General features: G+C 40.4%; 2 long non-coding RNA genes across 3 annotated transcripts; both read right to left on the bottom strand.

The window, feature by feature from the left end:
• Positions 1-30,811: 30,811 nt before the first annotated feature.
• Positions 30,812-48,214, bottom strand: LOC144588772 (uncharacterized). Its single transcript, XR_013544463.1, has 2 exons — positions 48,099-48,214; positions 30,812-30,876 (listed from the first exon to the last, which is right to left on the bottom strand). It is a non-coding gene; the product is annotated as an uncharacterized LOC144588772 (long non-coding RNA).
• An 8,107-nt stretch (positions 48,215-56,321) lies between these two features.
• LOC140707061 (uncharacterized) lies at positions 56,322-66,657 on the bottom strand. 2 transcript variants are annotated; one of them, XR_013544461.1, is made up of 6 exons: positions 62,171-66,657; positions 61,416-61,628; positions 59,718-59,972; positions 58,948-59,032; positions 57,021-57,213; positions 56,322-56,526 (listed from the first exon to the last, which is right to left on the bottom strand). It is a non-coding gene; the product is annotated as an uncharacterized LOC140707061 (long non-coding RNA). The 2 variants fall into 2 exon arrangements; XR_013544462.1 differs by having other exon boundaries at positions 66,467-66,657.
• Positions 66,658-72,089: the final 5,432 nt, after the last annotated feature.

Genomic DNA, 72,089 nt, shown 5'->3' with positions numbered 1-72,089 from the left:
ATGTTGAAGGTTTCCCTGTTCAATTGACATTTCTGGCTGCTTTTGTAGTGTGTCCGTACTGGTGTGTGTGTGTGTGGGGGGGGGGGTTTGTAGAAGGTGTGAATAAATATAGCTGCTGATGCTAGCATAGGCTCTATTTCTACACACCCTGATTAATAGATAATTCCCATTAAATTCTGTGGGGGTGTACATTTGGAGTTGTTTATTAAAGCAATGAATAGAGAGAAAGAGCTGAAAATGATGTGAGACAAACCAGCCAGAGATTTACTTTCCTCTGATTCCATTCAGGAGAACCCTTCTTCAGAGAATTTTTTTTTAGCTTTCCCAATGAGGCTGGAGAAGAAGCAGCCAGAATTACTTTGCAATAGGGTAGGATCCCTGTGTGCTTATAGGAGGCAGTAGTAAGACCTCAGTTGAAAATGCCACCCTTTGATCCCATCTTATAATTATGGGCAGTCTAATGTTCTTGTGCAAGGTGCTAGGGTGGGTCCTGGTTTCTCAGCTCCAGTGATTTCTGGATGAGATGAATTATCTAGATCCATTTCAATCCAATTATTGGAGGAGACTGCTTTGGTCTCCTTGGTGGATGAGCTACATTGGGAGCTGGACAGGGAGAATGTGTAACTGCTATTTCTCTTGGATTTCTCAGTGGCTTTCGATACCATTGACTATGGTATCCTTTTGGGCTGTCTCTTTAGGATGGTACCTGGAGGCACTGTTTTATGTTGGTGTCAGGCCTTCCTGGAGGGAAGGGAAAACTCTTGTTCAACACTTTGCCCATTGGTCTGTGGTATTTCTCAGGGTTTTGTTTTGTCCCCTATGCTATTTAACATCTACGTGAAATTACCAGGAGAGGTTTCTGGAGTTTGGGGGTTTTTGGTGTCACCACAATGCAGATGACATCCAACTCTATCTCTCCTTTCTATCAAAATCCAAGGAAGGTGTTTCGGGTCTAGATCAGGGATTTAGAAGTTACACTCCCTCTGAAAATACACAGTTTGGGTTTGCTCCTGGATTCATCTCTGAGCCTGGATGCCTCTGAACAGTTAAAATTAGTGTGCCATCTGTGTCCATTCCTGGAGAGGTCTGATCTCACTGTGGGGGCGCATGCATTAGTTACATTCTGGTTGGATTACTGTAATACATTCTACATGGGACTGCCTTTGTAAAATGTTCCGAAACTTGAGTGTGTCCAAAACACTGAAGCAGATTGTTAACTGGGGATGGTTACAAGGAACAAGAGCAAATAAAGGAACAGAAACGTTTGATAAGGGGAGAGATGGGTATAATGGGTTGGTAACAAAGACTTGATGTAGGCCATCTGATGAGGAACAAGAGATTAGAGAATACAAAGTGAGGTTAAAATACAGTAGCTTTAATTTCCAGTGGTCACAACCCTACTTGTTTGGTTATGAAGACTCTTCTCAACATTCATCTGATGTCCATAATCTCATCTTAGCTCTACTCTATTGAATTTGTACATGGCATAGAATCAATAGGACTTTTGTGACTGACTTCAAGGGAAAAAGATTAGGCCTTTGATTCACTGATGGACGCCATGGTAAATATTCCGGCTGCTTAGCTTTGGCTGTTGCAAAGGAAAAGATTTGGTGACTGTGCTTCACAATCCTAAACAATCAATAACATTCGGCTTCTAATATTTAAAAGTTCATTAAAACTGCCTTAGGCAAAATAGTAATCCAATTAATGGCAGTTAGCAACAGATTCAAATTGATTGCTTCTGATTGTTATTTAACACTTTTTCCTGACTAAATAATTCCACCAAGGAGAGAGAGAGAGAGAGAGAGAGAGAGAGAGAGAGAGAGAGAGAGAGAGAGAGAATTATTTTATTTTATTGTCTTGCTTAAAGCCAAAGGGAATCAAAAGTGCTTTGTTTCATGTTCTGGCTAGTAAGAAAAGATTAACATCCAGACTCTGCATGAGGCTTTATTATGTTACTTGCTGTGCACTTCTATGGTTGAATAAGTTTTTTTATTCTGGAAAAGGTTCAACTTTAGAAGTGCAGTATGTAGGGCAGCTGGATCATGATACACAGGCATGGAAGTATTTTTAAAAGTAATTGCCCAAGTAGCTTAAATAAATATACCTTGGTCTAAGACAGTCAAACAACCACAGATCTTGGTTGGAGGTGAGCAAAATATAGACCACATGGCTCTAGCACCCCTTTTCCCGTGCACTCCCTAGCCCCTTGCTGCTGGAGAATCAGTAGAAGCCTTTGATATCACTGCCAGCATGTTTCCTGGGAAAATCTCAGCATGGTTACCCATCCTTTTCTTTCATTCTGAAAGGGAAGATACACATTGTTCTTTAGACTGACAGAAAACCACAGTACTGTTTGGTGACCTCCTGTAACATAGAGAGGTACTACAGTTTGCCATTTGGCAGGTAGTAGCTATATGTCTTGGCGTTGAATGATGCTGACTAGCCAACCAAAGGCTTGGCTACATGGCTCAATTGGAGGGTGTGGAGCAGGCTAAATAGGGCCGCTTAAGGTTGCATACAAGTCCAGTATGCCATTTTGTACAATCCTTGCATCCACATAACATCCACAGCTCAAGCAACTGTATTTGGCCTGCCTTCCATAAGAAAAGAAATTTTTAAAAATTCCCTTACTTCTCCCTTTGCCTTCTGGGAGGAAGCTTTCTATTTTTAATTTTTATTCTTAAAGATTATTGCACTTACATTCTGTGCAAATAGACTGAAAAAAACTTGTTTCCTTCCTTTTTCCCTCCATGGAGAAGCAAAGGAAGTTTTTAATTTCTCAGTCTTGTAAAGTAGCAAAGCTGTCTTCTTAAGCCACTTATTGGAAAACTGAAGTCAAAACCAGGAAGTTCTCCTTTGCTTTGATCCCAGTGAATGCACATGTTGGAAATGAATCCAAATGGACTGATCCTACCCACACCTAAAAAGACTGTAGTCCCCTAACAGGGATTCAGAAAGGTGCCGGCAGGAATGTTCAGGGAATGGTTTGTCCTGCCAGTTCAACCATCTGGTCACCAGCAAAAGGAGCTAACCTACCCAACCTCACAGTAGTAAAGATGCCAATTGGTCTCTCTCTCACACACCCAAGAAGGACAAAGAAAAATGTATGTAGCATTCTCATTCTTCATTGTCCTGGTGCATTGAACTAGAGGAAGATGGGAATGGAAGAAGCCATGGGAACTGAGTCATATGTATATACAAGTTAACATATTTGGGATGCATGTCATGACATATTTATCTAAACCACCCAGTATTTATAAAACAATGTAAAAGTATGTGGATTAAAACTCCCAACTTATTTTATACCCGAAACAAAGGCCATAAGGACCAGGACTCACCTTCCCTTTCCTGCATCTTTTGGGAGACATTCCAACCCTTTCCATTCCTGAATCTGTTTGTTTTCAGATTTCCATTTTAAAAAATTCTGCAAATGTAAGTGAAAATTGCTGTGATGTGGCACACTATGCAACACCTTAACTATGTGTCCTACCCACTGAAAACCCATACAACAATCACCCTTCCATAATCATACATATTCAGTCCTAATGAAGTAATAATGGCCAGTGTCCTCTTGAAGAATCCCAGCAGTGCTTGAGGAGAACCATGCCACCACCAGCGGCTTGCTTCCAATGAGCTAGTTCCTTTTTGAGGTGTGTATGACTTTGTCTCATTGCACATGAGTCAGGCACACCCTGAAATTGAAAAGGGAACTCTTTAACTAGTGATAATCTGCCACTTCTGGTGACCTTCTTCCAACTGAATTGGTGAAGTTCTACAAGAGGTTGCTGACCAGTCTTTTAGTAAAGTTTAGTAAACTACACAAGGTGAGAAAACAAGGAAAAAGAAAATTATGGTAGAATGTAAACAGACTATCTAAACAATGCAGCTCTTCTCCCCACAATATATATTCAGTGTGGTGAGCATTCCCTAGCACTTCGGGGCTGGATTAGTGGGTTCAGCTGTCACTTGCCTTCCCCCTTGGTGATGACAGCTCAGCATACTATATTACTTTTGATCTCCCCTTTCTTCAGTTCAAATCACTGATAATCTTTTTGATCCTATGTTGCCAAAGGATCCATTGAGGTACTATTTCATCCTGGTGCTGAAGAACAGCTCCCTTCTTCATTCTGTAGTCAAATCATAATTGCACACGTTCCTTTATTTGGTCCATTTTTTGGACATTCATCCAAAGACAGTGGAAACATCTATTCTAGATGTACATATTTGTATCTGTATGTGTATCTATGACAGCCCATTGTGGTGTAGTGGGTAGAGTGTTGGACTAGGACTCTGGAGACCTGGGTTCAAATCCCCACTTGGCCTTGAAGACTCTTTGATGGGTGGCTGTGGCAAATCACTCCTTGCATATCTCACATACCTTGAAAATCTTATGATGGTCCCTATAAGACAGAAACAATGTAATGGCACATGACAGCAGCAACAATCTAGATCTATATCCATGAATGGAATATAAGAAGGATATCACTTTCAAGGTTATCACTAATGTACAGTTTGGTACATATCTGTTTTCAACAACATCAGAAAACAAAGCATAGAAGAAATGTAGGTGGACTAGCTCAGGCCTCAAGTTCAGTGTTTTAATTGTCTCTCAGGAGAGGCTGTACTGCAAGTGTGTAAAACCAGACTGACAAGTTAGCAAACTCTTCCCAACTCAATGGGAGCAGCTTTTCCTTTCATGGAGCAGGCTGTTCTGCAGGTGACTGTTCAGAGCAGACACTGTAGGATAACACTGACTGAATATGTCCAACATCTTTCTCTAAGAAGAGAAGGCAATGGAGAATTGTCCTAACTTGTGATTGACGACTGCAGGCATGCTGGGTTTTTTGTTTGTTTGTTTTTTTAAAGAATAATGATAAACCCAATAAAACATGAAATAATAGCATGGGTTGCACTTGAAACATGTCCAGATTTATTCTCTCCATCCCATTTGTCTCAAGTTGTGGTTAGGTGTCTGATTCATTTTGCTCCTCTTGAACTCTTTATTGCTTCTTCCTCTCTCTCTCTCTCTCTCTGTGTGTGTGTCTGTTCTTCCAGGAAGTATATTTATTCACAAAACACATATATTATGATTATATTTCAGTTTCACTTCATATTGCGAAGGTGAAGCACAAAACAATTATTATTACTGCCTGTTTCATTCAACTTCATTTGATTTCCAATCCATTATAGCTCTTCACTATTTCAAAACACATATAGAGAGAGTTTACATATTCAGTTCAACATTTATTATTACGTTGCCATTATATCTAATCATTAGTTTAACCAAATGAATCGTGAGACATATTTTCCAAAGGACTGTTCAAGAGACAGTGGAGAAGATGATGTCAGTAGAGGCCCACATGATGAATATCTTTGATGTCGGCCCATATCACTCAATGACTTAGTGAGATGATGGATAAAGAAATGATTTTTCATTTCCTTTATTTGTTTACTTTCTACAGTATACTGCCTTCCTCCCAGTGAAGAGACCCAAAGCAGCTCACAAATGATTAAAACAAGTTGGGCTAAAACCAGAAGAAATTACAAAATGGAAAAACAATTGAATGTATACTAGTAATTAAAAATGAACATGTAAACATTTTGGAGCTTTAAACACTTTAAAAGGAATGTATGCACAGTGTCCTGGGGAGACTCAGTCTCTCCCAATTTAGTCTTTAACAATACATCATGCGAAAGGCCGGACTTGAGCAATCCCAAAATGGAATTAAGATTGCCAGAAGAAATATCAACAACCTCTGATATGCAGATGATACCACTCTGATGGCAGAAAATGAGGAGGAATTAAGGAACCTTGTAATGAGGGTGAAAGAAGAGAGTGCGAAAAACGGTCTGAAGCTCAACATCAAAAAAACTAAGATCATGGCCACTGGTCCCATCACCTCCTGGCAAATAGAAGGGGAAGATATGGAGGCAGTGACAGATTTCACTTTCTTGGGCTCCATGATCAGTGCAGATGGTGACACAGCCCCAAAATTAAAAGACACCTGCTTCTTGGCAGGAAAGCGATGACAAACCTCGATAGCATCTTAAAAAGCAGAGACATCACCTTGCCAACAAAAGTCCGAATAGTCAAAGCTATGGTTTTCCCTTTAGTGATGTACGGAAGTGAAAGCTGGACCATAAAGAAAGCTGACCGCTGAAGAATTGATGCTTTTGAATTCTGGTGTTGGAGGAGGCTCTTGAGAGTCCCCTGGACTGCAAGGAGAACAAACCTATCCATTTTGAAGGAAATCAAGCCTAAGTGCTCACTGGAAGGACAGATCCTGAAGCTGAGGCTCCAATACTTTGGCCATCTTATGAGAAGAGAGGACTCCCTGGAAAAGACCCTTATGTTGGGAAAGTGTGAAGGCAGGAGGAGAAGGGGATGACAGAGGATGAGATGGCTGGACAGTGTCTGTGAAGCAACCAACATGAATTTGACCCAACTCCGGGAGGCAGTGGAAGACAGGAGGGCCTGGCGTGCTCTGGTCCATGGGGTCACGAAGAGTCGGACATGACTAAACGACTAAACAACAACAACAAAATTGAGGACACTAGCAAAGGCACCAGCCGAGCCTCCTGAGGGACAGCATTCCACAATCTTGGAGCAGCCACAGAGAAGGCCCTCTCTTGCATCCCTGTCAAATACAACTGTGAAGGCCACCGTTTGTACTGGATAGATGGACCAAGAGAATGGCTTTCTTTGAAGAGCTTAGGAGGCGGGAAGCCATATATGTAGAGATACTGATTTTCCTCCTCCTCCTCCTCCTCCTCCTCTTCTTCTTCTTCTTCTTCTTCTTCTTCTTCTTCTTCTTCTTCTTCTTCTTCTTCTTCTTCTTCTTCTTCTTCTTCTTCTTCTTCTTCTTCTTCTTCTTCGTGCTTTTCAGTCCAGTATTTCCACTTGGGGCAGTATAATACTTTCAATACTAACTAGACAGCTATGTAGAATGTGCCATCTAGTTGGAAACAACTTATATTGGCCCTAACAACACTTTTGAGGTAAGTGAAATATTTAAGGATTTTTTTTAAAAAAAATCAGTTCCATCTCTACAGTGAATTTTCATGGCTGAGTCAGGAATTCAGGTCTAGTTCTTTTGAGTCCTAGTCCATCACTCTATCCACTACAACCACAGTGAGTGTCCAAAATTTGGCTTAACTGCATGCAGTGCTGCCTATCTGCCTGCCCAGCTCTGCCTACGACTGCTTCCACCAAGGGCTCACCTAGTAGCATAGCGCAACACTGATCGTTACACTAGGGGGTTTACTGGGGCTTTCTTTCTTTCTTTCTTTCTTTCTTTCTTTCTTTCTTTCTTTCTTTCTTTCTTTCTTTCTTTCTTTCTTTCTTTCTTTCTTTCTTTCTTTCTTTCTTTCTTTCTTTCTTTCTTCCTTCCTTCCTTCCTTCCTTCCTTCCTTCCTTCCTTCCTTCCTTCCTTCCTTCCTTCCTTCCTTCCTTCCTTCCTTCCTTCCTTCCTTCCTTCTTTCTTTCTTTCTTTCTTTCTTTCTTTCTTTCTTTCTTTCTTTCTTTCTTTCTTTCTTTCTTTCTTTCTTTCTTTCTTTCTAATAAACACTTCCCATTCCCTTGTCAGATCTCTTTTGTTGTGGGGAAGCTGTTGGGGGTTATGGGTCAGAGGAAGTTTTTGATTTCCAAAAATTGCTGGGATGATTTTACAAGCAGTGGCAATTTTTGGAAATTATGGGTTTGGGAAGATAGATAGATTATAATTTGAATTTTTTAAAGTTATGTAAGACATTACAACTCTGATCCTGTAAACATGCTTCATGACACTATGAAGACTAGATTCGAATACTATTAACATTATGTGATTAGTTGGGAAAAAAATCCAAGTAACAGCATTGCATGTATGTCAGCATAACGGAATATTGCTCATTCTGTTCCACAAGCACCTGATAAGGGAACAGCTTTATCTGGTGTTTACATCAGTTTTCTTCAAAGGAAAATTAATCAGTTTCGACTTTGAACATTTTAGATCATATTAATTATGAGATATTTTTCATCTCCAATATACGTTATGAAAATGTGTGTTCCTGCATGCTTTCATAAACCGAAATACGCCTGAAATATTGCTTTTGTTTTCCTGACACTATATTAAAAATGTCATCCAAAAAAACATTATCTTCTAACTGTTGGTTTCTCAGAGAGACAGAGAGATGAAAGAATAAGAAACAGAGAATGTCATTTTCCACAGACGTAAAATAAATGTTCTCTATGATGACTTTTGAAAACTGCAGACTGATTGTCCAAAAGAATGGACTCATCAGTGTGATAACCACATGTGAGAAATGTTGGGAGTTTATTTACAACCTTGCATACTGTTTATAGTTTCAGTGACTGGGAGGGACTTCTGGGTTGGGGTAACTGTCTATCTATCCAGTTACCCCTAACCAATCATTCTATCCAGCTTTTGAATTCAAAGAGAGCCCTGCCTCTCTGCTGAGTTTGTTTTCACCCAATGTCTCTGTCTTTCATTGGTTAGTGGCCGTTGTTTGTTGCTGTTTATCTGTTCGGTTGGTTGCTATGTGTGCAGTAAAGAAAGTAGCATACACGAGTCCTTAATTTCAAGCAAGTGTAAGTAAAGAAATGTTTTTATTCTTTCTCCTACGAATGTCTCAGAGTGAATTATTGTGTTTTTAAGTGCCAGTTAATGAGAAAAGGGTGGATTCTTGGGAACCTGAAGTTGTTCTCCTCTGTGGATCTTTGTACGTTTACTGTGTAGCTAAAGTGTTTTTTTCCAGAAATTCAAAACTCTTCAACAAGAGAATGAACTAGATAAATTAGCCTTACTGTAAAAGCTACCAGCTATTGTTTTCAAGTCGGGTTAACACACGTGTCTACATTATTTACACTACATTACTCTAATGCAAGGGCAGTTTGACTTGAAAGACTGGACCTCTGAAGGCCTGTCTTTCTTATTAATTCAACTTTCAAGACAAACTGCCTTCATGTTTAATGCAAGCTTGGAATCAGGATCCTTTTGAGACCTGGAGAAAACCATTTGACCTTTCTATAAAGGCAGTTTGTAAGGATTAGCAAATGTATTTCTGGTCTTGGCTACTTTCATATATTTTCCCTTCTATAATTCCACTTCATTTTTTTTTGTTAATCTCCAGATTAAAAACATGAAAAGAGCAAGAAAAATCTCTTCCTTTCCTTAAAGCCACAATTAAATGCATTCCCCCTCCCTGGTCATTTCAATCTGTGTTTTCCCTCCAAAATAAGGCTAGTATCCTGTGGGTAAAGGATTGCAATTGGAATGGTTTTGTTCCACAAGCAATTCTTCCTTCTCCATGGGTTGGGCAAAGGAAATTCAGCAACCCTCTGCACTAGCAGAAATCTCCATTGTCTTCAATGGGAAAATTTCAAGCTTAATAGTACTGCAACTTGAGACCGCGAGGGGAAAAGCAGAACCCTTTGTCTGTGGAGCCTTTGCACTCAACATTTGCAATGGGATACTGGGCTAAATATTCCTTCCTTCCTTCCTTCCTTCCTTCCTTCCTTCCTTCCTTCCTTCCTTCCTTCCTTCCTTCCTTCCTTCCTTCCTTCCTTTATTTATTTATTTATTTGACTTATATACCACCCGTTTAGTGTGATGCCCTATTCTGGGCAGTTTACAACAATAGTAAATGACGCATACAATAAAATACTAATATCGAACCGCTGTATGCAAGAAAAGGACATTTTAGTTTCCCAAAGCCACAATTTGTTTCAGAATCCATACAAAGGTAGAGCCTCAAACAATAATTGTGAATATCAGACCATTGCCATACATAGGATTGTTTCCCTCCACCCCAGACAAAAACAGGATAAACATTTTCTTCCTCCACCAAATCTACAGCATTTTGCTACTGGGCCAGAGTAACATATCGGGACAAAATATGTTCTATTATGTTTTTCAATGCCCCATAATACTGAAATAGAGAAGGACTATGCTCTGGCTGAAACCCACGTGTCCCTCTTGACCTGCTCTTTTGGAAGCATTGGAAATGTGGTGGGAGAGATGTTAACACCTGAATTTCATGGCTGGTGGTCCTCTCCCAGCAGCGGGACCACAAGCAGCGATTTTTGGACTTTAAAGGCCCCTCACCATACTGAGTCTCCCAAAGGCTTTCCCAGGTGAAAAGAGATCCACAGAGAGCTTTGTGATCTGTGGGATGGGAAACTTTGAATTAAAGTTTAACATCTGTGGCTGATGTTGCCATCAGCTTTATGAATACAGAGTTGTGCAACAGGATTTCAGCTGACTGGTTTGCTGGTGCCTTTCAGGGGGAATACTGGATTTCTCTGTAGGTTCAAAACATACAAAACAATACTTCTCTTCTTGTGTACTACAAGTGAGGCAACTGCAAACCTACAGCAACTACACATTCCCCAGTTTATTGCAAAGTTATAGGTTCTGCCCTGATCCTATTTCCTTTCTACATTGACTAAATTGGTAGAGACTTTTCTTGTGACCAGCCCTATAGTTCATCTGGAAACTAATGGTTAACATCCAAATACATTTACCGGTACCTATAGAAAACCAAATTGTCTCCTTTTCTGTGCAAAATTTACAACTATTTTTGATAATATGCAGAGGCTTTGGAATACATAAATGTTTACTGTTACAGTATTTAGCTATTTTTAGCATGTATACAACATTACTAAAACTTTGTAGGGAAGCTGCTTTCCCGTGTTGTGCTGAAGAGGCTCCAGGTGCTGGCAGACAGAGTCTATCTAGAATCACAGTGTGGATTCCGAGCTAATAGATCTACCACGGACATGGTATTCTTCCTCAGACAGTTGCAGGAGAAATGTAGGGAACAATGACAGTCACTCTTTGTGGACTTCATAGATTTTACAAAGACCTGTGATTTGGTTAGCAGGGACGGACTTTTCAAAATATCATCAGGTCCTTTCGTGAGAAAATGGCACTGTAGTTTTTGATGGGTCAACATCGGATCCCTTTGACATCTGAAGCAGAGTGAAAGACGGCTGTGCCCTCGCGCTGACCCTGTTTGGGATCTTTTTTCCTGTCATGCTAAAGCATGCCTTTGAAACTGCTACAGAAGGTGTCTATCTCTGGACTAGAACAGATGGAAAACTCTTTAATCTCTCTAGATTGAGAGCAAAGACCAAAGTCCAGCTGAAATGCATATGTGACTTCCTCTTCGCCGATGATGCAGCCATTGTTGCCCACTCTGCTGACGACCTCCAACAACTCATGAATCGTTTTAGTAAGGCCTGCCAAGACTTTGGATTAACAATCAGCCTGAAGAAAACACAAGTCTTGGGCCACGGCATGGACTCACATCCCTCTGTTACTATCTCTACAAGAATTGGAGGTTGTTCATGACTTGCGCATTGGCAAAGCAGATACCATGTTCTCTAGAATCACAAAGAGAGTATGACTTAATAAGAAGCTGACGGCATATACCAAGATCCAGGTTTACAGAGCCTGTGTCCTGAGTACACTTTTGTACTGCAGTGAGTCAGGGACCCTTTGCGCACAGCAGGAGAGGAAGCTGAACATGTTCCATATGTATTGTCTCCGATGCATTTTTGGTATCACCTGGCAGGACAAAGTTCCAAATAGAGTAGTCCTAGAACAAGCTGGAATTTTCAGCATGTATACAATATTGAAACAGCGCCGTCTACGTTGGCTTGGGCACGTCGTAAGAATGGCTGATGGCTGGATTCCAAAAGATCTCCTATATGGAGAATTAGTGCAGGGAAGCCGCCCCCGAGGGAGACCACAGCTGCGTTACAAGGACATCTGCAAGCGGGATCTGAAGGCCTTAGGAATGGACCTCAACAGATGGGAAACCTTGATGTCTGAGTGTTGAGCCTGGAGGCAGGCGGTGCATCATGGCCTCTCCCAATTTGAAGAGACACTTGTACAGCAGACTGAGGCAGTCCTAGAACAAGCTGGAATTTTTAGCATGTATACATTACTGAAGCAGTGATGTTGGCTTGGGCATGTTGTGAGAATGGCTAATGGTCGGATTTCAAAAGATCTCCTGTATGGAGAATTAGTTCAGGGAAAGCTCCCCAGAGGGAGACCACAGCTGCAATATTTATTTATTTATTTATTTATTTATTTATTTATTTATTTATTTATTTATTTATTTATTTATTTATTTAACTTATATGCCGCCCACACTACCCGAAGGTCTCTGGGCAGCTTACAGCATTTAAAATACAATAAAAAGGCAAAATAAAAGGGCGAAATAATTAAAATGCAATTAAAATATATATTCTAAAAATTGCCATCAGACCTACAGCTGATATTATTTCAGTTAAAAGCCATTTGGAACAGGAAGGTTTTGACCTGGTGCCGAAATGTCATCAGCGTCAGCGCCAGACGAATCTCAGTCGGGAGGGCATTCCATAGTCTGGGGGCAGCTGTCGAAAAGGCCCTTTCTCTACAAGCCCTCCCTCTTATCTCCTTAAGTGATGGCTCTTTCAAAAGGGCCCCCTCGTTAGATCTTAACTGCCGGGTAGGTTCATATGGAAGGAGGCGGTCCTTCAGGTATCTAGGGCCCAAGCCGTTTAGGGCTTTATATGTCAAAACAAGCACTTTGAATTGGGCCCGGGCAGCAACTGGTAACCAATGTAAATTAAAGAGAATCGGCATGATGTGATCTCTAACAGCTCCACCACTCACCAGCCGCGCAGTTCAATTCTGGACCAGTTGCAGTCGCCGGACTGTCTTCAAAGGCAGCCCCACATAGAGCACATTGCAATAATCTATACGAGATGTTACCAGTGCGTGTGTAACTGTCATGAGACTCCGCTCGTCCAGGTAGGGCCGCAGCAATACAAGGATATCTGCAAGCAGGATCTGAAGGCCTTAGGAATGGATCTCAACAGATGGGAAACCTTGACGTCTGAGTATTCAGCCTGGTGACAGGTGGTGCAGCATGGCCTCTCCCAATTTGAAGAGACACTTGTCCAGCAGGACGAGGTGAAGAGGCAGTCCCGAAACCCGCAAAATCAGGGAGCTGGACAGGGGACAGATTGTATTTGTCTTCAGCATGGAAGGGACTGTCACTCTCGAATTGGCCTTCTCAGCCACACTAGATGCTGTTCCAAAATCTCTATTTAGAGCATGTCACCATAGTCTCTCTAGACTGAAGGATGCCTACTACTATTTAGCTAAGCTCAAAAGCAGTGTTTGGGTATTTAATTTGCTCTGTTAACTTAAGTTTTCTTATAAATCTATAATTTGGTATTAAAAGAAAAAGAAATGTATAAACAATTACAACAGCCTATCAAAATGTAGCAGCCACCAATGATCATTTAAAATATTCTTAAGAAAAGGGAGCGCACACTGACAAAACACTCACATAACAACAGTTGGAATTGCCAAAAAATTGGAAATTTTATAATTGCCTGTAAATTAAACCCTGAATTGTGCCCTTATATTATACACAAACTGTGCTGAGAAAAATCTATTTTCTTCATTTTCCTAAAAAATTTAAAATTAAAATTAAATCTGTTGTTATTTATATATCTAGAAATGTACATTTGTTTTCAGGGGCATGAAAAAGCTAATAAGACAAATTTGAAATAAAGCACAAAATGCATAATAATATTACCAGGAATCACACAGTCTCCTACCAGCACTAAACTAGCAGCAATGGCTAAAACTATAATGTAATAATATATAATAAGTATGATAATTGTGTTATATAGGAGAAGGGGATGACAGAGGACGAGATGGTTGGACAGTGTCATCGAAGCTACCAACATGAATTTGACCAAACTCTAGGAGGCAATAGAAGACAGGAGGGTTTGGCGTGCTGTGGTACATTGGGGTCACTAAGAGTCAGACACAACTTAACAACTAAACAACAACAACAAATAATAATTGTGTGCTATCAACTAGCAGCACTCTTTGCTTCTGGTTGATAGACTTCCAGCCAACCAGAAATGAACTGCTTTGTAACCACAGTCTCTGCCTATTCCTTGACTGTTATGTTGATCTTTCTTGGTCACACTATCTCAGTCCTTTTTTGAGATCATAGCAGTTCAAATTTTAGTAAACTACTTTGAACAGATGCAGAGCTGAAAAGCTATACCTAAATGCTTCCAGTCAGTAAATACAAGCAAAATGTGGGCTATAATCCCATGAGGATTTAGGTAAAGGTAAAGGTTCCTCTTGACAATTTTTGTCCAGTCATGTTCAACTCTAGGGGGCGGTGCTCATCCCCGTTTCCAAGCCACAGAGCCAGCGTTTGTCCGAAGACAATCTTCCGTGGTCACATGGCCAGTGCGACTTAGACACGGAACGCTGTTACCTTCCCACCAAAGTGGTCCCTATTGATCTACTTGCATTTGCATGCTTTCAGACCGCTAGGTTGGCGGGAGCTGGGACAAGCGACAGGAGCTCACTCCGTCGCATGGATTTGATCTTACGACTGCTTGGTCTTCTGACCCTTGGCATAAACACCATTGGAACTCTGTTGGATCTGTAAGCTAGCATGCAAACATGCTTTGACTGTTTAAACACAAGGATGGACAAATAGTAGGAATGCACTCAGTTTTTAGAGCAGTGGTTCCTAATATTGAATGTAGTACTTTAACAGCATCATATTTTAAGATTTTAAATACTTCCACTGGAATGCCATCACCTCCACTGGCCTTGTTGTTAGACAAGCTTTCTAAGGCCCACTTGACTTCACTCTCCAGGTTGTCTGGCTCAAGGTCAGCAGCCACACTATCTGGGTTGTCCGGGATATCCAAATCTTTCTGATATAATTCCTCTGTGTATTCTTGCCACCTCTTCTTGATGTCTTCTGCTTCTGTGAGGTCCCTCCCATTTTTGTCCTTTATCATGTTCATCTTTGCACAAAATGTTCCTTTAATATCTCCAATTTTCTTGAACAGATCTCTGGTTTTTCCTTTTCAATTATTTTCCTCTATTTCTTTGCATTGTTCATTTAAGAAGTCCCTCTTGTCTCTCCTTGCTATTCTTTGGAAGTCTGCATTCAGTTTTCTGTAGCTTTCCCTATCTCCCTTGCATTTTGTTTCCCTTCTCTTCTCTGCTATTTGTAGAGCCTCATTGGACAGCCACTTTGCTGTCTTGCATTTCCTTTTCTTTGGGATGGTTTTTGTTGCTTCCTCCTGTACAATGTTACGAACCTCCATCCATAGTTCTTCAGGCACTCTATCCACCAAATCGAATTCCTTAAATCTTTTCTTCACTTCCACTGTGTATTTATAAGGGATTTGGTTTAGATTATACCTGACTAGCCAAGTGGTTTTTCCTACTCTCTTCAGTTTAAGCTTGAATTTTGCTATGAGAAGCTGGATGATCAGAGCCACAATCAGCTCCAGGTCTTGTTTTTGCTGACTGTATAGAGCTTCTCCAACTTTGGCTACAGAGAATATAATCAATCTGATTATGGTATTGCCCATCTAGTATTTTTCCATGTATAGAGTTGCCTCTGTTGTTGTTGGAAAAGAGTGTTTGTGATGACCATGATGGATAAAGACTACATAATCAATAATTAGAACAATATATCTGTCTGAATTTGATTTTTCCCTCTCGCTCACTGTCTATATTTCTTTATGATATGTGGAACTATTTCTAGAAGAGAATGTATAGAATTACTATGAAAAATATTGATTTGTAATGTATCCTTTCAAATCCACCCCCTCCGAGGGTACCCCTATCCCAGCTGCCCCTTACCTTACCCTACCTTTATAAGGAAAAAAAATTCCCATCACACAACACATTAATATTGCACTATACAGTGGAATTCAGTATAGCTGGTGCTCTGGGAGAGAAACTGATTTTCAACCAATTCGTCTTTGTTTTAATTATTCTATACTCCCCTACCAGATGGTAACAATTGAAAGAGGGAATGGCCCAGGTGTGATGGATCTTTGAGAATATTTTGGGCTTTCTTAAGACAGCAGGAATTATAGAGATCTTCCGAAGAGGGAAGAGGGCAGCCAATGATCCTCTGAGCCATTGTAATAACCCTCTGGAGTGTTTTCCTATCTGCCATGGTACAGTTAGCAAACCATATACAGTGGTGCCTCGCATAACGAGTGCACCATTTAACGATGAATTCGCATAGTGATCCGTTTTATGGGATCGCTAATGCGATCGCATACCGATGCTTTCTATGGCCAAAAATCGCTTTGTGACGATTGGTAAGCGTTTCGCTTACTGATTTTCGCATAGCGATTTTTTAAAAACAGCTGATTGACGGTTCCAAAATGGCCGCCGGATGCCCAAAATGGCCACCGCAAGTGTTTTTGCACCCTTACCCTCTTCACACCACAAGAGCAGTTGATTCACCTCATCCTGATAGGCTAACTCATCCCCTTCAGAAATAAGCCCTACTACTGTTGTATCATCTGCAAATTTGGTAATAATATTATTTTGATGCATGGGTGTGCAATCATATTTATACAATGAACACACATCCTCGTGGTGTTCCAGTGTTAAGAATGAGAGCCGAGGTGGTGTAATTCTCCAATCTAACCCTCTGGGAACGGCCAGATAGAAAATCCATAATCTAATAACAAATTGAATGTGAAAACCCAAGCTCCGTGAGTTTGGACACCAATCTATATGGAAGGATTGTGTTAAATTCAGTTAAAGGTGGATAGCAGCAGGGAAAGAGGAAGTGAAATATGAGATGTCCAGACTGCCTAAAAGAATCCACATGCTTGAGTCTACAGGAGCTGAGGACAGGACATTTTGGAATTCGCTCCACAGAGTCACCATAAGTAAGAAGCAACGTCTTGGCACATAACAACATCATTTTTCTTAATACTGTATTACTGTTTCCAAGAAAATACTCGCATGGATGCACTAAAAACACTTCAGCAATGTATTCAAACATGCTTTTATTTTTTAAAGGTCATTGTTTTGCAACAGGTTTCTTTTCCCCTCAATGGTATTTTTGGAAAAGCACATTTTCCTTTTTCTATGAAGTAAAAAACAAAACAAAAACCTGCATAAGTGATTTAATCTTATCACACGTTTCTGAGTATATGAATGTTTTGTTGTGGTTTTTGGTTAGAACAATTTTATTTATTTATTTATTTTGGATCTGAATAAGCATTTCCAACTGAAAGGACATTTTCCTCCCTACACTTTATCAGAAGACACAATGCATTTTTTTTTATTATTGCTGATAAGCAGATGTGGCTTTAAAAAACTATAGAGAGTTGAGGGAATTCTAAATCAGCAATATTCTTTTAAAAAATGAAAATGTTTTCCTTCAGAATACAAAGAAATAGAAGAGTGACTGTACCCCAGAGGAGGTGCAAAAGGAGAAAACAGAGATTTGGTTGGAAATAATTGTTTGGTTTTTTTTTAAAAAAAAGCAAAATGGTATGGGAACATTTCCTGTTGTTGCTATTGCTGTTTTGCTTTTGCTTTTAACCTAGCCAGGAGAAATTTGTTTTTGCATTATTTGGGGTTTAAATACACTAAAATGGAGGTAGAAAACCATTCCTTCAAGTAAGCTTCTCCCAAGCTACGGAGGGCTTTAAAGATCAACCCCAGCACTTTGAATTGTAACCAGAGTGGAAGAAGAGCCAATAGAAGGAGTAGAAGACCTGCTCCCAGTGCTTGGTTATGGTGAGCAATCTTGCAGCTTTGTATGCAATTACCTGTATATTGTTCCCACCTGCACCCTTCAATAATCCTCAGAAGCAGCCCCCCGAATAGCACATTATACAAGTCCAGTTTTCAAACAGCAGAATGTGTACTAACTCTGGAATGCAGAACTAGTTCAGAAAGGATGCAGAGTTTTCATAAAATTTAGTATGGTTTATACTCTGTTGCTTCACACATTCTTCTGCAGGCTGTTGTTATGTGTGTGCCATCAAGTCACCTCAGACAGCATGGTGACCTGATGAATGAGCGATCTCCAGAATGACCTTAAATGAGATGTCTCTTGGGACAGAAAAAAAAAAGGTGAGTGTTTAGGGTGGTCATGAGCCACACATGATAAAGGAAAGTCCTCCTCTGTGAAGACATTCTCCATTTTAGGTTTAAAAAAAGAAAGGTGAAGGACCTTGGAAGTTGCCTGCAACGTTTTAGCACCTACTGAACAGGTAGGAACGTAGGTCATCTGATCAAACTTTTCCCAGAACATATGCCATAATTCCATATTAGAATGCAATAATTATTTCTGTCTTGGCACTGTTATATATTAGAACATGCACATTTTATTCAAGTCATTGTCAATTTTTGTATTCTTTCAAGGCAATGGATTTTCTCTTTGGGTGATGGGTAGGAAGCCATCCTATAAATGATGAAGAAGCAACAGGAGTTGAATTTGTAGGGCTGATCATTTGCTTGAGGCTGTTTGTCACAGCATTCAATCAAAACGTTAATTAAAAAAATAATCTTCAAACCTGCTCCTTTTAAAATGGCTTTAAATTTGATGGCATGTTACCAAATCACATTCTCATTTGAAGGCCTGGTTCATATCAATGCATTCTACATTAAATGGTCTGCCGTTTCTAAGCAGTAAATAAAATGTAATGAAAAGACCCTCGTGACGCAGTGGTTAAACTGCTGTACTGCAGCCAAAACTGTGCTCATTACCTGGGGTTCAATCCCAGGTAGCCGGCTCAAGGTTGACTCAGTCTTCTATCCTTCTGAGGTCGGTAAAATGAGTACCCAGCTTGCTGGGGGGGGGGCAATGTGTAGCCTGAATAATTAACTTGTAAACCTCCCAGAGAGTGCTTGAAGCACTATGGGGCGGTATATAAGCAGCACGCTTTGCTTTGCTTAAAATGGTATTCAAGAAAAAGAAATGTTCGGAGCAACCTCTGGGATTATACATGCCAAATCTGAATATTCAGGGACAGATTTCCTTTCTTCAGAAACGGAAATACTGAAGCCTTGCTTGATCCTTGCTTCTTAACTCTGAAGTTTGTGAAAGCTTCAGTCTCTTAGGTCCTGTGGAACACAATCCCTTTATGCTTCTCTTTCTTCATTGTATTAACCTACCTCTGTACAGAGGGAAAATGATTAAAAGACCCCTCTGATCTTTCCACTATGTCTGAGCATTGTGCTCTATGTGAAGTCATTTTCAGAGGGCAAAAAAATAATTTAAAAAATGATATTGGCAGAAAATGCGTAAAACATATGAAAAAGCCATGGGGATAAAAATCATATCAAATGTGTAATAGACATTGTTGAAAGCTTGGTTTTTTAAAAATGGAACAGCTATTTTATGCTCTAAAATGGTAGTGCAGATTAAAAAAACTTGACAGAGAGAAACTCATTAAAAGATAATCAATTTTTTTAAAATAATAAGAACCCTGCTGGTTTAAGACCAGAGTTAAAATGATCTCAAACGTCACCAAGAAAATGTCTAATATCGTAACAGATGTGTCCTGGGATCACGTCACAAAGTGTGCTTGCCCACAACTCAACCTGTGTATACTTACAGTCGGAAAGAGGATGATGGACTGCCTAGAACCAGCTAATATGTTCCATCTTCTCCTAATCCTATATTACCTCATGAAGCATTGAAGCCGCACTGTATTGCTACAATAATTCCTTCCATCAGTTGATGTATTCCTGTCTCTTCTTCAGATTGGTAAGTTATAGTCGCTTGTTGATCTCCAACCATAGTCAACAGGAGCTCATTTAAAAACCTTAGAATAATGGGAAAGTTCTGTGTTCAGAATGAAGAAGAGAGGCTGCATAGGTTAGCCTCCCTAGTATTTTGACCCATAGAATTTAATTGTGCATGAAAACTTTATCAAGTGCTCAGAACGTCACCAAACCAATGAAAGATTTCCTTCGCCCACAAGCCTCAAAAAAGCACAGCAGTAGCTTTCACTAAAATTTGACATCAATATATTAGGCTATTCTAGAAATAGAAGGAAAGGGGGACAAAATGTCAATTTTCTGCCATTTTAACCTGATGTAGTCCTAGTGATATTCATTACTTTGGCTTTAAAATGTGACATATTTGTAGACCTTACCAAGGAGATCATGGGTATCACATTTGAGATCATTAGCTCAGCAGACAGCATCATTATAAGGAATGCAATTGGGAGGCTTACGATGGTGAAACCCCTTTTTCATGACTCACTTTAACTGAAGGGACACTCCCACACCATTCTAATAACAAGAAGTGGAGATTTTAAAACATAAGTAGCTCTAATGGATAGGTACTGCTCTGAAGCTGCTACTGCTCTCCTGCAGGTGCTGTTATGGATTAGAAAACATCATTAGCATTGATCCAATCAGAGACATATATATATATTTCTGTTGATAATGCAGAGAAAGGGATATAATTTGGAAAGTGGATAACTTTCCCCTGACTTAGATTGGTGTCTAATCTTCCCTGTGTCTTTTTGGTGACACTGAACAATCTTTGTCTGTATCAGTGATACTATCTCTGTGTTCTTGGATCCCTTTGGAGAACTTCATTTCTACATGTTGGAAAAGAAAAAGGATTATGAATGGGAAATTGTAGTGGTACTACCAGTTTTGGAGACATGATAGATAGAACTTAAATACTCAGATACACACAAAGGATGATTTCATTTTTGCTACCAAGCATCCTTCTCGCATTGATGAGAAGGCCAGTACATAGGGATTTATACCATCATACTAAAAGGTCAAAAAGCAGAGGTGGGTGGGGAGAAAGGGTGGAAAGAAAGGAAGATTCATACAAGATGAACACAGGCATTCATTCATAGCCACAAACACACACTTAATTCTAGTAGTGCAAAATATAGTAAATTGAGCTGGCAAAGAAAGGTGGGTTTTTTAAAAAAAATCCTGATAATGAATACTAGCTAGCAACGATAATGCAGACCTTTCACTTCACAGTAGCTATGCAAAATGGCTGCCCATTTAGCTGCAAGGGGAAATATAACCAGTCTGAGTGTCTCTATGTGGTTGGAGTGACCACATAGTCTTGGATTTTATTAGGTGGGAGGTTTTAGCTGGTCACTCTCTGTCTCTTATGCTGTAACCTGAGTTCTCTTAGATACAATTTTAGAACTGCAGAGCTGGAAGGAACCGTATGAATTATTAAGTCCAGCTGCTGTCAAGGAGGCCCAATGGGGAATCAAACTCCCAATTTCTGGCTCTGCAGCCAGATTCCTAAACCACTGAGCTATGGCACACAGTATTTTTCTAATTTTTCACTTGGAATTTCAGCATGCCTATTTTAAAAAACCTTCAGAAACCCTAGATTAAACCTAAAGGAACATTGAGGGGGTCCACTCTCCTGCTTGTCACCCAAAACAAAAGAAATACCCCTGATCTGTTTCCATACATTTGTTTAAAGATAGTGCTATTCCTAAAAAAATAGTTTTCTGAATTAAGACATACCTTTGGTGTTTTTGAATGATGACTATATGACATAGAATGATAGAATGTCAGTACATATCATCTTCTTCCATCTCCACAAAGCCATTCCCTCTTTTCATGACAGAAGGCAGAATGCCTTTAAAAATGTTGTATACAATTGCTGCTTGATTAACCAGGACACCCCTTTTGATAATTACAAGTTCTTAATTGATTTACTCTAAGGGATAAGTCTATTAAACTTCAATGCCCCAGAGATATCCTATGAAATAAAAAAGAACGACATCCTGGGCAATTATTTTCATTTTGATCTTTAAGGGCAGATCTGGGAAATTTATGGCCCCTCAGATGCTGTTGGGCCCAAATTCCCACCAGTACTAGCAAGCACAGCCAATAAATAGATATGGCAGGAACTGAAGTCCAAAAGCATCTGGGGAGCCATGGATTCAGTATACCCAATTTAGTGAGATAATTGTTCTTTTTCTCCCTCCTATTCCAACTCTATAAGCCCTACTGAGATATTCCTTTTCATGGTGATCCAGTATACAAAGAGGCAAGTGCTTTAGCCCTGGCCCTATCACTGTCATCTTCCACGGTGATGATTCTGAGGTAGCTTTGGATGCTGGATTCTTGCTCACATAGAGCAGCTGTGTCACCTCTCACATCAGGAATGTATTGATGGAGAAGGCAAGTGGATGGAGAAGGCACCTCATCAAGTGTTGATTCAGCTCAATAGCTAACAGCTGGACAGGGTTTCTGTCTGTGAAACAGGTAGTCATAGAGGTAAATGGATCACCTCTCTTCACTACCACTCCTTCCAAACCTACCCTTAAAGATCAAAATGACTAACTTGCCACATTGTACTATATACATGGAAACCTGCAGGCCATTGTTGACACTAACATGGTGCTGAACACCAGTTCTTCATCTCCTCAAGCGCTAGCCTGCAGGTTCCCATGGGGAAAACAAACACAAGGACATTGATTTTTGAATGAAATACAACTGCCATCTTTCTACATCTTGTCAAAATATCACCCACAGTAATGCAAAATAATGCAATAATGCATTCATTATGGCTTTTCAATAATATGTTTCAAAGGTCATATTGTTAAGGTGCCCATAACAATCTTGAACTGGAAGCTGGTATTTGTAGAAATTAAGGAAGAAAGCTGAATGCCTTTTTTTAAATTAGATTACAGATTTTTCTAAAAATGATGATGATGATTTACTACAATTGTTAGTTCTGATGGCTCCTTAATCTATATGTCCAAGAGATCAATGTGTCTAGTTCATTAAGTGGATTATCCAGCACAGTTAACAGGGACTAACTTATACAGGTAGCTGTTCCATAAAGAGAGCCCAAGAGATTCACATTATAGGTTTTAACTCCAGTCTGATCAGAACTGTGTGTCTTAATCCCTCTCATTTAATTTGAACACGCCAACAGGGATGCCCTGGGGCATAATTGAAGAAGCCACATCATGCAGTAGTCTTGTGTGGATGTGAGAAATCTTAAGATTATCATGTATAGCACCTTGAGTTATATGAAACAGCAGTGGAAAATGGATTAATATTTCCATGTATTGCAGACCTCTTATTTTCTAGGAATAGAGTTCACTATAGTGATTTATGTTGTGCAACACATCATGGAGAGGAGGTGGGAAGAGGTTACAACAATTATGCCTTGCGTTGGACATATGAAGGAGAAACTGGTTGGGTTTCTGTTTCCCTACAATGACCTGTTTCATGCCTCCTAAGACTAGCAGTTGCATAAAGCATGCGTTCCTTTTTAAATGCTTGGGTACACTTGAATTTGGGAACAATCCAAAATCAAAACAGGCTGTTAAATTAGCTGCAGTCTGTGACTATTGGTGACATCATTCCTGCTGCACCAGTAGAGCTCTTCAAGAGGATACTGGCCAATGTGTTTAACACATAAAAATGTGCATGTGTAGACATTTGGATGAGGGTTTTTGAAAAATGCGCTCAACTAAAAATGCAGTACAGTGGTGCCTCGACTTACGAACATCCCGACTTATGACCAGTTTGAGTTATGACCAGCTCCAGTCGCAAAATTTTGCTTCTACTTGTGACCGGAGCTTCAAATTACAACAGGAAAAATGGTGGGGAAAAAGATGGGGAATTTAAATAACTAACCTTTGGTCGGCGAAGAGGCTGCTTCTTTGTAGCTCTTCCACCCCAACAGTTAGAGAGTGTGCATTGGAGGAGGCTTCAGACTGCCTGGTGCTGCTTTCTGCTTCTGAGTGAGTACATACAGGGTTTTGCAGGGTGGGGTTGGGCTGGGGGGGTTATGTTTCTGTGCTGTGTTTTTTTTGTGTTTTGGTGTCTTTTTTTTCAGCCCCAGCGCATTCCAATGTTTTTTCTCTATGTGTTTTTCCCCCCGGCCCCAGCGTGTTCTGATGGGGCTTGCTCTGTTTGTTTGTTTTGTTGGTGTGTGTATGTTTTTTCCAGCCCCAGCGTCTACTCAGGATGGCTTACATGGATAAAAACACAAACGGTATATCATATATAAAATCATCAAAAATACAATTATAACAATTTTTTATATACAACACAATACCAAGACAGTATACCAACATACCAAGGTTGTGTACATTTGGTGTATTTTGTCCCCAATGATTACACTATTCTTGTGTATCTTTTTATTCATTTATATAGAAGGGCAAAAACTGACAAACCAGCACTTTGTGTTGGTTCATACTTAAACTGAACAGGTGTTTGGCGCTTCCCAGCCCGGTCTCCTCCAGCAGGCACCAACTGAGAGGCACCACCCTGAATTCCCTGCCCTGCCTCCTCTGGGTGATGCCCCTGTGTGGTCACCTGCCACAGGAGGCGAGGCTGGGAAGCACTGAACACCTTTTGGCCAAAGTACAAACGGGCATTTACACATTCTGCCTGTTGTCTAAATTAGTGTCTGTGTGCATTTTTCACACAACCTGCTGCCAAGTTCCAAAAAGAATTAATCTTCTTCACCACCTCACTGTTTTCAAATGTGGATAAGGTGCCATTTTTGAAAGATGAGGATTCATCCTGCCTCATGACATTCACACACCAAATCAACCAGACCGAGCCAAGACTGAAATAGAAAGACATCAGCATATAACTGTATAATTCTATAAGTGTTTGCACAGTTTTTAGCCTTGTCCACAGTGACTTTTTAAAGTGACCTGACTGGCAACACAAAACAATGGACATTTTACACAGTGGGTGGGAAAGGGGAAGTCCTACGTGCTATAAAACATCCTAGCCTTCCATCCCTTATTGACAGATGAGTAATTGCTAACTAACCCTAAGTAACTTAGAAAAACTTATGGGTTATGGTTGTGTCAAATCAAGTATCCCTATGAAAATATTGATCTGTCCCATCAGATGATGGGCCTATCACCACACAATCCATCAATTTAAAAGAGATAAAGGATATGTAGAAAGCCAGGGGGTGCTAGCTTTCCACAATGAGCATCAGATGAAGGCATGTTAGCTTTCTGCTTCTAAGAGAGATGGAAATGGCAGTACAGAATTTTTTTAATGTTGAGATATTGATGCCCCCCCATATGATGCGAAACCCTAAATTTCATGACTGGCAATGTGTAGTAAAGATGAATAAACATTTAATTTTAATGTGTGGGAGCACTTCTGAAGTTCACTCTGCACTTCAGGGTGACAGATGTGCAGCTTATGCACTAGGCCAGTGGTCCCCAACCTTGGGCCTCCAGATGTTCTTGGACTACAACTCCCAGAAGCCTACACCACCACCTCTTTTGGCCAGGATTTCTGGGAGTTGACGTCCAAGAACATCTGGAGGCCCAAGGTTGGGGACCACTGCACTAGGCTATTGAGGCAGTTTCTCCTTGTGGAGAAACTTCAGGAGGTGCTTGCTCATTTTATTAAAAATGCTATATTTCCATTTTGTGAGTCGAAAAGCAAACAATGCTTTGGGGTAAAGTATAATAATTGTGTTGATGTATCTCAGGATTTCTTTGAGCTCAGACATACCAAAGGCTTCCCTAACACTTTGTGAGAGAACTGGGCTGTCTCTTCCATTTCCATTGTTGCTTTGCTCACTCAAAGGTGACGTGCCTGACGATGAAAGATTCCTCTGCTCATGGATGTTCTCCATCCAAGAACAAAGGTTTCTTTGCCCTCTAACTCACATGGAGAGACATCATGAGTAGAAAATACTCATACTTCTACCTGAGGAAAATGACAATGGATGCAGGACTAGTGGGCTCCCCTTCTCATATATTTAAGCAGCACACTTCAAGAACTTTGGCTTTGGGCTCAACAACCAGGTCTCCAGGTTTTTTCTTTCTTTCTTCCAGTGTCATAGCTCCATTTTGGAACTGGAGCCCACAAATGAGTTGTAATGCATCAGGAAGCAGACACCAAGGGGAGGGCAAGAGTTAGCAGTGGGGGTTTTGTGGCTCTGTTATGTACCTTATCCAGGTTAGTTTGCTGGACCCATCAGCAGTGTTAAAGAAGATCTGGACGATTACTCTTCTTTGTTTAAAAGGGAGAATGGGAAGGAAATTATGGTGTCCTTTCCCATTGGGATCAACATATCTTGGGCTAGCCAAGCTGAAGACAGAAACTGCTGGAGTTTTTTCAAAGTCGTATGCTGCCTCTAGTAGGTGATGTTGGGAGAAACCTTTCTGGACTGGAGTGACTGTCGATCTATCCAGCACTAACCAATTGTTCCTTCCCTGCTTCTGATTCAAAGAGAGTCCTGCCTCTCTGCTCTGCTTTCCCCCTCTTTGTTTGCTGGAAGGAGTCATAGAATCATCGTAGGGTTGGAAGGGACCTTGGGAGGTCTTCTAGCCCAACCCCCTGCCCAAGGCAGGTGACCTGATACCATCCTGATCTTCATACCATCCCAGACAGATAGCTGTCCAATTTTTTCTTGAAAACCTCCAGCGATGGGGCACCCGGAACATCGGGAGGCAAGCTGTTCCACTGCTTAATGGTTTCACCCTCAGGAAATTCCTCCTTATTTCCAGGTTGGATCTCCCTCTGATGAGTTTCCACCCATTGGTTCTTGTCCCAGTCAGTAGTCCGTTGAGGCCTGTTGTTGAAGGCAGCCATGTTCTGTTGGTTTCCTGTTTATTTATTTACAATATTTACAATATTTATTTATTTATTTTATTTATTTACAATATTTTTTAGCCGCACCATTGCCAGTGGCTTCTGGGCGGCGTTTGATCTGTTCACAACTGTAAGTAAAGAAAAATGCTTTTATTGTTCCTTCATACTAATGTATCAGAGTGATTTATTGAGCCTATAAGTGCCAGTTAATGAGAAAAATGGATCCCAAGCTACAGAGCTCCCAAGACTGAAAGCCATGATAGGTTTTTGGGAACACACTCAAAATGGCAGCAAAGCACCTGTGAGATGGGAGGGAACATGGCACCCAGATTTACCATCTCCCAGACAGTTTAGCCTACCTGTATGAAGGCAAATGCCTGCACAGAGCTTTGCATTCATGCAAATCTACCACTGCCTCATATTGATAGACAAACAGCTACTTTCATTTGTTAGAAATTGGTTCAGGAAATTCCTAAATTGGATCCATTGGGGACCATTTTTCAAAAGCAGAATTTTCACCAAATTTGGCCTGAGCTAAATGTAATGATGACCAAAGGTATGGTTGATTTCACTTTGGCGAACATTCATCACCATACACTAAATTCTACAGAATCAGCAATTGGAATATTATTGCAGTCTGGAGTCAAAAGCAAATGCAAGCTGTATGATTTTTATTCATTACATGTAATTTCTAATGGAAACACTCTATTGCTGGCTAGGACAGATGTTCTACCTACTCCCTAGAAAGGCTGTGGCTCCATAGGTGAAAATATTTATCTTCTCCCCCCCCTCCCCTTTTTGCACGTGTGGATATGCTTGACTGCAAAAAGATTATGATTTTGTCTTTCAAGATAGTGATCCTTTTTGACTTGCCTGTGCCTGGAGAAAGGCACTCTAGAGTCTTTGATTCAGCTGAAGTAAACTAAGCTGACACATCCCCTAAATGTCACATGAAGATCTTTATCAGAAGTTGAGAAAGAAGTGAAGGAGAAAATAGTGTCAGATTAACATAGAGGTTATTTTATACTCTGATGCTCCGTGGCTATGATGACAGTTCTGTGCTGAAGAGGCAAATGGTGCAAGGCAAGGAAGGATCAAGGTGTGTGTGTGTGTGTGTGTGTGTGTGTGTGTGTGTGTGGTGTGTGTGTGTGTGTGTGTGTGTTGAAAGTGCAGTTTCTTGGGGCAAATGCAGGAGACTAACTAGAAATCAAAGGTTTAAACTACAATTTCTTATTTGCAATGCTTGTACAATCACGTTGAGACTCTACCTTTCCTGTTATACATTGTTGTGTCTGTTTTTTTTGAGATATCGCTGCTCCATGAAATGTAATGGATGGATCCTAATCCCAACAGGAAGCTCAATAGACTTAGGCTGATTTAGCTCACTTTTGGGGGCAGTCTATGGCATGGTTCGATCTGATCCATTATCCATTGACCAGACAATGTATAGGAGATGGCAAGCCCAAATCTTCTCTGTACCCAATCCATACCTTTTTGGTCTAGTGGAGGAACTAGTTTTGGCGGGTGCTGGGCTGAAGTGATTGGGACTGGATCACATCTACATGGAAGGATCTCTGTAAAAAAAAATCGCATTCAATGCAGTAGACTTCTCCAGCATGACCCTATATCACAGCTTATTTCATCCTGAATGTTCTTCATTGCTATCAGATCTGATTCTTGTGTGTACAATTGGCAAAGCTTGCCATCAGGAAGGGAAACACCCAGCATCTAGAACAAGGTGCCTCAAGGCACCTGAAATATTTATTTTATTTCTGGACTTCATTAGATGAAATGGGCTGCAGGCTACCTCAGGAACTCTTATGCCAAACCAAAAACAAACCCTTGTTCTTTTAAAACCTTTATCTTCTGCAATAGAAAAAAAAACTTGCCCTAAAAGAGTTTGGAAGTATATTCTGATCCATTGTATTAAGGATTAGCAGGAGGGATAAGGATGGAGCTAGAACTGTGATTGGAGTAAATTTTTCTATCCTTTATTCTTGAACTCCCTGAGAATTCATCTCCCCTACACCCCTGAATGGAACCAACATGATGTCGACCAGAGCATATCTCTTCCCTGCATAATGGTTCACTCAGAAACTCTATGGGACAATTTTTTGTCCCAGTGCTCTACACTGGCTGAGAGAAAAGTACACCCCAATCGCAAAGTGCAAATTAACTGCTTGCTTGATAATGCTTGTCCCCGCCATTTTTCCTGTAAACCACCACAACTTTAGATGGTAAGTAGGTGGAACTCTTTAAGTGACAATGTCATAGATGACCATCTTGTGAGTCTAGATGTCTATGAATTATCAATAGAAAGTGACCCTGAGGGGAAAATGTCCCTTATTCATGTGCGAAGGCTAGCCAACTTGAGCGCCTTTTTATTGGAAAGACAGGATAGAAACAAAGTGAATAAAATAATAAGTAAGGTGAGGCTTTGAACCATCCAAGGGAAACTGGCAAGAGGATCGGGGCAGGCAGAGTTCTCTGGACTCTTTTCTGGCATGGGAAGAATATTTCTTGAACCATTTCACATGTAAAAAAATACTATCCAACAAAATAAAGGGGATAGGTTGAGACTGCAGTTCAGAACATTTCCTGTCTTTCCCAGCATATATGTGCTACCAGCCTTCATACTTGATCAGAAAAATACAGTGGTGCCTCGCTTAGCGATCTTAATTCATTCTGAAAAAATCACTGCTAAGCGATAGCATCGCTAAGCGAAATAAAAAAGCCCACAGAAACGCATTAAAACGCGATTAATGCGTTCCTATGGGCCTAAAACTCACCTTTGAGTGAAAATCCTCCATAGTGCTGCCATTTTTGGTGCCTCTAAAGTGAGGAATCTGTGCTTGAAAACAGCGGGCGGCCATTTTGAAACCGCCGATCAGCGGGCCGAAAATGGAGGCTTTGCGATGATCGCTTCCCTGCGATCATCGCAAAGCGAAAATAGCCCATAGGGACCATCGCAAAGCGATTGCTTTTGTGATCGCAAAAACATCATCGCAAAGTGATTTTGTCGCTAAACGGAGCAATCGCTATGCGAGGTACCACTGTATCCCAGATAGCAGCATCTTGAGAACCTATTATTTTACTCCAGTGATTCAGATTGCAGCTATTCCACAGTATTGTTCTGTTCATAGCACAGTGAACAATTCATCACCTAATGTCCAAACTTCTCAGTAGGTAAAGACTAAAGAACAACAAAGATGTGATGAGTCTCCTCATACTTAGCTAGGATGATCCTTGGTCAACGCACATGTAGTCCACAGCTGGAGCTGTATATGACATCAACATAATCAATGGTAACATAATCAATGGGAGCCAGGGATTACCTCCACATCATGATGGTGTGGAACAGTGGGATTTTGGGAAGGAGAGATAATTAGGTCACAAATAACATCGAAAGACACAAAAACAAATTCTCTGTGTTCTTAGGGAAGGAGATGACACTGGGGTCCAAAACCTGCTTTCTGAAATCACAACAGGGGTGTGTGTACATATAGCAAGAAAGAGCATGCAGCCCTGATGATGATGCTCGTAAGTGAAAACCTGAGAACAGAGATGAAAAAGTGATGATGGGGCATGCTGATGAGGAAGACCTGGTTAATTCTAGACACTTTGAAATGATTGAAAGTGGTGAGGAGTGAACAAGAAGAAAACCTTGATATCACAAGAAATGGTTTGCAATGATTTACTTGTTCAAAGAACAGATATATGTACAGACGTCTGCCCATCACCCTTTACAATCATTTTAAGTATAAGCGAGTGGCAGCTGAGAAACTCAAGCACATCACAATCAGGTTTATAAAATGGGCTTGTTCGTTCTGGCAGGATGGGGGACAGAATCCAATAACTTCTGAGTTTTTAGCCATGACTGAAAAAAAAAGAACAACACACATCAAGAATGAAAAAGCAAATGTTCTATAAATCAGAATGAATAATCCAGATGTGTAAAATTCAACCATCATATACATTTTGCTGGACCAGAGAGGCATATATTCATACAGGGTGAAAAACCTAAGAAGACTTTGGAAACATGAGAGTTTTGGCATCAGCATCTAGACTTGCTAATCAGCATGGATGCAGAACATTTTCTGGAAGCTGAGGGCCAAAAAAGTAACATTTTAAAACTCTGATCTTGACAGATGGGAATGTTACAATTATTTCCCACATCCCATAGAAGTGGCACAAAAGCTCTATCCGGAGAAGCACAAAATGAGCTACAGAAAAATTGTGAAAGCCTGTAACATAGTGGTTTTTGAAAGCCAATCATCTTTTTTGACAGCATAGTTAGAAAGTATTGCATACAAGAAATCCAGATACATAGCAATTTTGACAACTAATTTTTGACAACCTACCATTTTTGGCAGTGGAAAGGCCTTTTAAGACCTCAGCATGGGCAGCTTTCATATTTTGAAATCCCTCACTATAAGATCTCTCCTCTCATCCTCCGCTTCAGCTAGAAACAGGGGTCAATGGATTTTAGTCATGGATTGCAAATTTTGAGATGAACAATGAAACAATGAGTCAAACAATTTATATATTATTGTTTGAACAAAATATTTTGAAACGTCAATACCTAAATTCCTATACTGCTTACAATAGCTATTTTTTAACTGAACTATTTCCTGCAAAAGGCCAAAGAAATTGATGATAAGCATATAGCTGAACAAATGTGACTTTTTCAAATGGCAAATTCAACTGTGTTGGTGTTGAAAGATTACAAATGGATCAAAAAAAAATTATTACATGGAACTAACAAAGAAGAAGAAGAAGATAAGCAGTGTGTATGAACAAATGAACAAAATAAGGAGTGAAATATTAAATTGGAAGGTTGAATGAAATAAACAGATAAATAAACTACACAGACAACCAACCACACATACATACACAAAGAAATACCTGCAATATACAGAAATGATATGTTAGACTATAGCACTTAAAAGACATTTGTACAAAGTCATGTGCCTCAGAGCAAGTGTGGTGAGGAAGAGTACTGGATTTAGTCTCAGGAGATCTTGGTTCAAATTCATATTACACACACACACACACACACACACATAACTTGCCTCTGAATTTTTGTAGATGAACATTTCCTGAATTCCAGAAAGGCAAGAGTAAGGCGCTCACTAAGAAGAAAACTTACAGACTGTGCCACACCCCATAAACTGGCTAAAACTGAGGAGACTGGATGACTGAAGTTGTCTGCTCCTGGTGGGGCAACCCGTCCACCCTAAACATCAGACTCCTTTCCTCAGGGTCTCCCATATGGATATGTAGTAATGAGCTGTGGCCAGAATGGGTGTGTGTGTGTGCTATTGTTGGGTCCAGCTGTCTTCCACAGAGCCTGGTAGTGGCCTCTTGTTAGTAGAAATCCTTCCTCAGAGTATACATCTGTGTCTTTCCCAAACATCTTCTAGTCCAGTTCTTGACCCTTCCTTGTATTTGTATTCTAGTGCCTTTTTGATTAAGGAGGATTCTGAGTCCATCATGCTGAGGTTTAATTTTCTATGTTTCAATTACTTGCACATGCTAATATTTAATTATATTTGCTATAATAATTTATTTATTTTTAAATAAAACTTCCAGGGGAAATTCTTCTGACATACTGTTTCCAAATGGGTTGGATCCAGACTCAAATTGACAGAAGGGTATTTTAAATGAATGGCATTTAACTGTATTTATGCACTGATTTTTTTTTCCAAAATGCTAAATAAATGGGCTTAAAATAGGTGTGACATATTCCAAATGTTCTTGCCCTCATCAGCATTCAGGCCAAAACATCCTGCCTTTACTCAAGTTTGCAAAATGTTTGCTGTGCCCACATCACCTATGTTTGTTACACTCATGATTAGAGATTGGGGGCATTCGTATAGGAATATCCCTGTACTGCTGGACTTAATGTGGGTTTGGCCCCTGGGGCCAGACCGTCCACTCATGCATCCAGCAGTGGCAACATTCCCGTTCATCCTTTCAATCATGCCTGGAGCTCTGCTCTCTTCCCACTCAACTGGCCACTTGGCAGCTATGCTGGGAGACTCGTCCTCCCACCCTCTGCCTGGAATGGTTAGCTGAGTGGGAAGAGAGCAGCGCTCCAGGTGTGATTGGAAGGATAAGAAGGGATGCACCCACCACTGGATGCATGAGTAGATGGTCCAGCCCTGGGGGCTGAACCCTTGTTAAGTCCAGCTGTGTGGGAATATTCATATATATGTATACCTCATCACTACTCGTGATGTAACCCTAGTGTACGGCTAGTGGACAAAAATAATTTTAAATGGTTTTATAAATGTTTCATGCTGCTTTGTTTCAATCCCGTCCTGTGTGCCCTTGGGCTAGTCTCTCTCTCTCTCTCTCTCTCTCTCTGAGCCTGAGTGACTGCATGGGCTTGTTTTAATGACAAAGTGTGGAGCAGCAGAGGTGAGCAATATAACAGTTGCCTTGTGCCTTTGAAGGAAAGGAGAGATGTATTGCTAATGTCACAGATGATGAGGTTATATGTGAATAAATCCAACAGGAAATAATTAACGTTCCACACAAAAGATGAAACTCTTATGAATATGATTTAGACCTCTGTGGATGGGTGTGGACAGCGACACATGCCCACTACAATGTGGAAATTGCATAGTCATTTCTTGGAATGCCAACCATTTATTTATTTAGAAGCAATAAAGGTATTCCAATGGCAAACCTTTATTATCTCCTATAGGGATGGATGCATTTATCATACTCCCTTGGGACGTCTAACAGGTTTTAGGCGTTTTCTCACTCCCTGTCAAATTTACAACCACAATTTTTGGGGGGGAAAACCTCAAACTTTTTTTTTAGTTAGTTAAAAAAAATCCCCTTTTGTCACTCTTGTTATGAAACAGGATGCACTGTATAATCTATGGAAAAGCAGGTCTACCTGGGTTGAGTACATTTTGTATTACTAATGGAAATGTTATGTTTTATATTCAACCCTCATGCTGCTTTTAAGTGTTCACCTTAAACGCCTCCACTGTGGCCTCTCTGTCATTTTGCATTACACTCTGCCAGTTCCTGAGGTACTTGTATATCCATCTTCCCTTATGCATCCATTATGGCTATGCTGAGGGTTCTCTCCTTGCAGTATTTGGGTTGAAAATAATGACTTCTGTTTCCCAAGGCACCCTTGCATTTTGAGAATGTTCAGCACCTCACCCTCTAATCTAGTTTACTGTCATTGTTTTGCATTTCTCCTGCTATCTCAGCCTCAAATGATCCAGCCGCTGGAGGGTCCCCGGACCTCGAACAGCGAAGCTTGCCTTGCCTTCCACCCGGGATATCACGAGACTGCTTAGTCTCATGTGATTACTAGGTGGGAGGGGAAAGCCAGGGTATTTAAAGAGGCTTTCCTCTCCAGAACACCCTCTCCTTTTCGGGCAGCCGAGCTGGAAGGGAGACGCTGAACAGTGGGCTACGCTCAGCGCGTGGTCTTGCAGTACGGATTTGCATACCCTGAGAACTTGGTGGCTGTTGCAGGACGTGGAAGGAGGGATTACTAGGTGGGAGCGGAAAGCCAGGGTATTTAAAGAGGTTTTCCTCTCCAGAACACCCTCTTCTTTTTGGGCACCCACCCACCCTCCCTATTGCTAGTGTGAGTTATTCTGGTCGCCGTTACGGGGCCGGATAGGAATGTTGGCCTTCATCCTGGGGGAGTTTTTGCCTATCCCACACTAGGAAAAGGTTGTGGCAATTTGGTGGATTAAAATTTCGGTCACACTGGCGGGTAGTGCGGAAAAACAGGTATTTACGGTGGGTCCCACTGTAATTTGAAGCAAGCCAACAGTACATCTGACTGACTGGCACTGTGGATCGTGCAGTTACAGTGCCTGTGGCGGGAAGATGCGCTGGGCCACTTCCAGACTAACAACCCTCGAATAAAGGGGGATCAAGGTCTGGGGGTGTTTGTTAGCGGCCGGCCAGGTTCCGGCTATCCTTAAGATCGCTGGACCCTGGGGGCCAGGGACTCGCCCTTTCATTGATCTAGGAGTATTTAGATACTCATGTCATCTAACTGTTTCCGCACTACAGCAGGCCCCCTCCTTATGAATGGCAATTTTGAATATTAATGTATATTAATAAAGTGTGGCCCGTATTTATCTATCTATCTATCTATCTATCTATCTATCTATCTATCTATCTATCTATCTATCTATCTATCTATCTATCTATCTATCTATCTATCTATCTATCTATTTATTTATTTATTTACTTATTTACTTATTTACTTATTTACTTATTTATTTATTTATTTATTTATTTATTTATTTATTTATTTATTTATTTATTTATTTATTTATTGGACTTATATACTGCCCCATAGCGCTACAAGCACTCTCCGGGCGGTTTACAATTTTTTTAATTATACAGGCTACACATTCCCCCCCCCCCAGCAAGCTGGGTACTCATTTTACCGACCTCGGAAGGATGGAAGGCTGAGTCAACCTTGAGCCGGCTACCTTGGATTTGAACCCCAGGTCGTGAGCACAGTTTTAGCTGCAGTACAGCGTTTTAACCACTGCGCCACGAGGCTCATTTAACCTATATCACTGTCTCGTGTTTTATTCCGGGGTTGGAAGGGCAGTGTTCATCTGGTTCTTGTGTTTTCTTCTTCCTTTACTCATATGAGCAGTCAGAGTCTGGCTGTATGGATAATGCATTTGGAGATAAAACAAAGCCAATATAGAGTGAAGGCAATCCTTTCCTGTTTTGGTCCTTTGGGTAACTCTAGATTTGTGTAGTGAATGGAAAGATATAATGATATCAGTCAGATATCAGTTAAATGGAAAAAAATAAGGAGACTGCTGTCTAATAAAGGTACAGTAGCTGTATCAAAATCTTCAGTCCAGGAGGCAAATGAATCTTGGCTCTGAATGATTTTCTTATGCAAGTAACTGAGCTACAGCTTAGCTTATTCCCACAGTAGTTCAAGCTAAAGTAGGTTTTACAAAACACGACTGTGCTCGGGAGGGGGGGAGAGAAGAGGAGGATCTACTTTAGTTCACAACTGCTCTGTGTATCTTCCCCATGGTGTCGTTTGCTGAAGAACCCTAAAAACACACACACTTCCAGAGTGTCTAAGGATGTGTGCCAAGAATGAAGTGTGTGTGTGTGTGTTTGTGTGTGTGTGTGCTTAGAATTGCCAATGACTTAACTGTGTGCTCTTAGCTAGAGTGCGAGAAGGCAGGAGAATTTAAATAAGAGGAATGGAACATGTGTGGCCATGAAAAAATAATCATAAATGCTCTGGGAGGGGAAGAACAAGGAAATACTGGTCTCAGACTCCTTCTTGCCTGTGAAAAGAAAAGATGTAAGCGAATTTTGAGCTGTATTATAATAATAGAGCTGTTTGGAAAATGTTAATGCCAGATTCGATGAATTGAGAATGTTTCCCTCTTTACAAATAATTCTCTTTTAAATGCAAAAAGCCCAAGCTGACTTGTAAAAAAGAAGGAAAGAATAAAAAGGCAGCAATCCAATATCACAGCATATCATGATTATTCTTTCATTTTGACCCTGAGCTTTGTATTCCCTTACAGCTATCATGGGAAGAATTTAGAATTTCCCAGTGAAAGACAGGGAACATGTCATGTTACCTAAGCAATCTAAGATAAAGGCTCATGTCTTAAGTCACTGCTTCTGCTGCTAAATATCCAAAAGCAGATGTGAAGGCTGGGTTTTTTGGAACAGACATCCTGTTTGGTCTGTCATCATGGCCAAGCAGGATTTACTTCTCTGTGCAATATCACAGGAAGCAGGGGCAGGAACAAGGAAGTAAACTGTTTCTGTCGTTTTAAGAATGGTTTTGCTGGTCTCTGAGAGGCAGAGAGCAAGGGAGGATTTGATCAGCAGACAGCCACAATGGGAAACCAGAAGCCAAGCACTTAGGCAGGAGGGGGTGTGTGCATACTTTTTGGGGAGCAGGGAAGAGACCCAAACACACAAACCCACACAGGGGCTGTTGTTGCCAGCTGTCTCCCAGGTAGGAATTCAAGCAGCATTTCAAATAGTCACATGATTTTAAATCGAATCCATTTAGCACAGAGCTTATTGGGGTGCAAATATAAATGTATACAAGCTCTGGATTGATAAAAGAGAAAATTCTTCAGCTGGGGGAAAAACATATCCCCCCCCCCCGCATATGGAGAAGGATTCAAAAGTTTTTTGGAGTTACCTTCCAGCCATAGTCACTAGTAACTGGAGCACCTCCTAAATTCCTTATTCTTCCTGAAATTAGGCTGTCTCACTTGGATGAGAAAATGTAAAGCTCTCCTCACCTCCAGCGGAGAGTAAGAAAAAGTTGGCAATCCTATTGGCATCCATGTAATGTTCATGTAACTTGCTGTGGCTAATTCCAGCTATTTAATGAGGTAACTGAAGCACATCTCTGTTACAGAATGAGATGTGTGACCCGGAAAGTACCCCACATCTCATCTGCAATTGTTGGTTAAGCTACAGTTGTCAACAGCAATTATTATTTGGACACTAATAGGATTCTGGCCAAAGCGTTCTTACATACCTTTAAGTTCTATGTAATTTGCATAACCTTTCAGAAGGTAAAAGCTGTGCCACCCATCTGTTGGACACTTGCCCTTCCTAGCTTATAAAAGCAGCCAGAAAGGCACTGGGAAGGAGGAGCGATGCCTCCTTCCAACACGGTAGGATCTCAGCATTCTTCAGGGAGACAATAGTAAGGCGGTTGCTGGAAAAGCCCTCCTTGAATCCCTAAAGTTATCTCAAGGATTGTGTCTTCCTTCATGAACCTGCCTGGGTGTTAGATCATTAGGGGAGGCCTTTCTCTCAATCCCACCACCTTCATAGGTGCATTAGGTAGGGATGCAAGAGAAGGCCTTAACTGTCATTGCAGCCAGACTCTGGAACTCCTTCCCACAAGAGTCCAGGCTGGTCCCATCTTTGCTTTCCTTCTGCAAGCAGACAAAAGTCTTTCTCTACAGGCAAGCTTAGTACTTAGCTGCCGGAGGGTTTTTTTAAATGGATTGTTGTGCCCTATTGCTTCAAATGGGTTTTTGGTGTTGCTTTTGGTTTCTCCTTTTTTATGAATGTGGTATTTGTTTGATCCTTCTTAGTATTCGTATGCTTACTGTTTTTAGCTTTAAATGCTAAAAACAGTAAGCATACAAATGATGTAAATCATCTTGGGTCTCTTTTTAAAGAGAAAGGTGAAGTAAAAATATTTTAAATAAACAGTATCTCCAGAGCTGTTTCTTCAGATGAAAAGCACAGAGAAGGCCTGGTTGTTTGTAAAGAAAGTTACAAGAAATCCATCAGGTATTTCTTATCTTGGACCAGTCTATAAGAACTTGGGATCTAGTACATGAGGGAGGAGAGAACACATATGAAGAATTTCTTAGTTTAGGCCAAATTCTGATTTTAAGTAATCACAGACGGACAGACAGACAGAGTAGAGAGATAGATATTCCTCAGAGAGAAAAAAAATAAAGTTATACCTTTCAAAGAAGCATTGCACTGATTCAAATGAAGGAGGAAGAAGATAAGAAAATTTCATTTTAAAACTTCATATCATCATCATCATCTTAGAACTGCAGAGCTGGGGAGGCGGAGCTTGACTGCAGTGAAGCCAGCAGCTCCCGGCAAACAGCTCCCGGGAAAAGTTGGAACCGCCCGGCCTGTTGTCCCACTAGAAAGGGGGGGGGACAGAAGGGGAGGCCAGGAGAGGTCACCTCGAAGCAGATGGTGAGCCCAGAAGGTAGAAGATTTGGCAGCAACCGGGTCTTTCTTCCCTCTGAAAATTCACCCACGCACAGACCGGAGATGGGAGGCCATTTTATGGCCGAAAGCTGCACGAAACTCCACCCCCAATTTTCCCGAGGAAGGAGAACAGAAACAACAACAAAGTAAGCCCTTGATTTATGAATAACCTCATTAAGATGTAAAAGAAACTAAAGGGAAAATACCTGACCGAAAGGAGAAAGAGGAAGAGGCGAGCCATGCCTGCCAGCTTGTTTTTTTTTTTTCAAAGCGAACTGTCTGATAAACAGCAAGTTTATAATTAGCAAGCTGGCTCAAGATCATTCAGATACACTGTGAGATGGAAAAATTTTGTGTTTCTGGAAAAAAATCCCATAGGAAATACTACTCAACAGGGACCGAAATCTTGTCAATGCTGTGTAATCTGGACCTTTCTCACTAGTTTGCGTGGGACTTTGAAAATAAAATCTTGTCTTTGGAGCAGGAGGTATAAGCTTTTGGGAATAAAAAACAGGCGATGAATCATCAGTGTGGCGATATAGATTGAAGAGTGGCAGAAGCCAGTCAAATGGGACTTTGATAATAGAAGTGTCTTTGGTTTTGGAAGGAAGAATAAATCCCTGGGAGCAAAGGACAGTAAATTATCAGCTCATCAGCGAAAGGAACTTAACAGAATAGACAGAGGACCTAAGAAAATCAGGTCTGGAGTTATTAAAGGACTACAACTGTTTTTCTTTTTAGGAGAGACTGGTTCCCTGTTTGATGCTTACTTTGGACTCTCTTTTGGCTGGACTGTGTGGATTCTGAGAATATTGCTATAATATCTGGGCAAGGAGGGGGAGGACACACCTAGTGGGAATGTTGGCAGACAAAGAATGGCTGGTTACCATGCAAATGACAATAATAACAGGATTTCTGCAGGTAAATGAGCACCTCAACCAGGTAGAAGACCTGATGAAAGGGAAACCATCAGAGGTTAAACAACAACTGAATGAAATTCTAACTCCAGAACAATTGTTATTGAGAGCGATGCCAGGTAACATAAATGGGATTAAGAGTTATCATGTGAGCTACTCAGCTATAATAGTCAGAAAAGGTGATGTTAAAAATCAGACTACTGTCCTGGATTTAATTTTATCTCCCCAAAACTGGAAGAAAATAGAGGCACAGAAACGAGAGAAGGGTACTGAGAAAATATGGGAAGTGGCAGAAATGGATACCTTTCCAGACAGGCTGAATGTACATCCAAGGCAGAAGGAAAATGAAAGAGGGGATGTATTTTATAAATGGTCTCGATTTTTTGATAGAGTTGGAATAACTTAGACTTAAATTAACATATGAATATAAGCTGATATTTAGAGGATAATCAAATAGTATACAGATATATATATAAAAGAATATGTTGTTTTTTGTATTGAAAAATGAATAGATCAGAGGCATGTATACTTAATGTGAAGAGAGTGGATGATTATATATTCTGTGTTCTATCCTCAAAACCTTTTTCCCATCCCTTACGCTCCATTTTACCTTTTGTATTCCCTACCCTATTCCTAGTAGTTTAAAAATAAAAAAAAATATTAAAAAAAAGAACTGCAGAGCTGGAAGGGCCCCTATGGATAATCAAATTCAGCCCCTGTTAAAGAGACATAGTGGGGAATCGAACTTCCAACCACTGGCTTCTAAACCACTGAGCTATCCAGCACTTTAATTCATGTTCCTCTTACAGAGGACGCCCAAATTATTGCAGATGAACAAATCCAACATGCTTCTTGTGAGCAAAAACTCTGGGATAATCACAGGATTTTTTTTAATGTGATGTGAATATGCAATCTCATACACATTTACATGGAACTTGGAAGTATCCCAGTTTTGCATAATTGGAACTTGAGTCTCTGGCTCCGGATTTTGCCTCGAGGTTTACTCCTGAAGCCTTTTCCATCAGTGGATATAGCCACAAGGCAGTGGAAGTTTGGAATCAGAGTTTTCCTTCTCCTAGATGGCCTGCCTTCCAAGGCTGACGAGCCCCACCTACCCTGCCTGTTCCCTCACGTGTGTTTAGAAAACTCTCTTAAACTATGAAGCTGGTGATCAAGAATGGGCAGAGTTTTTTTTCCTGCTCTAGAGATGACAACCATGACATACATATGTGTAAGGATCTGTACTGTGTAACTATCTTGTATACACAATGCATTGTTTGTAACTGTTATCTTCATTTTCAAAACACATGAACAGAACAAAAACAGAGCTAAGGGTAGAGTCAAGTTGTCATCTTCAAGTGCGTCTGCCTTTGATCAAATATGGGGTTTTGTTGAGGGAGAATAAAAAACAGAAAATGTCATCACACTTGCCTGCACAAGCCTAAAATAGGAATTTCTTGATTAGATTTTTTTGTGTGTTTATTAGTTTGAGTTTATTGTTTGGGCCTGTGTATCAAGATGCAATAACACACTTCACTATGGGTCAAATCCCAAAGTCTTAACACAAGCAAAGGCTTATATTGATTGCACATTGAATAGATAGAGATAAAGCTACAGATTTACCAATTTATTGGATTTGTTCTTAAAACTGAACTGTGGGAGTGACTGAGTGCAGAGAACTTTAATAAATGCCATCCACATCTTGATGGTCAAATGGTAGTCAATCCCTTCTGAAAATATGTCAACCAGAGATATGTTCAAAGGAATTTTGATGAGTAAGCCCATCAGAGATCAGACCTAAGGAGCACCTTTGGAAGCTTTTACACAATCTTCTTTAATTTCGAAAGAATGGAGATATATGTATAAAGAGCTCTTAAATAAAGAGTAACAATTTTAAAAAAATATATACCAGAGCTGAAGGAAATGGGTCTACAGATGCACTGATGGGCATTGTTAAAATTAGAACCAAGGTTTAAAAAATAATGGTTTTTTTTAATGAGGGGAAGGTTCAGATGAATGAGATATGGATTTACAATAGTGATAAATTTATATAAAAATGGTATACTTTTTTGTTAGAATATAATTTACAGGATGAAAGGGTGAAAGCAGTGATGATTAAATGGGCACAAAATTTTGGTTACAATAAAGATATAGATGATTGGACTCGAATGTGGAATGACAACTATACATGGATTAAACCAGCAAACCTGAGAGTAACTGTTTTAAAGATGTTTTATAGATGGCATTTCACAGCTGTTAAACTAGCAAAAATAATGTCGGGGTTTAGCAACTTATGTTGGAAGTGTTCACAACAACCTGGGACATTTTTTCATATGTGGTGAACATGCAATAGAGTACAAAGACTTTGGAGATAAATAAAATATATTATACAAGAAATTATACAACATAAAAGAGCTTATAAGCCAGAAAGATTTTTGCTGAATATACTGGCAGAAATTCTTGATTAAAAAAATTAAATATATGTTGTCACACATATTTACAGTGGCAAGGCTGATTTGGGCCCAAAAATGGGGAAAAAATCAGGAAAATCCAAAGATGGAGGAGCTGTTTAAAAAAGTGTTAGATACTGTAGAAACTGACAGTTTGTAAGAGGCATTACGTGAGAACCCAAGAATATATGTTAAAGAAAGCTGGAAAATGTTTTATGATTGGGACCAGAAACAAACATGAGTAGAGAATATAATATAGGTTATGGATTTTAGTATTGTATCACAGGCATGGAGTCAAAATTATATTAGATATTGTATTATTGTAAACAATAATGTTTTGTTTTGTCTTGTTTTTTTTCCTTTCCCCCTTGTATTTGTATTCCTTTGATAGTTGTGTGTTTGTTTGTTATATAATAAAAAAGTCGTTAAAAAAGGGATCAGACCTAAGGGACTAGAACAATAGTAGCAAAGTATTATCAGCTCCTAAGTAAAAGCCCTTTTCTGTTTTCTCCAGCACATCATTTACATTGGAGTTTGGAAAAGATACTTGTTGGATTATAACTCTAGGTATATTTTAGCCATGGTGGCAGTTGTAGTCCAAAGAGACACTTTTTGAAGCACCAACTAACATATGATAATGTTTTCACAAGCACTGATGTATGGAGGATGTAAATCCGCATAGGGCTTCATTCACATCCAAGAGGGAAGAATCTCTGCATTTGTGCTCTTGCCAATAACAATGGTAAGGAACTTCTTGCTGCTTTTAATGACATTCTTGCATTGGTGGGAAATATGCTTTGTGCAATAAAATTTAAAAAAAATTAAAGGAAAGGAAAGGAAAAAGAAAAAACACAACATTTTGTAAAATACTGTAAAATCTATATTCATGTAAATTGAACAAGATTTGAATGACTGCTGCTTTATTGAAGAATTGAAAGCACTTCATGGCTTGTTTGCATCTTCTTAAGCATTTTGTTCTTCTGCATTTGCTGTATGTGTGCGTGCACACAATTTGCTGCTTAGAGAGAAAGGACACTAAAAGTATTTCACACACATGTGAAAGAATTTAGAGACAAAATAATTTTCTCGCACTCTTGACTGGAGTTGAAGAGTCTCTTAGAGCATTAAATGTTCTCATCCCAATATCTTCTTTTGTCTAAATAGACAAAAATGAAAAACTTATCTCATATTCTTTCCATCCCAAAGATGTACACAGCTCGTTCAAAAGCAGAAACACATTTCAGAACCAATTGGCAATCATAAGTATCCCTACACAGTACATGGCTGTATGTCTTCCTCATTTCATGAATCTGGTGCTGGACATACTGGCCAAAATCCTGTTGTGTAGTGTAATACATCACACTAGAATAGGCCCATTGAATCAATGTGGGTTTGATAAGTTAGTTCCCTCCCTCCTTTCCTTCCTCATATCAGAGCACTGAATAATTTATAATTATAAATGTATATGAAATATGGATGAAAATTAAAAACAAATTGTTAAAAATTATTATCATCTGTGGTCTTAAAAGGGTCATTTTGCTCATCAGCAAGTTTGCAGTGCAACACTTCTATGAATGAAAGATTGACCGGCTGGCTGCCATTGCTGAGGGGAAGCCTAAGTGTACTCACAATACTTTCCACTCTTTAAGTAGGCTTCATTTGCATCCCCTAAGTAATAATTCCTCCATAAATTGCATTGATTTGAATGGGCCCACTTTAACTGCAACTTACTGTGCTAAAGCAAATCACTACTAAAGCAGACCCATTTGAATCAATGATACTTATGGAGGACATGACTCACCCAAACCCCATTGATTCAATGGGATAGTTATTGTTTAGTCGTTAAGTCATGTCCGACTCTTAATGACCCCATGGACCAGAGCATGCCAGGCCCTCCTGTCTTACACTGCCTCCCGGAGTTTGGACAAATTCATGTTGGTAGCTTCAATGACATTGTCCAACCATCTCATCCTCTGTCATCCCCTTCTCCTCTTGCTTTCACACTTTCCCAAGATGAGGGTCTTTTCCAAGGAGTCTTCTCTTCTCGTGAGATGGCCAAAGTATTGGAGCCTCAGCTTCAGGATCTGTCCTTCCAGTGAGCACTCAGGGTTGATTTCCTTTAGAATTGATAGGTTTGTTCTCCTTGCAGTCCAGTCCAGCACCACAATTCAAAAGCATCAATTCTTTGGCAGTCAGCTTTCTTTATGGTCCAGCTCTCACTTCTTGTTATTTAGTCGTTAAGTCATGTCCGACTCTTCGTGACCCCATGGTCCAGAGCACGCCAGGCCCTCCTGTCCTCCACTGCCTCCTGGAGTTGGGTCAAATCCATGTTGGTAGCTTCAATGACATTGTCCAACCATCTCATCCTCTGTCATCCCCTTCTCCTCTTGCTTTCACACTTTCCCAACATCAGGGTCTTTTCCAGGGAGTCTTCTCTTCTCATGAGATGGCCAAAGTACAGTATTGGAGCCTCAGCTTCAGGATCTGTCCTTCCAGTGAGTACTCAGGGTTGATTTCTTTTAGAATGGATATGTTTGATCTCCTTGCAGTCCAGGGAACTCTCAAGAGTCTCCTCCAGCACCACAATTCAAAAGCACCAATTCTTCGGCGGTCAGCCTTCTTTATAGTCCAGCTCTCACTTCCATACATCGCTACTAGAAAAACCATAGCTTTGACTATGAGGACCTTTGTTGGAAAGGTGATGTCTCTGCTTTTTAAGATGCTGTCTAGATTTGTCATTGCTTTCCTCCCAAGAAGCAGGTGACTTTTATTTTTGTGGCTGCTGTCACCATCTGCAGTGATCGTGGAGCCCAAGAAAGTAAAATCTGTCACTGTGGCCATGATCTTAGTTTTTTTGATGTTGAGCTTCAGACCATTTCTTGCATTCTTCTCTTTAGCCTTCATTAAGAGGTTCTTTAATTCCTCCTCACTTTCTGCCTTCAGAGTGGTATCATCTGCATATCAGAGATTGTTGATATTTCTTCCGGCAATATTAATTCAGGTTTGGAATTCATCCAGTCCAGCCTTTTGCATGATGTATCCTGGATATATGTTAAATAAGCAGGGAGGCAATATACAGCCTTGTCGTACTCCTTTCCCAATTTTGAACCAATCAGTTGTTCCATATCCAGTTCTAACTGTTGCTTCCTGTCCCACAGATAGATTTCTCAGGAGATAGATAAGATGGTCAGGAACTCCCATTTCTTTAAAGACTTGCCATTGTTTCCTGTGGTCCACACAGTCAAAGGTTTTTGCGTAGTCAATGAAGCAGAAGTAGATGTTTTTCTGGAACTGTCTTTCTCTATAATCCAGCGCATGTTAGCAATTTGGTCTCTAGTTCCTCTGCCCCTTTGAAATCCAGCTGGTACTTCTGGGAGTTCTTGTCCACATACTGCTGAAGCCTACCTTGTAGGATTTTGAGCATAACCTTGTTAGTGTGTGAAATGAGTGCAATTGTACAGTGGTTGGAGCATTCTTTAGCACTGCCCTTGTTTGAGATTGGGATGTAGACTGATTTTTTCCAATCCTCTGGCCACTGCTGAGTATTCCAAACTTGCTGGCATATTGAGTGTAGCACCATAACAGTGTAATCTTTTAAGATTTTAAATAGTTCAACTGGAATGCCATCACCTCCACTGGCCTTGTTGTTAGCCATGCTTTCTAAGGCCCACTTGACTTCACTCTCCAGGATGTCTGGCTCAAGGTCAGCAACCACACTATCTGGGTTGTCCAGGACATCCAGATCTTTCTGGTATACAGTGGTGCCTCGCTTGACGGCGTTAATTTGTTCCAGTGAAATCACTGTGGAGTGAAAACATCATGAAGCAAAATAAAAAAACCCCCAAACAAACTAATTGAAAACTGTTCAATGCGTTCCAATGGGCGAAATACCTGCTCGTCCAGCGAAGATCCTCCATACGGTGGCCATTTTCTGGTGCCTGTAATGCGAGGAATCCGTCCCTAACACAGTGGGGAGCCATTTTCTACAGCCAGTGGCCATTTTGCTGATCGTCGTAAAGTGAAAAATCGGTTCCCAAAACAGGGAACCGGTCAACGTTAAACGAAATTCCCCCATCTAAACATTGTTTTGCGATCGCAAAAGCGATCACAAAATCTTCAACGTTAAGCGGATTCATCATCAAGCTGGGTAATTGTCCAGCGGGGCACCACTGTAATTCCTCTCTGTATACTTGCCACCTCTTCTTGATGTCTTTTGCTTCTGTTAGGTCCCTACAATTTTTGTCCTTCATTATGTCCATCTTTGTGCAAAATGTTCCTTTAATCGCTCCAGTTTTCTTGAACAGATCTCTGGTTTTTCCTTTCTATTCTTTTCCTCTATATCTTTGCACTGTTCATTTAAGAAGGCCCTCTTCTCTCTCCTTGCTATTCTTTGGAAGTCTGCATTCCATTTTCTCTAACTTTCCTTATCTCCCTTGCATTTTGTTTCCCTTCTCTTCTTTGCTATTTCTAAGGCCACTTTGATTTCTTGCACATCCTTTTTTTTGTGATGATTTGTTGTTTCTGCCTCCTGTACAATGTTAGAAGCCTCTATCCATAATTCTTCAGGCACTCTGTCTGCCAAATCTAGTTCCTTAAATCTGTTCTTCACTTCCACTGTGTATTCATAAGGGATTTGAAGGCCAAACTTACCTGTTTTTCGTTTTATCATTTGACTCCCTTCCTTAGCCTTCCAATCCCCATTTCAAATTTTTTTTTCAAAAAATCCGGCATCGTTTTAAGATGACAATTATTATTATGAAAGACTAATTCTTAAGAACTGCTGGATAGCTCAGTGGTTTAGATATCCATCACAGGGGTGCCCTTCTAGCCCTGCAGTTCTAAGATGATGATTATGAATAATTTGTTTATTGATGTTTAAAGTTTTTGTATATTTTATATGCAATTATATATGTTGGAAACCACCTAGAGTGGTTGTTCGACTAGATAGGTGGGGTATAAATGCAATCAATCAATCAATCAATCAATCAATCAATCAATCAATCAATCAATCAATCAATCAATCAATCAATCAATCAATATGATTATCTGGATAGCTTGCAGAGCTAAGGGATGGAGAACTGAAAGCACATAAAATCGTGCAGCTCACCTCTCCCATTTTGACTTCACACTAAATGTCCACTTGCAGCCAGTTACTCAATGAATGGAGCTGCCTCTTTGTAGAGTTGACCTGTTGAGAGTCTGTGTAGGTGGGGAAAAAGTGGTGGCTCAGGACAGCTGCATGTAGTAGCAGCTATCCCGTGGAGGATGGGTTTTCTGGGCAGTGGCAACAATGGTGGAGAAACGGCTCATTCACCATACCTAGCATTCAACTGCCTAAAGTGATCACCCCACTGGGCCAAATGAAAGAGCCAGCCTTGTCTCCCACCTTTTCTCCAATAAGCTGAAAGTAGTGAGGAAAACCTTTCTCCTCCTCACTTTTTCTTGAGAACAAAAAATATCTATGATTCTGTAGATCAGGTTGAGGGAAGGTGTCTGGCTGAACGTCACACAATGGGCTTCATGACTCAACATAGATTTGAATTTAGATCTCCCGGGTTCTAGCTCAATACTCTAACCAATAGAAAAGAGCTTCAGATTTGATGTTGATTCAGAAAATAAAGTGAAATAAGAGGGTCCTTCTTCCCTTTTGAATTCATCTCAATGAAACATCTCAAGGAAGGCTGAAGCAAGCGTTTGGCTTGAATTGGAATCCCCCAATTCATCAGATTTTGTGATGGTGCTTCAGAGGTAAACATACTGAGAATTAGCAGGGAATGAGATCTTGGTGACAGTGAGTCTCAGTGGAAAAATGGAAATAACACTGTAAAAGTACCAGGAAGGTAAAAGCAGAAGGTGATTGATAGCTCAAGCTCTCCTGGTAGCCCCAGCTATGAAGGGGTTGGGGTTGAGACTTACAAGGAAAAATCACCTGTCTTTATGGCTGATAGCTATTTTGAGTCTTGGCAGTCAAGAGATGAGTGGTGTTAGTCTGCAACAGACTGCTGCTCGTGTCACTTTCAGTACTGTGGGTGGGCACACATTGGAGATTTTTTGTTTCTTTTCTTTTAGAAAGCTGCAGATCTCAAGCCAACAGATTGAATGTCTGTGCATGTGAATGTACCACAGATGTCTTCTCATACCTGATTTCAGTGAGCATTAGGAATAGAATTTCACATAGCTATTCCTTCTCCACTTCTCTACTTTACTTTTTTAGTGCATGTGGATAGCTTATTTTTGCAGTATTTTTCTTTTTTCATGCATGCTTGTTTTCCTTTCTGGCTGTTGTGTTTTATTTGCTTAAGTGGGGGCACTTTTCAAGATTTCTATCCAGGAGCCTTCTGGCTGCGCTGCTACCATTACTGCTGTGCTATTATTTTACAGGGCAGCCTTTCCCACCAAGGAGCTAGTAAAGCAAGCTATTTCCCAGACTTTTCTGTTGTTTTGTTTCCTTTGGCCTTGTGCCTAAGGAACTCTGGATCTGATCTGAAGTCATAAAGTACATGCTTCTCAGAATGGGGAGGGCAGGCAGGCAGGCATTGGATTGATCTTTGCCCACATACCTGGAAGTGGAACGGGTTGATCGCATTCCAGCCAGTATCACAGACCATTATGCTTCCTATTTTCATGGTTCTCTCCACCACCACCATTTGGACCTATAAAAATAGGTTACAATTTGAATGGGGCAGTGAAAAATTGGCTTGAAGCAAATTGGTTGCCATTTGTAAGATAAATAATTCTGATTGAATTGAAGTGGGTAGTGTTCCCTCATGCCTACTAAGCGCTGTACTGCTGTGGCTCTTTAGCCACATCACCTCCTTCCCTGAAAGACATTCAATACAGTGTATACTTCTCATTTCTCATTACAGTGGTGCCTCGCTAGACGATGATAATCTGTTCCACTGAAATCGCTGTTTAGCGAAATCATTGTCTAGCAAAAAGCATTTCCCCATTTGAATGCATTGAAACCTGTTTAATGTGTTCCAATAGGGAAGAATCGTTGTTGTCTAGCGAAGATCGGCCATAGGAAAGCCACTTTGCGAACCGCCGATCAGCTGTTAAATCGCTGTCTTGCGAAGCTTAGGCCCTGAAAACACCTGTTTTGTGAGCGTGGAGGAAGCTGTCAAAATCGTCATCTAGCAAAAATTGGTTTGCGAAGCAGGGACCAAACATTGTCAGGGGAAATTCCCCCATAGGAATCACTGTTTTGCAAATCGCTATAGCAATCGCAGAAGGTCAGTGTCTAGCGAAAAAATTGTCATGCGGGGTAACTGTCTAGCGAGGCACCACTGTATAGCAATCCTATAAGATAGCTTAGTGATTGGCCAGGGTCCCCAGTGAGTTTCATGGGTGGCTGAGTGAGGATGTGAACCTGACTTCTCCCAAAACCACAGTACTGTATATATTTTCTGCAATTAAAAAAAAACATGGAGCAAACCTAATTGGAAACTCAGTTACAAGGTTACAGAAGCCAGTGAATATCATCAGTTCAGGAACCCAAGAGGTGACTAATTTAGAAGGGACGTTGAGAATGCATATTGAAAATTATAATGCTTTGCACCCCATTCAGCATCTGAATAGCCCCGGTCAATATAACCAGTCACCATTGGTAAGAAAAAATATTTCTATAGAAATTCAAATAACTTGGAAGAAGCAGGGGGAATGATGTCTTGAAAGAATCCTGCAACTGTTTTTAAAAAGGCAGTTCTTAAAGCCTGGTGTGTTGGGTGAAGTGGAATTGCTCAATACACTCTGAAGCTTCCTTGTAAGTTCCCAATGTGTCACAGAACTTTCTTGCTGGGGAGGATGAAATCTCAAAGACCATTTTCACACAATAAGCCTGTCAACCAGTGTGTGATTCCCAAGCTACTTTCTATTGCAACTGCATTTTAAGAATGCAGAGCTATCAATAGAACTGTCTGAAACTTACACTAAACTGGAATTATAGCAGATAATGTTATGTTCATCTATTACTTTATGAGGCACAACATAGCAGCCAGCCAGCTTTCTGGCACTATAAATCAGAGGGGCTAGTTATTTCTAGAGGTTCTTGCAGAATCATCTCTGAAGTCTCTCTCTCTCTCTCTCTCTCTCTGTGTGTGTGTGTGTGTAATTCTCTCTTTCTGCATGCTCAGATAGGATCAATCAAGAGCATGCAGTAATAGCTTTGTGATCCTATGGAAGATTTCACATAGATCTCTGTTCCTAGAACATTATACTCTCTTGAAACTTTCCTTCCTGCCTGGGGGGGGGGGGGGAGAGGGAAATAATGCCAAAGCAATCCAAACAATGTGGGCAGCGGCAAGCATGTCTGTGCCACATGTCTATTTTTCTGACCTATGCAGCACACAACACCGTCTGGGCTGAATCTGGCCGAATCACAGCGGTTTTGATTGTCAAGAAAATCAACAGAGAGGGCAATGGTGATTGTTAAGACTGGGGATTCTGTGACAAATCCAATCCAGTTTTGAAAACTGAAATGATGCCCTCCTAGATTTTTAATGATGCAAGCCACCTGGGGCCCTTTTTAAGGAGTGGTAAAAATATTTTAAATCAATCAAACAATTAGATCCCAAACATTTAAAGAGGGCAGATGTAATAGGAATGGGAAATACCCATAGGAGTATTTGTTGGAAATCTGATGGTGAGAAGAGCATAAAACAAATTCCTCCTTTCTCTTGTTGACACCTTCATTTCCTAAAGGTTAGAAGCCATGACAAGGAGATCAGCTATGTGGGACTTAGCCCTTAACAAGAGGAGGGGGGAAGGCAAAGGAAGGAAATCAGCTATTTGGGGCTGGATCATCTTTAATAGGGGAGCAACAAACACAATATGGACAGCTGAGCACAGAAATTATAAACCTTTTGACAAATGTACTTCTGAGACACCCAGATTCTGTTCCTTCTGATGTAATTGGAAACTCCCCACAGTCCTAGCCAGCAAAACTGGTGGGGAGAAATTATGACAGTTGTGGCCTAAGAATGTACACAGGACTACACACTCCACATGCCTGTTTCAAAATAATAATATTTTTGGCACTTCAGTCACTATGCTGAATGGTTAATTTTTTTAGGTATGCCAATAGTCATATGACACGAGAACCAAGTGAGAACATAGGAGAGGCAAATATTTAAGTCAATATGCAATCCAGGAAATAATTTTAGGTTCAGCAGACTTAAGCTACCGTTATTTGTTTCAGATTCTTTGATTTTGTATCTGAAATGAAAGAAATCAGAATTTCAGGTTAGACAACCATTTTAAAAATCTGTTCTGTAAGTAAGAGGAAGTGCAATGAAAGGACGGTGCACAATAATAATCTACTTCTCCTGGCTTATAAATAGCACAATGACTTGGTTAAGCCAGCCTGTAAGAACGACATAAAAAATTTATTCCCAGTACATAAAGCCTGGCACATTTATAACCAAAGAGTAGAAATTCAAGGTGAAATAATTTTCCAGCTGGTTATCTAAAGTGGAAAGCTCCATGTTAGTATGATAGGGTGAAATTGGGGACTATAATAAAAATACTTCTGTTTTCAAATATGGCTATACAAAGCCACTGTGCTTCTGATTTGTGCATTCATTCGTTCAAGTGTTCTATGAAGAAAGACTATTTCTCTTTTTAAAATGACTTCAGTGTTTACTTTTTGAGCATTATAAAATGCCATTCCTGAGAGTCTGCTTCCTTGGTACAATTTTTTCTTCGGTACTGAGTTGTCAAGAATCATTCCTCTATGTCAGAAAATTGTGCATCTCCTCCAGATTTAGGACATGTTCTGAATGTATAATTTAGGGCTTGGCTAGACAGCTCAATTGCAGAGGGTCAGATTGGGGTAAATAGGGTAATTTAAGGTTGCACAAAGGTCAGGTATGACATGTGGCACAATCCTTGCACACACGTGACATACATACCTCAAATGACACTATTTGGTTCACTTCCCTTTAAAGGAAGGAAAGAAAAGAAACAAAACAAAACACACACACACCCCTTTGTTACTATCTGTCCTCTCTTCACTCTGGGAAGAAGTTTTCAATTTTTTTCTTTCTTTTTTTCTTCTAAAAGATACAGCACATCATCACTTTTCTAATAAGCTTTAGAAAAAAGTCACTTTCTTCTTCTGCCTCTCCACCTTCTAAATATAAATGCTAGGCATTGACTCGAGTGTTTCCAGTCATAAAACCTGTGCTCTGCCCTTGAGCTGTGAGGTGCCTCCATGTTAGGGGCAGAGGAGGTTTGAAATTTTCCAATATTATTAAGTGATCCACGTAATAACATTGGAAAATTACAGACCTCCTTTGTTAAAACCACTTAATAATATCTGTTAGAACCACTTAATAATATTGGGAAATTGAACACAGGAAGCTCCACTTTCATTCAATTTCAGTGATCACATGTGCTGAAAATGGGCAAAAATGGCACGATCCTACTAGCACACACAAAAGAGTAGCCCCTTTCTAGGGAGGTAGAAAGTTGCTTTGGGGATAGGCTGGTTTGGGGCCAGCACTTACAGCATGTGGTTGCCAGGAAGAGGAGTGAACCAGTCTGTCTGCAGAGTGGACCAAACAATGAGACAAATGTCCATATAGTTGCACCATCATCAAAGAAGCATACTGTTTGACTTATAACACATGTAATAAAACACATATAAGCTGAAATCCGGCATCTAGTTGCAGCATGAGTATGCCCAATGAATCAGAGGGATTTGGAGAGTCAAGACCTATGTAATTTCCATTGATTTAGCAGGTCTATTCTAGTTGTGACTTGCAGCTGGATTTCAGCCATAATATTGAGGGTTCTTGTGATGCACAAGACATAGTGATTTAAATTGTCCACAGGGGGTTCAGGTATTTGGTGGTGTTCTGAGAAAATTGTTTTGCGCCTATTTAGGGCAATTGTGCAAATAACACTTTAACACAAATATCAGAAACTGTACAGAATGATTGCAGTGTTGTTGCATGGTCATTTTAAGACGTACAAGCATTGAACATTTTGTTTACATCTGTACAAACAGGAGCCAATTGTTCTATGCACTTGTTTGTGCGTGCTTTGCTTTTCTATAAGAAAGACAACTAGTTTTGCACAGAGACAATGTACGAGAATTATGGAAACCTTAATGAGGAACACAATAGTGCTCTTTGTCTCATTTTCACCTGGGGGCAAAAAAATCTGACAGGGATTTATCATGCCTTATCAAGGTGCTTTATAGAGGCGTGACAACCTAAATCGACAAGAATTAAGAATTCAGCAAGAATTCTTTCCATCTCTGCCTCAGCAATATGTTGAATACTGACTACCAAAATTATAATCAAGCCTGGACTTTTCTGGAGGCAAAAATGTTGAAACTGAGTTTGTCCTACTTTTGGCCATAATTTCTTCTTCTTTACCACGCTGATAATGATCTGCTATGCGAATCTTCTAAACAGAAATGCTAGAGACTGGTTGAGAGTTTTCAGTGATAAAACCGGTGCTCTGCCATTGAGCTGTGAATAGAGATGGGGATATTTATATTTAGAAACAAATGCAAATATCCTTGTCCCAAATGGACCTAATGAGGGTCTGGCCCCCAGGACTGGAGCATCCATTCATGTGTCCCGGTGCCACAAAGGTCGTGCTCTTCCTGTCAGTGGCACCTGGAGCTCTGCTGTCTTCCTGCTCAGCTGGCCACACCAGGCAGGGGGTGGGAAGACAAATCTCCCCACATGGCTGCTGCGTGGCCAGCCAAGCAGGAAGACAGTGGAGCTCCAGGTGCCACTGGTAGGAAGAGTGGGACCTTCATGGTGCTGGGACATATTAGTGGATGGCCTGGTCCTGGGGGCTGAACCCTCATTAGGGCTAGCTGGGATGGGAATATCCATATTGTTCCAGAGCTTAAAGAAATCCTGGCTGGGATTATAGCTCCATAAAATAGATAACTATCATTGCCCATGGTTGCTGGGGAATTCTAATAAGAGCAGTCCAAAAAAAGGAACTTTTCCCATGTCCTGAGGTATTCTTAAGGATCGTTGAAGCCATAGCCCCATTAATACTTTTGTACCCTTCCCACCCCTTCTGTAAATGGAGGATTTTTTTCTGATGGGGAAATGAACACTTGACAAGGACAAGAAAATGTCATCTACAGTTTGGCTGAGATTAATATTGAGATTTATCTTGACCGAAGACAAGGTAGGCAACCTGGGATGGGAACCTGTTAGGTTCAGTTCTTATGGACTATCTGGCCTGTGAGATGGATGTGTTCTAAGAACCGAAGATATTTGTGGCATCAAGTAGTGTGTGCTGACATTATCTTTGCTGGTCCTTTATTGCAACCTCAATAATATAGTTGTACCTTTTATAACCAAAGAGGTGTTGCTATCCTTCCACTCTCATGAAGAGTGAGGTAAGCATCTGTTCCTCATGAGAAGAAAAATTTTATAATAGGAGGGTGAACAAGAAATTTGTCTTGAGGAGGTTCTAATTAATCATTAGGAAGAAGTTCCTGATAGTAAGAGTTCTTTGATAAGGAATAGTCTATCTTGGAAGGTGGTGGACTCTCCTTTGTTGGAGATTTTTAAATGGAAATCTGATAGTATTTGGTCAGTGATGCTTTGGCTTAAGCATTGACAGAGGCCTGGATGAAATGAACTTTGGAGCCTCTGATAGTCCTTGGATTTTATAATTCTATGAACACTGAAATTTTCGTATCAGTAGAATATAGCAGACAAAAATGTTTGCAGTGTTCCTTTCTACTGAGCAAGTTACTTTGATTAAAATCAGCTGAGGATTGTCAAGTTAACCAAAGTAGCAAAGCTACCCAATGGGATCGCCATAGCTGCTTACGTTCTATGCTGTTATGATTTTTTTAAAATCTCAATTTCTCCTCCATGCTTTTGTATGTTGCCAAAGCCCCATTGCAAACAGACCTCCTGTCTCTATTTTCTGAGTACTAACCATGTGGATAACTTTGAAAAAGTGAAAGCTGTCACTGTTACATGTTTCCTTTGCTTCTCTTTAGAGACAAAATGGTTGGCAGGGAGGATGGGAGGGACAGATGTTTTCCGGCTAAAAATGACAACATCCCGTCTGTTGGCTGCAGTTTCCTGCAGTTTCCAAGCATTGGTCCCCGTATCTTCAAATGTTTAACAGATGGTGAATTACAAACTGTCTAAGCTGCTTTGAAGCTGGGAAAGATGTAAGGGGAACGAAGAAGACCCAGTTTTGGAAACACAGGTGGTTATATGTCATGGAGGAGTAACAAAACGTAGTTATTCATTAATATTTTGAAACAAAATATTAACAACAAAAAACATTAAAGAAGAAAAAGTCTGTTATACTTACTATAGGTGATTACAAAGGATTATGCAATTTATTCCAAAACCAGATAAGATAGCTGGGAAGGCACAAGAGTGATTGGACCAGAAAGGGTTGCTTTGTAGGGAGTGATTTCTCATAAAGCAACCCTTCCACCTGCCAGGGAATTGCTTCCATTCAAGCTCCCCAAAGTAGTAGCTCCACAGCCAAAATGAAAAGCTCTAGCTTTGTCACGGATTGCGTTGGGGCTGGAGCACAGTTCCCTGCATGTCACATGATTCACAAGCGCTCCAAAAGGCTATTCATTTTCCTGCGTATCTACATCCTATGTAGGAAGATTGGATGAATGGAAGATAGGATCCCTCTCCTTTTAATGGTGGTGCAAGAGGAAGCACAAAACCTCTATGGAGGTTAGACAGATAAGTGGAGGAAACAGTAGCAGTGTCTAGGTTTTGCAACACCCTCCCAAAGAAAGTTAGCTTGATTCCTTCTCTGTTGATATTTTAGAGGCGGTGGCCAACAGTGTATTATTCCGTATGGGTTTTGGTAATTAAACTGGTGTTAAAGATGGCTCCTGGCAGTGCTTTTAGTCTATTAATACAGGATACTGACTTTGTAAAAACTATTTCTATTTTTATAAATAAAAAATAAGTATATATTTATTTTATCTTTGAAAGAATGTTTTTCGCTGTGCATCATTGGGAAGCCCCAGCAATAAATATGTAATTTTCACAAGAAAATAAGTATAGCTCATTGTGTGGGGCTTGAAAAGTGGCACTTTGTGAAACTATGTTCCTCCCTCACCAAAACCCTTTAGTCCCTTTCACTTAACATGAAAGACAGCAAAAGGTGACAGCTAGCAAATGGGGTGTTTTGCAATGGGACATTGCTAAAGCATCAACAGAGAGGAGATGCATCACTTGAAAAAAAAAGACATTGATGTGCTAATTGATTGGTGAAGGGGAAGACTTAGAAACTATTGTTCTAATCTAAGCAGAAGTTCAATATGTATCACAACATGGAGAGAAGATTATGTGTGGGTGCCTGATACTCTTGCTATACCAACTGCCCAAGCACTAACAACTGATGGGAAACCAGAAGGCCCTTCTTGCTTATCTCAAGCCATACTTGGACTGGAGAATGCTTCAGAGAAAAGGCCTTGGAAAATTATGGCAAATGGCTAGTTTACTCCTGAATCCTGGTGAGAAGCATTGGAGCAATGGTGTGAGCCCTCCTACTTAGATATTTGCAGCATCTCTATTGGTATGACTTTAAATGGCTTACAATTACTAAACTCTCTGAGGACTCATAGAGTGAAGCCTTATATCCACCTGATCTGTGAAACTTGTTTGCAGGTTACTCACTTGCTTTTTTGACTCCCTTCTAGGATGTTGAAACTTACTTGATGATTACCAGTGAATAATGAATTTTTTTAAAAATGATTTCTTAAGAAAACATCCGAAGAAGAAACACCATATCTGAAGGATCGAGAACCATGGTTTCAGCTATTTGCTGCTTTAATAAATTAAATACTCCTCCCCACCAGAAATTCATGTTTTCAAAGTGTATTATCACTAAAGGGAACCAGAGACTCTGCTATATAGAGAGTTTGCATATCCACAGTTTCTTCATCGTGGTCTTCTGTGAATGAACACAAAAGGGTTAACCCAGTGCCAGTGTTGGTCCTCTCTGAATATTCTCGAGCTTTAAGAGAAAAGTAACAAAGTTTAAGGCTGCCTATACTGTGTGCATGCTCCGCCCACCCAAGCCTCAGTTCCATTTTTCTGCCTAGTTGATTGGAACCTCTCGCTTCGAGCTCTATATTTTATTATTCTTTGTACTGATATCTTCGTTTTTTGACCTGGATTCAGACTGACTTGGAGAACTGTTGTATTCCCTGACACGGATTTTACTTTTTATGGACTTTGCTTTCGGATTTCCCCTCAAGTTTGGCTGCTTCGGACTTCCCTCCTTTTTCCCTGCCCCGCAAATGGCTCTAGTAAGACTTTTCAGCTTTTATGTCCCCCTCAGGGCCATTTAGCCGTTGTGTAGTTTGTTCAAGAAAAATCCCCCACCAAGACAGACATGATTGTTGCCTTTTCTGCTTAGGTGAATCCCACCTCACTAAATCTTGCAGGCATTGTAAAGCTTTTACTAAAGCTGCTTTAAAAGCCAGGCAACAGCATCTTAAGTATTACCTTTGGGAATCTACTCTAGCCTCCACCAAACCTTCTGACATGGAGGTGGTCCCACCTTCAGCCACCCCTTGCTCTGAAGCGGCGGCTTCTCCTCAATCAGTTGTTTCCAAAGCTGGCAAAACAACGAAAAAGGCGGCTTCTTCAAACAAATCCACTACGACGTCGAAGTTTGCTGCTGCTTCTACACTCAAACCTGAAAAACAAGCAAAGGGAAAGGCTCCCGTTAAAGTGAAGGAATCCTCCACTCAGCTTCCACCAATATCTGAAGCTTTACCATTGCCCATTTTGGAGGATTCATCCAGAGACCATGAATCTTTGTCGGAGGCAGCCCCATCGCTTCCTCCTTGACAAATTGAGCCTTCTCTCCCGGCTGGCGTCTCCTCACCGACGCCGAGTCAGCTTGCTGGAGCGACAGCAGGCTTGGCTTCTGCCCCGCATAGCCCAATTTCTCATGGGCAGGGGTCTTCGGCTCTTTTGGTCTTGTCAGCACACTCGAGGTCGAGATCCCCTCATAAAAAGCGCTCATCTAAAAGGAAGCACCATTCCTCCACTCAACATCGATCTAAACATCGACGTCGAACTAGATCTATTGACTCTGATGATTCTGAGAGAGTGTGGGCACGTCACCGCTATCAACGTCGACGGGACTACAGCTCTTCAGATTTCTCTTTGATGTCGACCAATCGAGGTTGAAGACATAAGAAAGTGAAATACGTCTATATTTCTTCTTCTTCTTCTGAGTCCCCTCGGCCCCGTCGTCATCGTCGATGGGTTGACATCGAAGGTTCTAAAGCCCCAGTACCACACCCTGTAGAGCCTGCTCCTTCGACATTGACGGTTCCTATATCTTCACAGCAGACTCAGTCTTCAACGCACGATGTCGAAAGACAACCGCGTAAAAGAAAAAGGGATGTCTTCTCTTCAGATCCAGATGAAGTTTCCTCTGTTGCATCTTCAGATTCTGAGCCGGAACTACCATCTCAACCTTGCCAAGGCGACCTTCCTGAGGGTGAGGTTGTTGGTTCTGATAAGGGAGACCCACATGCTTCATCTCCTTCAGAGGACTTCTCATATTCTCAAATGCTTTCGCATCTAGCAAGGGCATTAAAATTGGAAATAGACCAACCTACACCTCCTGCTGAAGACCTTATCTTTGAGGACATCAACCAGGAGAGGTCTCCTCCTCCAAGCCTTACCGTTGTGCCGGTCATAATGGAGATTATTAAAGAATTCTGAAAACAACTTTCTATTTCTCTCTCCATTTCTTGCCGCACTGAGAACCTTTATCGTATCCATGGTAATGACGCAAAATTTCTTCTTAAATACCCTATACCAAACTTGCTCATTATGGAAACCAGTTGTACTAAACCCACTGGAAAGTCCCATGTTACTCCCACAAACAAGGAAGGTAAGAAGCTGGAAATCATTGGAAGGAAGATCTACTCATTAATTTCCTTCCTACTACGACTCATAAACTATCAAACTGCTTTGGGAGCATACCAGAAGCAGCTCTGGTTGAAAATCCTACCTGCTCTTAAAATGACTCCAGAGGATGTGAGACAAGGTTTCCTGAATTTCTATGAGGAAGCCCAAACTGTGTCAAAACACCAAAGGTTATCAACTAGGCATGCAACAGAGGCTGCTGCCAGAGTTCTCATGTCTGCAGTGACTTTACGCAGAAACGCATGGCTGAGATCTGCCAACATCCTAGATGATGTCAAAACCAAAGTGGAAAACCTTCCCTTTGATGCTACCGGGCTATTTAATGAAAAGACTGATAATCATTTAGAGGAACTACATACGGCCAAAAAGATGGCAAAATCCTACTCTATCCAGCCTCAACCTAGATATAACAAATAGCAGTGGAGAAAGTCTTATTCTCAATACCAGTAATCTTCGCAGCAGTACAGACCGTTTAGGAGCTTACCTCAACAAAGATCATCTCAAGCTTCTTCCTCCACCCCCAGCTATCGTCCTCAGCAGTTGCAGCATAGGCAATCCTATATCTTTGACTATGCCATAGACATAAACGGAAATCACATCATCACACGGTGTATCGGGCTTTCACCTCAACCAGCCTTTACTGCTTCCCACTCTGTTCTCTGAGCCTACAAATTACACCAAGCGCATGCTCCACACCCTTGATGTCAGGAGGGCTCTGGCCTTCTATGTTTCTAGAACCAAGGACTTTAGGTCATCCAATAGACTTTTCCTCTGCTACTTTGGGAAAAAGAAAGGTCTTCCGGCATTGCCTTCAACGCTCTCCAGATGGCTTGTCTCCACAATCTCGCTTGCTTATGAGCTTCAGCGTAAGGCTCTACCTGAAGGACTTCTGGCTCATTCCACCAGAGCCATAGCTTCTTCTACTGCCCTACTACGTGGCATTGATGTGCCTGACATCTGCAGGACCGCCACTTGGTCTAATGTCTCCACCTTCATTACTCATTACAGACTGGACCTGAGGGCCAAGAAGGAGACAAGCTTCGGGAGAGCGGTGTTGATGTCTGTCCTCCAGTGACAGCCCACCATCCGGTGAGTAAGCGTGCTAATCACCTTTTTGTGTGCATTCACAGAAGACCACGATGAAGAAAGAGAGGTTACAGGTAAGTTCTTCAAGTGGTCATCTGTGAATTCACACAATCCCACCCTGCTTCCCCTCTATCTGTCACTGGCTGTATCTAGCTCATGCTCAGGTACCTGTGGTGGATAAATGGAACTGAGGCTTGCGCAATATAGGCAGCCTTAAACTTTGTTACTTTTCTTGTAAAGCTCGAGAATGTTCCGAGAGGACCAACGCTGGTGCTGGGTTAACCCTTTTGTGTGAATTCACAGATGACCACTTGAAGAACCATGGTTACAGGTAAGTAACCTCTCTTTTTTTGCATCTGGGAGCGGGGCTTGGAACACATTCCCATGGATATTGCTGCCCTACTTTCCTGAAGATTCGTCAATCTGTATAAAGAGGAAGAAAATAAAGAAAAGTTTTCTAATACTTCTAAATTAGAATTCCCAAAGCAGTTATTGATTCTTTAACAAGAAGGTGTGGTTGTGGTTTTTATGCTTGAAGTAACCTCTTTGGTAGAAATTTATCAACTTTATTTCTTTTTTCAGGCTATTTCTGTCTCATGAATCTGAAGATCTTTTCACACCATATGTGTTCTTAAAGCTTTCCGTATTCTGTAATTGCTTCAAGCAACCTGTGTAATTTTTACATGTTTTCTTGCATGTGTTAATATTTTCAAAACACATTTCCAGTTTTTAAAAAGCAGATAGAACTGTGAAGATGATACTAGGCTGCCTTCCAACTCCTTATTTTTCAATATTCCCAACAATGAATTCATGTAGCGTCTCAAGAAAGTTTTTAAAAAATCTGAACTCCACTGATTTTTTCAATCCATAATCTCACAATCTTTTAATAAGAATTGCTTCCCAAACCATAAGGTAGTTCCTCTATACATTTTAAACCAATTCAAGAGATTACTTTATACACATTTATAGGAACTTGAAAAAAAATCTGAAAGTACCTGGAAGATCTTTCTTTGGCCATTCTACATCTCTTTGGGAGAATTGTCATGTCAAACTACAAAAACTGTGACTAGTCATAACTTGTAACAATAATAGTTCACCCGTCATTTTCAGAGATGCAAATAGGCTGAGACAAAACCACCCTGACCCCTGTTCTGTGCCCAATCTGGACCTTTTTGTTCCAGTGTCGGATTACTCTTTTTTTTGGAGCTGAGCTGGAGCAATTCCTGTATGCTTAGAAAGAACTCTTCAAAGAAAATCACTCCCAGCAAAGTGATCCTTTTCAACATAATCAATAGCAATCCTCCTTCACTGTCTCATCACACCCTAGGTGGAAGGTAGCTCCCTGTGTTCCTATGAATGGTTATGACTAGAGATGGGCACAATTTGCAGAACTGGCAGTCTGCGCTGGTTCGTTTTTTGGCTGAACGAGTGTTCGACAGCTGCTAGCTCTTCTGCTGGGCACCCAATTCAGAGGCAGTGCTCTGACTCCCCCCCCCCGCCTCCTATGAGCGTTGCCTCTGAGTGGGAACTTGCCAGATAAGGCAGGGCTGGGAAGTGCCAAACATTTGTTTCGCCGAAAAAACAACCACCACGGATTGCAGTTCGGCAGTTCGTGCCCATCTCTAGTTGTGACTACAGCTTGTCCTCAACATGGCAGCCCTAATGAAATTTCAGGAGTTTCTGATAAAGTTCGGGCACTATTTGGATCATATTCCTGGTGAATGAATCATAAGCTTTACTCTTGAAGAGTATTCACAGAAGAAAATTAGCTTCCTTAAAAATTGTGCTGGAAGAAGTCATCAAGCATATTGTGATGTGGATGAGTTTGGTTAAATTCATAATGAACCATTTTGATGCATATCTTACAAAAACTTTTCCGTGAAGACAACTGAGGTGGAGTCAGAGCTAATTTCTTCTAACCAAGGGACATTTCCATGACCAATGTGAGCAGGAATTGTGCTGGAGCTTTCAAAAGGGCCAGTGTCTGTTTTGGGTGTTTAGAAAATGAAGAGCCTGGGAGGTTGCATCTTCTATATCAACAACTCATCATCTTGTTCGTTAATTGGAGATCATTTTGATCTGGAGAGGAAAAGAAGGGTGCATTAATGGTTTTTTCTTTTGATGTAAAGGTTCATGTCCCCTGCTGAATGTACAATCAATAAACCTAAGTCATGCACCTGAATACTTGAATATAATTATTGCTTTATTCCTAAATTTACTTCCTAAATTTAGTCAAGTTCCCTGTGGGCTTTTCCTGTCCTACTTTTTAACCCTATATTCCAACATATCTATGGACTGTTGTTGTTCCATTCCCCCTCCATTAGGAACCCCAAACATTCTTGTTTCCATAATAAGATTCTACTTTCTTGCTACTTGGAAGGTCATAGTGCTTCTCTTTCCTCCTTGAAATCCATTCTTGAAATCCACCTTTTCCATGAAGCTTTGCATTTAGCTTTCCTTGTAGCGAAGGAATTAAAGTAAAATTAAACAAAGTTATGATTCGTACAAATTGCCAGTTCAGCAGTTCCTGCCAGTTCATCCTTTGGATTAACAGGTGTTCAGCAGTTCTGAACCCCATCTCCTCTAACAAGTGCCCACTCAAAGGCAGTTCCCAGGCTTACCTGCTCTACCTCTTCTATTTGGCAGGCCCACAGGCAGAGAGGGAAGCGCTAGGCTGCCATAACAGAAGTGACTGCTTCCGTCTGCACTGTAGAGGCAGTGGTGGAAACAGTAGCAGCTGTGACAGAAGAGAATGAGGCAGCAGGACAAGCTAGGGAGGCAACGGGGGCAATGGGAAGGTGACAGGGGGACTCAGCTTTATTTTTTTGGCTGTCTAATAAAGAAAACAAGCACCGGCAAACTGATTCCTGGATGGTTGGTAAACATTAGTAAATTTGTGGTTCATGATTCATCAACCTTGACAAACTATGGACCAAGACAAACCATTTTGGTAGTTTGTCCCCATCTCAAGTTCCTACTTGATGGCACAGAACAGCAACAACAACAAAAAATCAAATAAATCGCAGGCTTTCATGGAGAAAATTCCACATCTTCAGACTTAGCACAATGCCTTCATGGACAGTGCAGAAAAATTATAGACAAGCATCCAAGAATTGATGGTACTTGTCTGAGAGTGTTGATGTCAGTCCTCTTCAGGCTGCTGTCTTAAGCCTCCCTGCAGCATGAGTTGGAGTTTTTACAGCCCTCTCTTAGGGCCAAAAGGTTATCAATTAAAAATAGCCAATTGTGACAAATTAAAGCCAAAATAATGTTTTGACTATCTGTTTCCTCAGCGACTGACCTCTCCACATTGAGCAGGAAGGACTGAAAGAGCTCCTAGTCATGTTCACTTAAATTCATGGTAACACTTACAAAATCTGCTTTATAAAGGTTTCTAGACACATACTGATTTCTGCTCCTGTTCAAAGAAATACAAACCGAAAACCGCTTTAAACTGTCTCCCATGACAGAAAAAGGTTCCGAGATGGAAGAGCAGGCTGCATACCTTAACAGGACTGTTGTTTCTTCAAAGCAAGGCTGAGGGCTGAACTAAACCATACAAGCAGACCATTATTAGAAGAGGGTATATGGAATGCTGAAACTCTCTTATTGTCACTGTAGAAGTTTTTGATGGCTTCCAAAGTTTACAGATCAGTTTGCTATATTTTGCGACTGGGCAGCAGGAGGCAAATTGGGCTTCATTGGTGATTGTGATTCCTTAGTCACAAAAGTCTAGCTGAATCACATCTATCAAACACAAAAAGACCCAAGATTCTAATGACAGGTTATCTATAGGGTAAAAATCAGCCTTGAATTAAACCATCCAATAACTGGGTGGAATGAGCTGGACTCGTGAAAATGCTACACTAAGAAGCTCCCAAATGCAGTCAACTGGCTTTCCATAGGAAACAGATGTTCACTCAACCAGTGCTTTGTTCTAAGGTATGCTTTCAATTTTACCACCATGCAAGGAAAGCAGCAAAAGCAGAGGAAAACAAAGGGCTCACCCTTCTTTTGAATAGCTATAGACTTTCTGACAAACTGAAATTCTATAGGAGTGATGAATTTTCCTCATTCTTCATAATAAAGTATCTATCTCATTTTATCATTCCAGTGTTGAACTGAAGAATACATAACAAACAGAATGAGGGAGAAAAGGAAGGGAGGAAGGAGCTAGTAATTTGGCTTTCTGAAACTTGACCATAAGCAATGTTTATCTTCATTAAGTTCCGACATAATGAACAAAATGCTTCTAGTCCCTTGAGATTTGGTTTTCGGCAGCAAAATCCATGATTATGTATGTATTTAGGTCAAGGAGAGGAAGGAAGGAAGGAAGTGTTACTTGTGGCTTTTGAAACATATCTGATTTTTAAAAAATTACTATGCCTTACCCAGTACACTTGGAAATAAGTCACTCTTTAAAAGGTTACCAGTTCTTATGGTGTTGGCATTCTACACAGACACATGTTGATCTTTCTTGACAAATGGAATGCCATCCTAGTTTCTCTGTTCTGAATACAAGAGGCCTCTGCCTCAAAGATGCTTTTCTCATTTATTGGCAGAATGGTGTGTACTGTTTATCACATGAATACCATTAACTGCATGTTTGCTTATTTTATTTGTTTGTTTGTGTGTATACAAGATGGTCGGAAAGTGGACCTGAAGTTGTTTGTAAGGTGCCCAGGACCATTTCTGTGGCCCCTAAGGACTGTGAAAGCTCTCAAGAAAAAGGTTTGTTTTGAAACAAAAATGTTGGTAATTTTTGATTAATTTCTGTTCTAATTTCTGCTGGGGTTCTCCAGCAAGCCCCAAGCCAGTGGGCATGCATATCCCTAACAATCCTCATTAATTGCCAGCTAGAAATGATGGAACTTCCTCACATAACAGCATTTCAGCCTCTGTTTTGTTTGTTGTTTTTTATAGAAAAAAGCAACAGCAAAAACGCAGCATACCTATAGTTTAAAAGAGTCAAACCAATTAACAACTTATGAATGTAAAATAGAAGAACCATAAAGAAATGTGAGAGCTTAGCAGTTAATTATCTGAAGAACTTGTTATTGTGGATTACCATATTGAACAGACTTTGTTAGCGGTTTGAACGTTTTTAATATTGTTCATTCCCTGACTTAATTTCTCCATTAGGGTTACAGAACAAGATTTTGGGTCTCTCTCTAGTGTAGGAGAATTTCTAATTGGGCAGTTGAGGGGAAAAACTCATTCTTTTTGTTTTAAGTTCCAAATACTGTATTGTCCAGTCCAGCCCAGTCCAGTAAACCTTTACTGGCATAAACAGGGTGGACAAGGAAGTAAGACACAAGGGGAGAAGAATCACAAGGCGAATAAACATAGTCAACATTAAACGAGGAAGTACAAAATAATGAGAGGTACTACTACTGTAGTGTATTGTCCAAAAAAGAGTGAACCCAACTGAGAAGAGCAATTTGTACCTCAGGGACCTTGGGGGAGGGGCTGCCCCAAGGCTGTACAGTACCTCCAAATTAAAGAATCTTGGAAGCACTAATCAAGGGGCTCCCTGTGTCTTGTTTTCAAGGCCAGATATGCAGATTTGTTCCCCAGTCCCCGACAGTTTGCCCATCCCAACCTGTACAGTGTAGCTTGAACAGCTTCTAAATTCTGTTGGATGGTAAAGGCCATTTTAATGTTTCCTGTTCCTATCCCAAAATCTGTTCTAAACCTGCTGCTTGACTTTCAAGGTAAGCCATCAGATGGAAATGAAATTTCTGGGCTTTGAAAAATATACAAGTTGCATCCCTCAAAACACACCTCGTCCTGGACAATCCTACATTTCTCAGGTTTGTGCTGTGTTGTGGCAAATAAACAAGATACGCAAAATGTTGAGCACATTTGGAAAATGCACCTGAATTATAACGTGCTTATTTGAAAAAATGAACACAAACATGCTTCAGGCAACGGGAGAAAATACAAAAGGTCTACTCTGAATTTGAACTTTAAAAAAAAAGAACAAAAATACAGACAAATACTAACACAAGATTGGTCTGAGAAGGGACAGAATACTAGCAGGGTTGTCAGAAAATAATTGGGGAAGGGGAGAGAGAAATTTCCCTCCTTTGTTCCATTGAAATTCAGATAGCTTCACTTGGAATTCAAATTCAAGTGACTAAGGCAGGGGAAAAAATGTTAAATGCCCCCTCCACAGTCCTTTGGCTGCTCAGAGTTTTCCTAGCCTTTATTTGCATAATAAAATGCATGTACCTTGGTTATGTTTAAAGAATGAGTGCCATGAATAATGAGGTCTTCAGTAATTCATCCATATATATTAAACTCATCACACATTTCAAATATGAAATAAAACAAAAACTTTAAGAAGCCTCTCAGAGACGAAGTCCTTAATGCATTTGCATATCTCTTCCATGTATTTCAAAAATATATATATAATAGAAAAAATATCTATAATGTGTCTCTGCATGATTTAAATACATTTTATGTGCCTAATTTAAACAGTAATAAGGTTTCTTTACAGCTGTACAAGTACTTAAGAGGGACAAGGATATGACGTGTTTATATTTTTAAAGACTCAGTTATGGAAAAGTAGTGACATCTACAAGACATTTCAATTTTACAACTTTCTTCAAAGATGTTTCAGGATCTCACATTTTCAGAAGATAAACTGAGCAGTGCTGCTCTAGTTATACAGAATGGGCACTTTGATATTTTAAGAGTCAAAGAGTAAAAAAAAATGCAAATGACAGAAGAGACCCTTAATCTTCCATTGAGAATTGCCCCACCAAGGGACCCACAAGTTTAAAGAACTTGAATAAGGTTGAAAATAAGCATTACAATAACTATTTTAATAGCAAAATCATAGCGCAGGCTACTTTGTGCCAGTTTTAAACAGAAAAGCATAATGAAAATAACACAGTGTCTTGACAGCTTACCATGTTATGTCCATTTCAGCCCTGATTCTATTGTTTCTTTGATTCCACAACTTCTCCCCTTTCAAAATCCATGCCCTTCCTCATTCTCCTCTTCTTTCACTTTTCTTTTTTCTCTTACTTTCTGTTCCCTCATGGATGGGAGGGAACACTAACTGCTTGAGTCCACCTAATTGAACAATACCATAAGGCCTTTTGCTGCGACCTCTGTTTTTAAGTAAGTAAGTAAGTAAGTAAGTAAGTAAGTAAGTAAGTAAGTAAGTAAGTAAGTAAGTAAGTAAGTAAGTAAATAAATAAATAAATAAATAAATAAATAAATAAATAAATAATGTATTTATTTAAAACCTTTTTACCCTCCCTTTCATGTTAAAGGGACCCAAGGCATCTTATAACAATTAAAAGACAATATTTAAAAGCTAACAACAGTGAGTATACAAATATTAACAAAAAATTAACAAGTATTATATTAAGGACGAAGGATGAAGAACGTGTGGCCCTCGAGATATTGCAGCTGAATTTGGGCCATTGTTTTAATAACAGGTTGCTACAATATGCGATTTAAATATTCCAGCCAATAAAAATATTATTGTAAGAAGGAGAATATCATGTAATTTTATTATGTTATCTTCTCACTTGGTTTCTTTGTGGAGCACTCAATCATGGCGGAAATCCGTTAGTTTTGATTTCTCTCATATTCAGTTGAAATCTCGAGGTTTTTTTCCTTCTCAAATATGAAGACATCTGTGAATTTGAATAAATTCCATTATCAGAAAAAAAAATGTAATGAAATTCTCACCCAGCCTTAATCACAAGGCTGGAAATGTATGGATTTAGGGCCACAAATTGTGTAAGTTTCTGTGGCAAAGCTAGTCCCAATTAGAGTAGATTTATTTTGGTAAACCAAGAATTATGGGAGTCGCATTGATTCAGTGGGCCTAGCAGATGGAACTAACAACTGGATTAGCTCTATGTCCTGTCTTGAAGAGCTCATTGGGGGGGGGAAAAGTTGACTAAGCCACCTTCTTACACATCCCAACATGACCACACTCCAGCAGCATACAAGCCTTTTGATTTTCCTAACATTTCGGGTGAAAGCATCAAATTCCCATTCCTGCTTATTGCTACTCATCATGGAACACTTTTGTGAGTCAACAAACAACCTCAAAAGCTGCTGCTGTTTCACCTTCTATTATAAAGTGAATGCGCACATTGCCCATACAACAAACTACAACCAAAGAGGGGTGTTTAGTGTGGGTGGCATTTAATTAACTCATCTTTATATTTTAGCTGTTTTCAATTTTCTTCACAGTTGCTCTGGAAACCTTCCCAGATTTGGCCACCCCATGTTCTTTGACTTTGCTCCCTTCCCCCCCCTTCTTTCTTATTCAAGCGGAGGTTGACAAGTGAGGATTAATGGTCTCTCTTTGGAAGGAATGTGAAAGGTCTCTGCCAAAGGACTTCTAGGAGCTGGCTGGCAAATGAAGTGCTGGAAAGCTCCTGGGAGATACACATAGCTATGTAGGCTCTATTTTTGCTGATCAACAGCCCAAGGAGCATACTAATCATGTCAATTAAGCCAGATTAATAGTGTAAGACTCAAGGATAGATTTCAAAACAGCCCAGGCTCTCTTCGGGAGCATCCTCAGAGGATGAGAAAAGCAGTCCAAAAGTGACATTGGAGCATGTCTTATTCAGAACATTTTGAGCAGGGCTTGGAGACGTTTTCCAGAACACTGAGAATCCCCAGCTAAGATGGCTGCTGGAAGTTGTCATCCCCCAAAAATATTTTTGCCAAGCTCTGGTTTTGAGTAGCAAGATAGCTTGTTCACGCATCAAACAACAGCACATTAAGACAGCACCTTTTTAAGGGGCGAAACCGCATCAGCATATCAGAGAGGGGATGAAGCAGGCATTTGTGACTGAGCAATCATACATGCAAATGGAGTTCCCGTCTATTTGTCATTACTTTGTTTAAAATGTTTATGTGTTTCTTTCAACTCAAGGCAGCTGAGCATATTAAACCAAAATATATAAAAACTGGAAAGAGGTGGGGCAGAAAGCATCCCCCCCCTTACTCAGCCAGTGCCTTGGAGAGACTGAGGGTCACCTCCCTTTCTCCCAGCACCATTGCATCAATCAAAAAACCCAGAGCCTTCATGACTGCAGAAAGACAGCAAAGATGGGGCCAGCCAGGCCTCCCATGGGAGGGAGTTCCAGAGCCTGGGAGCAGAGACAGAGAAGGCCCTCTCTTATGCCCTCACCAGTTTCTCATGTGAAGCTGGTGGGGCAGAGAGAAAGGCCTCCCCTGGTAATTTTAAAACACCGGCTGCTTCATAAATGGAAATGCAGTCTTAGACGCAAGTTGTTTTGAATTTTATAAGTCAAAACCAGCATTTTGAATTGGTCCTGGAAATGGACTGGAAACCAGTGGAGCTGTTGAATTGGGAGTTACGGGATCCTTGTAACTAACTCCAGTTAACAGTCTGTCTGCAGCATTTTGGATTCACTGAAGTTTCTGAACATTTTCCAAAAGTAGTGTGTTATAGTAATCCAAATAGGATTTAACTAAGGCCTCCAAGTGGGTTAACACAGAAGAAAGAAAGCTGACTTGCAAAGTACAGGAGGTCAGAAGTGTGTTCAGCATTTAAAGAATTATTTCCCTAATAGCATCCAGCTGGTAATCTATTGACCCTGACGTGTGAGGACAAAATAGTCCAGATATCATAGTAAGCTGAAGAAACCAATGGTGTACTTTTCACTGGCAAACTCCTTTGAAAGTAGTTATGGCCATTTTGTAGGCCTGCTTATTTATTTGTTATATTTATATCCCATCTTTTCTCCAACAAGTTACATGGCTGGAAACTTTATCCTTCAAGAAGCCCATGAGGTAAACCAGACAGTGTGAATGTGACTCATTCAAGGTCACTCAGTGAATTTCATGGCTCAGTGACAACAAGAACATGGATCTCTCGGATCCTAGTCCAGCATTTTACCCTAAACTGGCTCTACCTGGCCCATCTTATCTCTGCCAAACATTCAGCTAGTAGAAACACATTTTGTGGACATATAGGCTGGAAGAGAGCAAGTCTGTTGGAGGCCATGCCACTCTTCTCGAATGTGTGTGAAGTATCTGCACGAACACCTCTCTTCTATCAGCCAAATAGACCCAATTATAACAATTTATGTTCCTTTATTTGAATCCCTAAAATATCCTTGAAAGCTAAGCTCTCAAATTTTCAGGAAGTTGCCCATTGAGAGAAAATTGTATAAATTCTAGGAAGCAAAGAGCAAAATTTCCACCCCAGGAACCATCACAAGCTGCAGCACACACTAAAAACATTTAATTTACATGGAAATATATTCCTTCTAGCTTTGTTTGTGGGTGGTGGTTTGGTTTTTTTGTTTTGTTTACATCGATATTATGATGCATGGAGGCCATACAATTGTCAGTTTGATTTTTGCTCATGGACTATATGTGCCTGTATGTTTTCGTTTTGTCTTTGGATGGAATTTATACTGCTTGTTTCAAATCTAGTGCCTCTAACCAATATAAAAATGAAAGAGGAGGTCAATGTTCCAACACTGTGCAAGTAAAATCTATTGATTTCTCCGCTTTCAAATCAAAATTCCCTTTCAGAATTAAAAAAATAAAATAGGAGATGGGAACCACACTTTCAGAGACTGTCAGTGGAAAGCATATAATTTTCAGGAAGGACTTGGCAAATACATGGGAAGTGTCCAAGAACTGGGGGGGGGGGGGGAGGAAATGACATGTGAGCCAAAATGATGTGAGCTGGACTGTTGGGCAGAAATATTCTGAACCCTCTCCAAATGTGTATGGCAAGAGGAAAATGAACTTTACAAATAGGAAAACTGTCAGAACAGCCTCCATTATTTAGGGTGGATTGCCAACCATCAATCTTCAGTTCAGTGAAGGAGCGTGTGGGGGTGGGGGTGGAGAAAGGGAATGAATTATAGGTACAAATAGTTTCCACATTAGCTTGACATGAAGAGGTATGATTTTCATTTGAAAACACAAGCATGGTTCACTTTATGTGATGCTCTCTCCTCATTTCCTCCCAAGACTCTTTTGACAAGAAGATCCAGACGTTGGTTGCCAAGTTGTAATGTTTTCAATGAGGACACTGTATTTTTAATGCTATCTGGTGCTGCCAGACATGGCCATGTGTCTCCAGGATATTAGGATTTATTTGTATTATCCAACAATGATGACATCCAGTAAGTGAAACTGCTAAAGCTTTGGAGTAATAGACAAGGTGGGTAACTCACTAATTCACTACAAGTTGCCATTTACACCAGTATGCCAATCATTTTAAGAGTTGGGATTCTGATCTGTAGCAACTCTGGAAAATGAGAGACAGACAGATCCTTCAAATCCAGCTCACAGTAGCCTTACGGTACGTTGATAAACAGACTTCTCCCTTGATCACGCTTTCTAAACTTTCCAGGGAGCAGGGAGAAGCTGCATAGTGTATGTTACCCACTATAGTTTGTGTGTCCTTAGACCATCATGTATTGATCACTCTGTACCTTAAAATAACAACCTGAGGGTAACTATATGGTCAAATGCCACAAGATTTCCTTTATTTATAAAATGAGTGAATTTGAAGCATTTTCTGACGCAAAGGTTGTTTCGAATTGGTCCAGCTTATTTGCTCCCAAATCAGTTTATTTTCTCTGCCACTGGAGACTTCCACTTTTTAATGCTGGAATGATTCAAATGGGCTTTGCCCCATGTAGTTAGTTGTGATATATTCGTGTAAAAACAGGGGACATATCTGTAGGTGGTGTTCTGGTGATGTAGGCAGTTGGGATGGGATGTTCAGGCTGAGAGCAGGGAGAACACACAAAAGCAAAGCATTGTGATTTTAATGTGGGAGATTGGGTGCTAGTCCTGAACCCTATCAAACACAGTAAGCTTCAGATTGTATAGGAAAATTCTTTTGTTGTGAAGCAAAAGCTTAGAATCGTTAATTACTTAATTGACATGTCTTAAAGTGGTCCCACCTCTGCTGAGCCTATGACTCACTGTGAAGCTGCTTTCCCATATAAAGGTTCAGGCTTATACATCACAAAAACTTTTCTATAGAAAAACAACATAGAAAAGTCTACGAGTTGACAGGTTTGGGATAAACCTGAGTAAATTGTTAAATGCAGTTTGGCAACAAGATATAAGTATTGTAAGGATCAGAGCTACAAAGTAAAGCTAAGCATGAATTAATGCAGCTGAGCTGATTGTATCAGCAGGATGAACAATACCAGGATTGGCCAATCACTAGGATATAGCTGAGAGACCAAGCAGACACCATTGAGGATTGTTGTGGGTGTTGCTGTTGGTTGTGGAGTGCTGTCGTCGTGCTGGAGAATCCTGTGGAAGCCGTATCTACGAGCTTAGGAGAAGAGGAACTCTGGTGAACCGGACTGACTGCATGGTATATTGACCTTGACTATTTACTGGACTCTGACATTGATTTAAGCTCTGTAACTCTGTGAATATTGCCGTGTATGACAACTGGAACTGGACAAGGACTATGTTGTGTGTATATACCTGTAAAAAAGTAAGGGGGGGTAGGGAAAAGGGAGAAAAAGGTTAGGGGTATAGGAG

The sequence above is a fragment of the Pogona vitticeps genome, chromosome 4 (assembly GCF_051106095.1).
Source record: "Pogona vitticeps strain Pit_001003342236 chromosome 4, PviZW2.1, whole genome shotgun sequence".
Taxonomy (NCBI): domain Eukaryota; kingdom Metazoa; phylum Chordata; class Lepidosauria; order Squamata; family Agamidae; genus Pogona; species Pogona vitticeps.
Note: the sequence above shows the minus strand (reverse complement) of the source record. Positions and strands in the feature narration are given on the sequence as shown.